The sequence below is a fragment of the Cervus elaphus genome, chromosome 21 (assembly GCF_910594005.1).
Source record: "Cervus elaphus chromosome 21, mCerEla1.1, whole genome shotgun sequence".
Lineage (NCBI taxonomy): Eukaryota > Metazoa > Chordata > Mammalia > Artiodactyla > Cervidae > Cervus > Cervus elaphus.
In genome coordinates this window covers 49,599,815-49,671,903 of record NC_057835.1, presented here as the reverse complement: position 1 = coordinate 49,671,903, position 72,089 = coordinate 49,599,815, and the positions used below count along the sequence as shown (strand labels likewise).

Here is a 72,089-nt window from a genome sequence, read left to right as displayed (position 1 = left end):
GCAGTGATAAGACTGGCTTTTGTGTGGCCTACATACTCTAATTGGTTTACAGTAGGGTCTTACTGTGGGGGAAATGAGATCAAGAGACCTATTTGCAGCTGCAAAGATTGGGCCCTGGCATCTTTAATAACAGGTAATATATCTTAGGAATTTGTAACAAAGGTCCATCTAGTCAAGGCTATGGTTTTTCCAGTGGTCATGTATGGATGTGAGAAATGGACTGTGAAGAAAGCTGAGAACTGAAAAATTGATGCTTTTGAACTGTGGTGTTGGAGAAGACTCTTGAGAGTCCCTTGACTGCAAGGAGATCCAACCAGTCCATCCTAAAGGAGATCAGTCCTGGGTGTTCATTGGAAGGACTGATGCTGAAGCTGAAACTCCAATACTTTGGCCACTTCATGCAGAGAGTTGACTCATTGGAAAAGACCCTGATGCTGGGAGGGATTGGGAGCAGGAGGAGAAGGGGATGACAGAGGATGAGATGGCTGGATGGCATCACCGACTTGATGGACATGAGTTTGAGTAAACTCTGGGAGTTGGTGATGGACAGGGAGGCCTGGCATGCTGCGATTCATGGGGTCACAAAGAGTCTGACATGACTGACAGACTGAACTGAACTGAACTGAGGCAATATTCTAAATACTGTTCGTATATTATCTCATTTAACAGTCACAACAATCCAATAAAAATTTGATTCTGTCATAATCACTGACCTTTTACAGCTACAGACTTTGATTATACCACTTGCCCAAAGTTACTTAGCTCATGCAGGGCAGAACTGGGATTCCAAGCTCGGTTTTCTGCTCCTGATTCATTCCCTTAACCACTGCCATACAGCCTTTCCTTGTCTGTATCATCGTAGCCTCCAACAGCTGGGCTCACCATCTCTGACTCTTCATCAGAGGTCTGATACCCACTAAAGGCCCCAGATGAACTCATAGTTGAGACAGGAAAATTTGAAGACTTTCATGCTCTCATTTAGTAGGACTTGGTATTAGGTTCTACACAACACTTGATCTCTATGTGCTTTCCTGAAGAGCTGTCTGATCATTCATGGAAGCCCAAGTCTCCCTTCTGACAAGTGTTGACCAAAGAGCCTTGCAGGGTCCTTGTGTCCTTAATGATGATCACAGTCTGCCTTTATTCCATAGAGGACTTCAGTCTCCATTCCCCTCCACAGAGCTCTGCTCCTCTGTACAGGAATCCTTGAGTCAGTTGCTCCCTAAATCATGACTGAGATTGCCAGGGTTTCTGACACTGTCCCGGGCGTTTGTCTCTACAGTCAGAACACACACTGCACAGCGTAGGAACTGCTGGACGTGGTCACCGCTGCCGCGTCAGCAGTGAGCATGTTGCTCGGCACAGAGTTGAATTGCAACAAACATTTGTCAAATGAATGAAAGAGAAGCTTTTGCATCTTCTGTCTCACCTTAGAGGGCAGGCTCAGGTCAGGCTCCATCTCCTCCACCTTCACTATTTACTCCTTGCCCCTGAATACTTAACCACCCTCTCCTGGGCTCAAGTTTTAATATGCGACAATAGAAATGATGAGCCAACTTTTAAGCTTTCCCATTTACTCAGATGACACAGAGACCAAAGGTCTAGTCCCCTGACCACCAGCCTTCACGTTTTAAAAATAAGGCTTCCTGATTTTATGCAATGAATAAACAAACATCAGAATGAGATGAATGATATTTATATAAACAGACCATCAATATTAAAATAACATGATGGAATCTTTAAATGTAAATTAATTAGAAACCTGAACTAATTTCATTATTAGCCACTAATACCTTGGGGACATGATCATACTTCTTGAAATACTGAAATAAAAGTTTATGGTATTTTTTGCATGTAAAGCATCATGAAAATTTCATAACATAGAGCAGCATTTGGTTTTCAAAATTATGCTTAAAGAAATCAGGTATTTTACTTCATCATGTTTAACAGATTGTTTGAGGTATGATTTATTACTTGTTTTATGTGTTCACTTCAAGGCTTTTTAGTACATTTACACAGATATGCAATATAGTCCCTTTCTATTTTAGAACTTAATGTTTCATTCTTAATATGCCTCACCTACAAGATAGTTGCTTATTTTAATTTCTCAAGTCACTTTGAGATGTAATAGTATAGACCACTGAATGGACACTGAAGATACTGGGAACTACCGATGAAGAAAATGAACAAAGAACCTGCGTTGGGTCTTATTGGCCAGTAAACCTGTATACTGACTTGCTGTGGGGAAACCTCCCTTCTGTTTGTGCTTGAGAATCAAATGTTTGGTTAGTTGCAACTTGATAGGCTCTTGACAAGCAATGTCCAAAGCAGAGGCAAAGCTCGGGAAGCCAATGGATGGGCAGAATGATCCACTAATTCCCATGAACAAATCCTCCAAAAATGATGCGTTTTCAGGCCTTGAGACTCAGAGAGACCATTGTCAAAAGGTAGAAACTGTTTTTGGTGCTCAGTCCCCTGAGAGTAAAATATGGTATAAGGGGATGTAGTCTTTTACTGTAGGGAGAGGTGAGTAAAGGCGGTGCCAAGCCTCTGTGATAAGAACACTGTACAGTAAGCCCCCTGCAGATGAACCTTCAAGTTGCAAACTCTCACAGATGTGACTGTGCATCTGGTTCTAGCAAGGCAGCAGAACCTGCGCCATCAGCGTCAGGTATGGTGAGATCACACCGTGCCCTCCATCTCCTACTGCTGACCACACACTGTCCCCCACCTCCTCCCTCTCTTCCAGTCACTAACTCTTCTTGCTTGTTCACCTGATGCCAGCCCCTGTATGCCAGATGTTGTGCTATACTACTATACTTTTCAAGGTACTACTCTGTAAGATTTAAAAATGTTTTCTTTATTTTTTGTGTTTGTTTTTTATGTGTTATTTGGGTGAAAAGATCTTCATGACCCAGATAATCACAATGGTGTGATCACCTACCTAGAGCCAGACATCCTGGAATGTGAAGTCAAATGGGCCTTAGGGAGCATCACTGCAAACAAAGTTAGTGAAGGCGATGGGATTCCAGTTGAGCTATTTCAAATCCTAAAAGATGATGCTGTAAAAGTGCTGCACTCAATATGCCAGCAAATTTGGAAAACTCAGCAGTGGTCGCTTTTCCAGGACTGGAAAAGGTCAGTTTTCATTCCAATCCCAAAGAAAGGCAATGCCAAAGAATGCTCAAACTGCCGCACAATTGCACTCATCTCACACACTAGCAAAGTAATGCTCAAAATTCTCCAAGCCAGGCTTCAGCAGTACATGAACTGTAAATTTCCAGATGTTCAAGTAGGATTTAGAAAAGACAGAGGAACCATAGATCAAATTGCCAACATCCGTTGGATCATCCAAAAAGCAAAAGAGTTCCAGAAAAACATTCACTTTTGCTTTATTGACTATGCCAAAGCCTTTGACTGTGTGGATCACAACAAACGGTGGAAAATTCTTAAAGAGATAGGAATACCAGACCACCTAACCTGCCTCCTGAGAAATCTGTATGCCGGTCAAGAAGCAACAGTTAGAACTGGACATAAAACAACACACTGGTTCCAAATCGGGAAAACAGTATGTCAAGGTTGTATATTGTCACCCTGCTTATTTACTTATATGCAGAGTGCATCATGTGAAATGCTGGGCTGGATGAAGCACAAGCTGGAATCAAGATTGCCAGGAGAAATATCAATAATCTCAGATATGCAGATGACACCACACTTATGGCAGATAGTGAAGAAAAACTAAAGAGCCTCTTGATGAAAGTGAAAGAGGAGAGTGAAAAAAGTTGGCTCAACATTCAGAAAACTAAGATCATGGCATCTGGTCTCATCACTTCATGGCAAATAGGTTGGGAAACAATGGAAACAGTGAGAGAGTTTATTTTTGGGGGTTTCAAAATCACTGCAGATGGTGACTGCAGTCATGAAATTAAAAGACACTCCTTGGAAGAAAAGCTATGACCAACCTAGACAGCATATTAAAAAGCAGAGACATTACTTTGCCAACAAAGGTCCGTATAGTCAAAGCTATGGTTTTTCCAGTAGTCATGTATGGCTGTGAGAGTTGGACTATAAAGAAAGCTGAGTGCTAAAGAATTGATGCTTTTGAACTGTGGTGTTGGAGAAGACTCTTGAGAGTCCCTTGGACTACAAGGAGATCCAACCAGTCCATCATAAAGGAAATCAGCCCTGAATATTCATTGGAAGGACTGATGCTAAAGCTGAAACTCCAATACTTTGGCCACTTGATGTGAAGAGCTGACTCATTGGAAAAGACCCTGATGCTGGGAAAGATTGACGGTGGGAGGAGAAGGGCACAACAGAGGATGAGCTGGTTGGATGGCATCACTGACTCAATGGACATGAGTTTGAGTAAGTTCTAGGAGTTGGTGATGAACAGGGAGGCCTGGTGTGCTGCAGTCCATGGAGTTGTGAAGAGTTGGACAGGACTGAGAGACTGAACTGAACTGAACTGGGTGAAAAGTATTATAAACCTATTATAGTACAGTACTGTTTAGCTGATTGAGTTAGTTGGACTTACAAACATGCAGAACTCGTTGTATGTGGGGGACTTAACTGTATAAGTTAGAAGAGGCCAGGTAACGCTGCAGAAACAAACAAGCCGTGGATCTCAGATGCTCACAGCAGCAAAGATTGGTTTCTCCTTGTTTTACAAATCTAGTGCAGGTCACTAGGAAAGCTCTGCTGATTCCTGTCATCTTTCAGACACCAGGCTGAGGCAGATTCAAGTTATACACAGGTTTTTATGGATGTCACAGCAGGGCAAACAGTACTGGGGGACCTCACACTGGCCTTTCAATATCTCAAACAGAAAGTAATTCATGTGACTTTCAACCTCAGCCCATTACACTGAATTATCATCCAGTCTCAAGGGGGCAGAGAAGTCTACCCATGTGTCCAGAAAGAGAGAATCAAATATCAGGAAATGACAGTAAACATCACCACATATATAGCACTATTTAATGAAATGAGAGGGGAAATATTGTAATACTAAAATTCTAGCATCAGAATTACATTCAGTAAGAAAATTCTTCTCATTTGGGAAAATACCTCGATAAGCATCTCAGCGTGAGGGCTGAGAGCTGACTAACCAGGCAACAGAAAATAATCCCTGGATTACTCCAAGTGTGATAAATTTAAGAATTTGGTATGATTCCATGAGGAAGAAGAGAAAAGAAAAAGAATAAAGAGATAGATGTCAGCAAGATGCAGAGACAGATGAGATGAGTAAAAGTTCATGGAAAACCTTAAACCCTTTAGTAAGATAACTGAAGTCATGAGAACAAGATGACTACGGTTCCAGTTTAGATTTTTCACATGGCTGCAATTTAACTTCCTTCATCTTTATCTTCAGTTTTCAATAAGTCTGCCACCTTCATCTATGCACTGTATGCACAGATTTCTTCTGTGAAAAAATGAAGGGGAGTTTCTTTTCTGGTTTAACACAGAAGCAGAACCTGAAGGCAGACATTCTCCCATTCTTCCTCATGTCCTTTCTGTTCCACAAAAAGTTGCCAAAATAAAGGGAAGATTATAGATTTCCATTGGCTATGGAATTTGGGGTTAAAGCCAAATCTTTCAAGGAGCCAGGACATTCCTGGTTGGTTATAACCACATAAACTCAGGATTTTATCAGGATAAAAAATGTGGGTATTTAAGAAAGCTTTTTGTTGCATTTATTGAGATTCTTGGATCTAGTCCCCAAATCTAGAAATGTAACTTGGTTTCACGGGTTATAGTTCTTTCTGTTTTACTTTTTCCATCCTCTTAAACTTTTCATTATTCTTCTCCACTTCACAAGAAGAGACACTACCCCAGATTTTCATGATTCTAATGTGGTCCAGTGGAGCAACCAGGAGTTTATGCCACCATTTTTTCATCATTACTTCTGGAGTCTTAGATAACAGGTATATTTTAGGAGTTTCTTTTCAGTTCAAAAAAATTCACCAAATGCTGGTGTAACTGGGTATGCACCTGGAAATTGGGTGCCATCAATGGGGTGGCTTTACGGAGTAACAACTTCTATCACCAATGGCTCCCAAAACTTGGGAAAACAGCTTGGCTAGGACACTTGGAAATGCAAAGTGCCCTGCATCAGATTTTGGCAGATAGCCATGCCCTCCTTTAATTTCAGCTGCAATTATAAGGATAATAAAATGGAAAAGCAAGTATTTGTGCAATGAATGGGAAAAGCCAATTAGTTTTGCACCAATGAGAAATAATGCAGAGTTCCTCATGTCTTATTATAAAATTAGCTCTTTCCACATATATTTTTAAGATGTGTATATACTGTCCAAATGTACTTAGAATTTAAATAGCACTGGTATAAAGTATATTCTGTATGTTCTTCATGATCTTCTCTTCCATCCTTCTGTCTCCATCTTATCCAAAGAAAGTATAGATACATCTAAAATTTACCAGCTAGCAGTGCAATTTCAGGTTTTAATACAAGAATTGATGATTTTTAACTGTGGTGTTGGAGAAGGCTCTTGAGAGTCCTTTGGACTGCAAAGAGATCAAACCAGTCAATCCTAAAGGAAATCAGTCCTGAATATCATTGGAAGGACTGATGCTGAAGCTGAAACTCCAATACTTTGGTCACCTGATGAAGAACTGACTCATTAGAAAAAAACCCTGATGCTGGGAAAGATTGAAGGCAGGAGGAGAAGGGGGAGAGGATGAGATGGTTGGATGGCATCACTGACTCAATGGACATGAGTTTGAGCCAGCTCCGAGAGTTGGTGATGGACAGGGAAGCCTGGCATGCTGCAGTCCATGGGTTGCAAAGAGTTCAACACGAATGAGTGGCTGAACTGAACTGAACCCTTGCCAGCTCCAATTATTTTTTTTTAAGGCAGAAAAGTCCATTGTATTGTAGCTTTTTTCCATCCTAGTTGAAACTTGACAACTAGATTTGAAAGTACTTTGCGATGTTTTTTTCCTATTTGATAAGGCATAAAGGCTGATTTTACATATGAAGAATTAATATGGATATCCTTTGTTTACTGAGCAATTACTATTAGCTTTATATGTGAAATTTGTTTATGATAAATAATTGAATTTAATCTTTATAACAGTCCTATGAGAAAAAGTTTATTGTCCCCATTTTATAGATAAGAAAACAAGTTCATAAGGGTTATCATAGCCTGGCTAGTGAGTAGAGAGATACACAAGTCTACATGAGTTAAAAAGGTTTACTCTGGGATCGACATGTACACACTCTATATTTAAAATAGATAACCAACAAAGTCCTACCGTATAGCACAGAGAACTCTGCTCAATGTTATGTGGCAGCCTGGATGGGAGGGGAGTTTGGGGGAGGATGGATACACGTTTATGTACGGCTGAGTCCCTTTGCAGTTCACCTGAAACTATCACAATACTGTTAATTAGCTCTGCTGCTGCTGCTAAACGACCCCATAGACGGCAGCCCACTAGGCTCCCCAGTCCCTGGGATTCTCCAGGCAAGAACACTGGAGTGGGCTGCCATTTCCTTCTCCAATGCGTGAAAGTGAAAAGTGAAAGTGAAGTCGTTCAGTCATGTCCAACTCATAACCCCATGGACTGCAGCCTACCAGGCTCCTCTGTCCATGGGATTCTCCAGGCAAGAGTACTGGAGTGGCTTGCCATTGCCTTCTCCGGTTAATCAGCTCTACTCCAATATAAAATAAAAAGTTAAAAAAAAATAGCAGGCAAGCAGAGTTCCCAGAAATGGTATCATGTAAATTAATTTTAACTTCATCATCACATGAATAAAGAGATCCCTGGCAAAGAATCTGCCTGCAATGAAGACTCAGCTTTGATCCCTGGATCAGGAAGATCCCTTGGAGAAGGGAATGGCTACCCACTGCAGTATTCTTGCCTGGAGAATTCCATGGACAGAGGAACCTGATGGGCTACACTCCATGGGGTCACAAAGAGTCGAACACGAATGAGCGACTAACATATTACTTTCAACACTTAAAAAAAAAAAAGGTTTACTCTGAATCACAAGTAATTACAGTACTCTGAATGTAATTCTTACTAGTATCTTTCATTCATCCATCCAGCCATTCATGCAATCATTTATTTTTTCACTCATTGATTTCTAAAAAATCTTATTATTTACCCACTCTCCCACAATATACCAGGTACCGTGTACCAAGAATAGGGGATACAACAGTGTGAAACAGCAAAGTCCCTGATTCCCCAAGAGCGTACATTTCCTGTAGCAGTAGATGGGAACTGAAATAGAAAACAAAGAGGGTAACCCGGACAGTGAGAAGAGCTCTGAAAGGAATGAAGAGTGCACTGTGAAGCAGGGAGGTTAGATGTGGCTGAGACCCCACTGCTTTTCACGGGAGGTCTGAGAAGGGCTCTCTGGAGAGGGGCTGACTGAGCTGAGACCCTCAGGATGAGAAGGCAGCATCCACGTGCATGGCCAGAAGGAGGAGTGTTCCAGAAGAGCAGGCAGGGTTGGGGAGCTGTCTAGGAGGGCCAATTCCAGGCAATGGAAGCTTATTCTTATGAGTGCCCATTTAAAGATCCAGATAACTAGTTCAATGGAAATTATCCATAATCAATTCTATACCATGCTCTTTCCTAGAAGACAGGTCACTGAATGTGTCCTCTAGTTTTGTTGATTAAATTAAGACCACCATTACATCTTCAGGTGTTCAGTTTAGATAACTCTCAAGCCTATTTACTGTATGTACCACATTTATTTTTGAGATCTAAGAGAAACGAGCCTCATGTGGGAGTTCTTAGGGGAAAATAATGGGCAAGTCACACATCTAATTAGTTTTTTCACATTATTTAATGTCTTAGTTACTTTTTTTTGGTAGCCTTCCCATTTCCTCTCATCTACTGAATAATAAGTTGCTGAGTGTTTGTAAACACTGTGATGAAGAGTAATAACTGAAATTCTCCATAAAAGAGATCTGCAATGTAGAGTGACAGGATAATTTTGCCCTCAGGGTGTTGGAAGAGATACTGTATCTTGTGCACTGTCATTACTTCCACAATTAGAGGAAGCCAGACAAGATTCACCTTCTTGTGACATTTCCCTGAAAGACAGGAAAATATTTGGATTCATATGACAAAAAATAAATGTTTCATTTTAAATTGTCTAACTCTTTCAGAACAATGTTATAAGCATCAGTGTCTATCACTTCAGGCTCTAGAGAGAGATTTTCTTTTCAGAGCTGTGAGCAACTGTAAGATAATGCATGATGTGTGGTATTATTTTTGACTGACAGAGCCAGATCTGATAATCCAAGAGGCTAAGATAAGAGTTGCTAATTTTTAATGTTGGTGTACAAAATGACTGGGGATGGTGATATTCACTTTAATATTCACTCTGTTCAGGTTTTGTGGAGGAGTATTTTATATATATATAAAGTTATATATATATATAGTTAGTTAGTTAGTAAAGTCTAATGATATATATGTATATATATAGTAAAGTCTCTCTGTTGTGTCTGACTTTTTGAAACCCATGGACTGTAGCCTGCCAGGCTCCTTTGCCTATAGGATTCTCCAGGCAAGAATATTGGACTGGGTCGCCATCCCCTTCTCCAGGGAATCTTCCTGCCCAGGGATCTAACCCGTATCTCTTACATCTCCTGCATTGGCAGGTAGGCTCTTTACCACTAGCACCATCTGGGAAGCCCATGATATATATATACATACATATATATATATATATATATATATATTTTTAAGTATAAATATGTCCTGGGATCTGTTTGCTGGTTTGTAATGACTATGGTATGTCACTGAGTACTGGACCAAATGGATTGCTTTTTTAAAAAAACTTTTCTGATGTGCACTGTTTTAAAAGTCTTTATTGAATTTGCTACAATATTGCTTTGGTTTTGTGTTTTGTTTTTTTGGCTGATAGGCATTGGGATCTTAGTTCCCCAATCAGGGATCAAACACACATCCCCTGCATTGGAAAGGGAAGTCTCAACCACTGGACTGCCAGGGAAGACTTTGGATTGCTTTTCAAAGGCAGTTCTCCCCTAGATTATAAATTCTTAGAAAGCAGGAACCATGTCTGTCCAATTCACTAGAGCTTAGGATGAGCTTGGGGCTTAGCCATTAGCAGCAGAAGTTTCATCAAGGCTTGGGAGGAAGAGGAGGATGAGATGAATGTCAACTGTTGGACTGAACAAAGAACTGAGTTGTCTCTGGGGGGCTTCTGGCTGTCTTCTTTTACTCTTCTCCTAATGAAGAGCAACTGCTGTGAACTTTAGCCTGTTCACTTTGCTTGTAAACAAGACATGAGGTGGGACGCGGAACTGGACCTGCTGGCTCGTGGAGGTTGTGGGACAGCAGCCACAACCATCAGATTGTCTTGGTCCAGTAGGGACAGGACAGGCCTGGGAGTCTCCCAGCAAGAGCAAAAGGAAAGACAATAGCTTTATTATTGATGTAACCTTAGGATTCACCAGATAGCAATCTCATAAAAATTGGGTGAATTTGGTTTAGAAAGTGTGTGTAGGACTTCCCTGGCAGTCCAGTAGATAAGAATCCACCTGCCGATGCAGGGGACATGGGTTTGATCCCTAGCCCAGGAAGATCACACATGCAGCAGGAAAACTAAGCCCCTGAATTGCAACTACTGAAGCCCGTGAGCCCTAGAGCCCTTGTTCCACAACAGCAGAAGCCACTGCTATGAGAAGCCGGGCACCACACCGAGAGAGTAGCCCCCACTCACTGCAACTAGAGGAAGTCCAGGTGAGGCAATGAAGACCCAGTGCAGCCAAAAATAAGTAAATAAATACATACATACAAATATTAATTTTAAAAATTTAAAAATAAAAAGGTGTGTGTGAAAGAATTTTTAGGTCAGTAAAACTGTATATGTTACTATAATAGTGGACACATCCCATTATACATCTCTACAAATCCATAGAATGCACAACACCAAGAGTAAGCCCTAATGGAAACACTTCAGGTGTAAAACAGATGTACCACTCTGGGAGGGATGTTGAGAATGGGGGAGGCTTCTCATGTGTGGGGCAGGGGTATACGAGAAATCTGCACCTTCCACTCAATTTCTCTGTGAACCTAAAACTGTTGTAGAAAAGAAAAAAAAAGTGAAGTGAAAGTGTTAGTCGCTCAGTCATGTCCGACTCTTTGTGACCCTGAGGACTGTAGCCTGCCAGGCTCCTCTGTCCTTGGAATTCTCCAGTCAAGAATACTGGAGTGGGTAGCCATTTCCTTCTCTAGGGGATCTTCCTGAACCAAGGATTGAACCCAGGTCTGCATTGCAGGCAGATTCTTTACCATCTGAGACATTAAAGAAAAGAAAGTTTATTAATAATTAAGAAATGACATGTAAATAATCAACTGCTGACAAGCTTATGTCATTCCTCAAATACACATTAATTTGGACTGCAAAAAAAGTTTGTGTATGTGTGCCCATAAATGCACAAAAAATTCCATGAAGATATTCAGAATATTCTTAAACTTGGTTTATTCCCTCCTTCTTAGCCTAGGATGTTAGGTAGGAGGATTTACCATCCATTATCAATCTTCATGAATTTTAAAGATGTTTTGCTGTGTATATATATTAAAGTTAAAATATGTTAAAATTTTTATATAGGTGGTTATTAACTTCTGGTATGTTTTATTGCTTTTATCCATAAATGACTTCTCAATATTTAATGTATTTAACAATATTAAAAACTTTGGAAGTGTTTTGTTATCTCTGAAGGAAGAAGGGGATTATTTTTACTCAGAAGAGTCTTCTGAAGTGGCTTAGTACTATCATTCAACATTTTCTGGCTAGGAAATTGGGGTAGAAAGGAGCAAATGTATTCACTGACACATAGAAAATTTGCAAAAAGGATAGGATGAGAACTTGCCGCAGCCAAATTTACAAACTGGGTGCATTCAGCACAACAATATGGTCAGTGTAGCAGTGAAATCAGTTAAAACTGGGTGGCAGGGCTGGATGCAGGTGTCAAATAAGCTAGCCCTGAAGGGCAATATCTTCTCAGAAGAGGGTAATGCAGGTGAGTATATCTTACTGTCTAAGCCAATAGGTAGAAATTAAATTGCATCTTCAAAGCAAACAGTTTGAATTAGTAGGAAATGACCAAGTGAGTTACAGTGGGATGCCCGAGGCCTGTAATCTGATCAGCCGATATAGGAAAGAGTATATTTAGGCAGACAATGACTCCACTGTGTTCAAATATGAGAACTAACCAGTACACCTCACTTTAGTTGGGGGGGCCTGGTCTTTATTAAAAAGGAGAAATGACTATTTCATATTGTTGTTTAGTCGCTGAGTTGTATCTGACTCTTTTGTGACCCCGTGGACTGTAGCACACCAGGCAAACCAAACAAAAACAAGCATATCAATACAGAGAACAGAGTTTTGGTTACTAGAAAGAAAATGGGGTCAGGGAAGGACAGAATGGGTAGAGTGGAATCAACTATATAGTGCAGAATGAAAGCTAAATATGGGACGATAAGCATGCTATAGGATATGCAGAAATAAAAATATAATATTAGGGGTTTCCTTGATGGCTCAGTGGTAAAGAATCTCCTTGCTAATGTAGGGGACACAGGTTTGATCCCTTGTCCAGGAAGATCCCACATGCTGTGGAGCAACTGAGTCCCTGCCCCACACCAGCAGAGCCAGTGCTCTAGAGGCAGGGAGCCGCAACTACTGAGTCCATGTGCTGCAGCTACTGAAGCCCTGGCGCCCGACAGCTCATGCTCTGCAACAAGAGAAGCCACCACAATGAGAAACTCATGCACCACCACTAGAGAGTGGCCCCTGCTCACCGCAACTAGAGAAATGCTCATGCAACAACAAAGACCCAGCACAGCTAGAATTAGTATTAACGAAATAATATTAAAAAATACAGTATTGTACACATGAAACTTATATAATGCTTAAACCAATGTCACCTCAATAAAAAATAAATTAAAAAAGAACTATTCCCCATTTGCTGACAGCAGCATCCATAACAATGACGATTCTAAGCAGTGATGGAGAGTTAGTACTCATTGGGACATTACATTAATCATAGAAGACATTTCTCCTTCTGTTTCCTTCAGTAGAAAATGGCCAAGGGGCATCTGAGTTTACTATTTACCAGCTCGCTTGGAAACTAACTTGTGACTAGGAAATGCAGGTTATGACAAATTCCATTCTAACCAACTTCTATCAAAAATTCTTCAGACTGTTTTGCCATATTGATTTTTGTTGCATACATAAAGCTTAAACTATAGAAGAACATTAATTGCCATTGTCTTTGCCTTGGGTATCATTTCTGTAGCAGTTTAATCTGAATGTTTATAAAGTTTAAAATGAAATGCTTATTCAGTGAATGACGAATTATCACAATTTTGGTGCAAACTCAGAGAAAAATCTTAGTTTTAGATTCTGAAGGCTAAAGGAGAATATTATCTTAGGCACATAAAAATCTGCTGCCAAAGACAATATTTTTCAATGATGTGCTATTTGTTAGCTTGTTATAATTATATATTTTTTCTTCTTTTTCAGAGTTAGCTGACTGTGAAGGAAATGCAAATTCCCATCGTTTCTCACTGACAATATCTGGGTGAATGAATAGTGAGTCTTGGGGTGCAAAAGGTAATAGGATGCCTCACTTGCTGTACTGGATGCAAAGTGAAAGGACTCCTACCCTGGCGATGGTGGTGAGCTTTGCTACAATTGGATTAGAAACATTTAAAAATGTGGATTCACTGCATGCAAATTCACTAATATGAAAAGAAGAGATGAGTTAGCTGAGATGTCCTGTAGTTGCGCTTCCAAGCAGAAAACCCAGCTGCTGTCCCCTGATGCACTTTGAGTTTGACGTAAAAAGCGATGGCTCAGTCTTTCAGGGGAAAGCTTTGAGGAGGCTTTTGTTTTGTCTCCTGGACTATCTCCTGAGAGGCAGGCTTGTCAGCCTTGAGTGAAATAAATCCAGGCTTCACGATTTGGAGGAGAAGATGAGCTATGCTTTTGCTCTCTTGGCATTAATCTGGGGACTTGCTGTGAAAATCCTTCTCCTAGGACAAATTATCAGCCCCTCAAGACTTCACTAACGGAAAGTAAACTGTACTCATGAAAATTAAATGGAGACATTCTGGATAATCAAAGAGGGCTCTCTTTCTTCTCCCTCTCTTTTTTTAAGATTCAGGAATTCAGTGCTTTGGTTTTCAGTGATGATCTGTGCATTTATAGATCAAGGAGCTGGAATATTAGGAAGCATGCTTTTGTTTGCCTTTCTTATTCCAACACCTTAAAATCACGGCTTAGGTCCTTGGGGCCTTCTCTTGCTTGCCAATACAAATAAAATAAAGAAGAGAGACATGCACTGTGATGAGAATATGAAGCCAGTAGAAAACCACCCCAGAGTTTGCAAGACACAATCATATGTGACTTGGGAGATGTGTTTAAGGGTTAACTAGTATAAGTTGCAGAAGACTTGGAAAAGGAAGCATGAGACATGTAGACTAATCAATAAAATATACACTTCGTAAACATTAAACCACCTAGCCTCAATATTTCTCCCCACTAAAACACTGCTTGTTTATTTTTGTATCATTTATTTGCATCTATTACACTTAATAAAATATTTCTTTTATTGTTTTAGTATCAATATTTTATCAAGCCTTTTTTTCCTCAACAAATACAAGTTGCATTTGCAGTGGAACATTGCTACAGCTCATCTCTTTAAAAATAAAAATGCCCGACCCCCTCCCCTGCCCAAGGAATTATATAGTCCCAATTCATCAAGAAAAAAAATAAAACTCAGATGGCTTTCGGTACATTTTCAAGTAAAGTATGAAATATTGGCAGATGCTTTTTATACATGTTCGCTTTAGAGTAAAATGAAATTTTCATAATGTTCTTTAAAATACAATCCAATTAAATTTCCAGTGTGTTTACAAGCTCTTGGATGGAACTTTTGAAAAACTCACACTGTAGTAATAACCATAAAACCACCTTGCTAAGAAAATGCTACCCAACTTAGAAATAATACCTTCATAGTCTGTGTGGGAATGCATAAGTCCAGAATCTTTAGTAGGTGATTATATTGATGGAGTCTGCATTTTCTCTCCTATTGTGTCCTCTTTATTGAGGACACATTCTGAATGGCACTCTACTACCACATGGGAAGGGTAGGCCAGGCACAAACCTCTTATTTGAGAAAGTTCATGCTTGAGAATTTGAGGCATCTACTCAGAGTCATCCAGCTAATGGCAGGTTCAAGTTCCCAGGTCTTTTCCCCAGAAACCTCTACTTCCATTCCTTGAGTTATTCTTGGCCTCTACTAAGACTGGGGTCAATTTCTACTGGACAGCCAAGGTATTATGATTAGACATGGCCAATTACATAGCAGCTCACATCTAGATAAAATTGGTTACATGGCAGATACTACATGGAGTACTGTTATACACAGTATCTCTTTTACTCTTCATAAGAACTCTGTAAGATAGATTCTAAATAATGTCCTCATTTTACAGATGAGAAATTGAAAACCACAGAGGTCAGAAAACTTGTTCAAGGAAAGAAGAAAAGGGTCAAACCAGAAACCGAAACTAAGTCTGTCTGTACTTTTGAATAGACAGAGGGGCCTGGAGGGCTACAGTCCATGGGGTCGCAAAGAGTCAGACACGACTGAACCGACTTAGCACGCATACATTTGAAAGTCCATACATTAAACCAATCTGATGCATGAATCCCCAAAACATTATGTTGAGAGAAGGAAACCATATACAAAATATTGCACACTGTCAAGACCATATGATTCCATTTTTATGAAGTTCAAAAACAGGTGGAACTAATCAATGGTGACAGAAATCAAAGCTATTGTTTCTGTGGGGTAGGGCACTGTCTGGACAAGGGGACAAGAGAAATTAAAAAACAAACAAAACTACTCTATTCCACTGCCTCTACACACAAACAACAAGGATACAAACAGAACACGAATCCACATTTGTATTTAAAAACAAGCACATTTTCATATGTCTTTGTAAAGAACAGTTATATGCAAACAATGAAAACATGAAATGTTCCTGAAATAAGAATTTAAATTTGGGGAATGCAGATTGTGAGAACTCAGTACTTTAGCGTGTAGGGATGATTACAGTGCTTTCGCGTACACACATCCTTTCTGCAAGTAAAATAGCAAACCATGTGTAAGACACACATGTAAATTATTTTTCCAGATGTGTTAGCTACCACATGTAAAATCCTATTAAGAAATTTTTGTTGACAACAGCTAGCATTGGGGAGCAGAACCAGATCTTTGGTTGAGTCAGTTATGTTCTTGTGGCTGATAGAATATTTATTCCCAGAGTTAACTGATATAAATTGCATTTTGCCCCTTCAGTTGCTACAAGCTTGTGATGGAGAGTGGGCGGAGAGGACAACCTGTAATTCAGGATGGTTTGAAAGCTGGTTGCCTAGGAAACTGGGATAAGCAGCAAAATGCCCACCAAAACCAACTGTCAACAAGATAGGGGGTTTTCTTTTTTGATCTGTGTTGCTTTCTAAATACATATTTTGTAACTTATGTGGAGTGGCATCTGATTTGGGCCATTAACCCCTAGTGGTCAGTGTAGGCCTAAGTGGGCCAAAGGTTAGTTGGGGAGGGTGGGACATTTTTCATAAACAATATATTGACAACATATTGGGGGAAGGGGAATTATGGTGCAGTTTAAAAGGGGTTTATAAGATAAGATAATCAATAGGTGAATATTTTACATAACATGCATGCAATTCTTGATCATAACTTTACATCTAAATTTATGGCAGCAAAACTTACTTTTCTTTAATGTAAAAATTTTATTTGTTGTAATTCCCTGCTGTTATGCTACTTATACCAGAAGCTTTGATTTACAGTCAAGTAATTATCGTCAAGGGTAGTACTTGGGAATTCACAAAGCTTTGATGAAAATAGTACCTAATTTCCCAGTACTTTTAAAGTATATGCACACTTTTTATTTTTAAATGTGTCACACATGCATACACATGCATTTTAGAAGTATGGATACATGTGTGCAGGGTTCCCTGGTGGCTCAGACGGTAAAGAGTCTGCCTGCAATGCGGGAGACCCACACTTGATCCCTGGGTGGGGAAGACCACCTGGAGAAGGAAATGGCAACCTACTCCAGTGATCTTGCTGAGAATTCCATAGGCAGAGAAGCCCGGCAGGCTACGATCCATGGGGTTGCAAAGAGTCAGACACGACTGAGTGACTAACACACACACACACACACACACACGCATATATATTTAAGTAAAATCACATGAAACTGCTGGTTCTACAAAAATGGCAATTTTATATACTTCAACTCATGAGTGATCATAGAATACATTTTTTTCTCACCTGTTTTTGCTTGGATCCCTGTTTCCTCTTTTCCCACTTCCACCTTACCCTGTCTATATCAGCTCTACTCTGCCCTTCTCACATATCCCCACGCTATTCTCTTCTCACGGGCAATTCACATTCATAACCGTGTATGTATATCTCTCCATACTCATGGAATCATGAACTCAGGTCTCCTGCACTGCAGGCAGATTCTTTACTGTCTGAGCTACCAGGGAAGGCCCATGGAATCACAAACAGGTACAAATATATCTGTGCATCTGTGTGCGTGCCAGCCACCAAACTCATCATGAGAAACCTCAAACTTCCAGATTACTTTTTTCTCTGTTGAAAGTTATAGCTAAATACTCTATCTCCTGCATTTGAATAATATTTATCTCCTCTTCTTGGCACTTATCTTTAAGGGATTTCAGCCTGGTTTTATGTAGTTGCTTCACTTTTTTGATACTCATTCACTTGAATTCTCTTTATTTTATTATGTGCTAGAAACTAGTCACAAATGATTCAAGTTGTAAAGTATGGCAATGGGTCACACGATCAATCAGTCATTCTTTCCTCGTTTCTTACTTTTGCCTCCACAGAATAACCTATTATTTTGCAAAGTTAATAATAAGGATGTAAGAGAAGGAAATACTTTAACACAAGACCCAGAATTTCTCCTGTGAAGAAAAATGGCCTCCCAGAGCCATTTCTCTGGTTTCCATCTGTCAGAGCAAAGTTAATGATCAGGCAGGCAGAGGTCTGCATGAAGAGACCTTAGAATTCATGTTAGAGAGGAGAGTGTTCGAAATCTTAAAAGAGACAAGAGGTACAGCTTCATGGCAGATGTCATAGGAGACCTCAGCCACTCAGTGAAAGGTGACTTCTCCCCTCATTGAATTCCACTCTCCTTCCAGGAGATAATATTGATTTAATGGCGGGAGATCTCTGCTCAGTCACATGGGTAAATCCCCAGGGTTCTGGGCCACTGGGCTACTCCAGGACTACACCACTCTGAGTTTTCTCACTAGGGAATTCGTCTCCACAGAGGGAGAAGGAGTTCAGGACTCAGAGGTGGAGGGTCTAGGCCCTCTTCTCCACTCTGCCCTTGTCTGCCCCTATGTGCATCTCCATAGTTCTTGGGTGGTCTTTGGTTCACACGTAAAGGTCTGCTGTGTGACCAGGCTGTTGTCCTTGGGCCATGGTCCTTTCTCTTATTTTGAAAGTTCTTTGTCATGAAATAAAAGGTCAATTCACAGGAATTTGGGGGTTGAAGTTCTCTCGAGATCAAGTGAGAAGACTCCATTTCTAAGATGGTGATGGGTTTCTAAGATGTGATAGGTTTGCCTGGTAGGATCGGCTTGGGCCTGTCTTTTATCCTCAGCCAAGGACCCCCTGGCCAGGGACAGCACAGATCATTCTAGTTCTTGTGTGACTGAGGGCTGTTATTTATTTAGAAGCTGAGACTGCCCTCCTCCTGCCTGTCAAAAGGGTTTCAAAGCTGCCACACCAGGAACTGTTTCAGATTACAGACTCCAGTGACTAACGACCCGTGTCCTTGCTTCAATAGTGAAATCCCCAAATGGTCCTAGAAGAGAAGAGAAGTAAATCCTGACAGCTGCTTAGAGGGCATTTTAGAACTAAATCCCAGGAGAAATGTTTTTGGGTTCAGAGAAAGACCTCCCCACTCCCCAGTGAAGAAAAAGATAATGAAAAGAGAGGGGGGGAAATAGTAGCATACAGAAGGTCACTGTTTGCAGCTCACTCAGGTGTGCTCTGAAGACCAACCCGCTACATCAGCAATTAATAGTTGACCCTTGAGCTCCTCTACCTCCCAGAAAGCACAACAGAATCAGGTATGGGAAGTACACACACACACACACACACACACTCACACACACTCCATATGTTTCTACCTGCAGGAAACAAGTTTCTGTGGGTGAGAGAATGAGGCCAGGTGATATTTCAAACAGAGTGTAATTTTAGCAGGTCTATCAAGAACATTGATGTGGGAGGCTTGTTACTGTAATCCCGGAAGTCTTTTCATTTTTTCTCTGGAAAGTGTGAGACTAATTGCAATGCTGCTTTGCTTCCAGAACTGGACAGTGAGTTAAAGAGCAGCAGCCGCTGACACAACAACAACAACAACAGCCAGAGCTTTCATCCTGGCCACCATGGAGTTTCTGGAAAGAACTTACCTTGTGAATGACAAAGCCACCAAGATGTACGCCTTCACACTAGACAGGTAACAGACAACTGACTCTGCTTCACAATTTTCTGTGTCTTGAATATTCACAAAGTCCCTAGATCCTACTGCTTCAGAATTGGAGAGTTCTGCTTTTGCAACCCAGGGGCATTTGGCAAAATTTTATCAACTGTTGATTGACTTGTATAATTTATATTCTGAAAAGGTCATACTCTGTTTAGTTGATTTGATTCCTTACATATCCTGAGTGCATGAAGGATACATCTTATTAGTATATTTTTATCTGTAGATTTTCTAAAAAATTGATATATACAATCTAATGTTTTTTACCTTTCTTTCCCTCAATTATTCCCACTTTTAAGATGGTAAACTTTAGTAAATTATATTTAGGAAGAATTAACGTTTTTTTCAACTATGTGGCAAATTGTGGTTACACTGATCTTAATTGCTGTTTCCTTAATTATATAATATCACTATTAAATATTCACACCTAGAATAAATATAGCTGAGTTTAATGGTCTACCTGGCTCTAGTTCTTTTTATTATCTTCCACAGTGCCATGTGCAATGTATTCATTCATTTCCCTCTTATTTAGCAATTATTGGTTGAACACATCTGGATATATAATGAAAGCAAAACATTCCTAGTCACAGATCTCTGTCTTCTTGAAAGTTTGAGTCTAATGTAGAATGTGTTTGAGAAATAGGCAATTACAAAATGGCATGTGTTTATTCTAGGAGCGTTCAGTAAGAATATCTCAAGGGAAGCTAGGTCTTTGCTGGACTTTGGGAGCCAGAGAAAGCTTTTCAGCAGTGATAGACTGAGAATTGAAAAAGAAAAAGGAGTTAGAGTGAAGTTAGGGAAACCCTACATAGGAGGTAGGGTTACAAAAGTTTTCGTAATTGAGGTATTTCCTGGTAAAGATAGAGGAAAATAAGAATGAGATTTTGGTGCGTTTGGGGAATTCAATCCAAGAGAAACGTACTCAGAATATATAGATATACGAATAAGAACCTGAAAAAAATTTATGTTAGGAGTGGAATTTAAGAGAATACATACCCATAATAGTATGTTTAATGTTTTTATGCATTTCATGAAGCCAAATTAATATTCCAAAGAGTAGTGGTGTTGTGTTTGATAGCATCAAATATTTGAGCAACTGCAAAGGGACTTTTCCTTAGGATATTTATAACTCTGCTTAAAAAATATACAACAAAGAATCTAGCACATTATATTGTAAGAATTATTTTTCTTGGAAAATAATACTGGATGGAATTTATTGAGATCATAAACAATAAAGCCTCATGTTAGGTCGGCAGAAATTTTAAACAACAAATTGTTAACACTATGGACACTATTAGTAGAGCATCTCTACATCATTGAATTAATAGTATTTCCCTTCTCATTAAAATAGACCATTTAGCTGTCTGTGATGCAGATAAAACAACTGTTTATGGTTATAGGGTCTCATTCACCTCATATATGGGTACAGTTTTCAGGATACAGTGATGATAAAAACTGTCAAGCTCATTTTTATTTTCTTTTCAAATAAAAACAATAGAATCTATAGGACTCCTTGTTTTCACTGCCAAGGAAACATTTAGCTGAAGTAGTATCAGTCCTCTAAGGGAAAGACACGTAACTCTCTGTTCTGATGGCCTGATTCTCCCAAGGGTAGAGCCTGGTGGGGGAACTAAGATCCCACAAGCCACATGGGTGCTGCCAACAATAACAACAAAGAAACCCAAAAACACTTGAACCTACATATATCATTTATCCTAATCCCTCATTTTGCCACATAGGAAAGGGAATTGCAAAGAGAATAAACACCATTCTTAAGGCCGATGTCTGTTTGATTATAGCAGAGCTGGGATGTGGACTCACACCTCCCGTTTGTGAATTCTGTTCCCCTCCCCTCCCGCTCTCCTGCAGACACACTAAATACAAAGCAATAAAGTCCTGACGTACTGAGATTTGCTATAACTGAATAAACCTTGAAAACAGCATGCTAAATGAGAGGAGCTGGTCACAAAAACTACATCATGTACGGTTCTCTTCATAGAAAACAGGCAATTTTATACAGACAGAAAGTAGACTAGTGGTTTCTTCAGGTAGTACTGTGCGTGAGGAGAATGGGGATTTACTGGGTATGGAATTTCTTTTCGGGGTGATGAAAATGTTCTAAACTAGATTGTGGTGATGGTTGTTTGAGTGTGTGTTAGTTGCTCAGTCCAGTCTGACTTTTAGCAACCCCATGGATTGTAGCCTGCCAGTCTTCCCTGTCCATGGGATTCTCCAGACAAGTATACTGGGGTGGGTGCCCTTCCCTTCTCCAGGGGAACTTCCCAACCCAGGGATTGGATCGAACCCGGGTCTCCCGAATTGTAGGCAGATTTTTTTAATCATCTGAACCACCAGGGAAGCTCTGTTTGGATATCAGATTAGTTGCTCAGTCCTGTCTGACTCTTTGTGACCCCATGGACCATAGCCCACCAGGCTCCCCTGCCCATGGGGATTCTCTAGGCAAGAATACTGGAGAGGGTAGCCATTCCCTTCTCCAGGGGATCTTCCCAACCCAGGGGTCAAACCCAGGTCTCCCGCATTGCAGGTGGATTCTTTACTGTCTGAGCCACCAGGAAAGCCCAAGAATCCTGGAGCAGGTAGCCTATCCTTCCTCCAGGGGATCTTCCCATCCCAGGAATCCAACTGGAGTCTCCTGCATTGCAGGCAGATTCTTTACTAACTGAGCCACCAGGGAAGCAGGCTATTTAGATCTAAATATACATATATATACGGTTTCAGTGAGATGGGTGGAAAATTGTTTTGAGTGACTAGATTACTTATTAAAACTAAACTTTGAAAACCAGTTACTCTCAATAGCTTGAAGTGCTTAATTAAAATACATTTACATCTATGGTCTCTCAGCTTTCCCATATACCACTCTTTTTAACCTTTCCTCTCCCAGGTACTGCCCATGATACCACACAGCCTCTGTTACTGTTGGCTGGTTTGCCATGTTCCGCCTCTGCTAGGACATAAAGCTTCTTAGATCAAGAACTTTGTATCAAGGACATGGTATCATTAGCACCTTTGATGGGGCAGATGTATGGTAGACATGCGATACATTTGTTGGATGGATGAATACATGAAGTGGTGGAAATGCCATGGTGGGACCTAAGCTTGTATTTCCTCTCCCAACAGGACTAGTGATTTGAGGTTCTGGGGAAAAGTAATGTTAAAGTACAAAAACAAAGTGATTTTATGTAGTCAACATATAAATAAGAGGTTAAAAAATTACCTAGTTGGCCAAAAATGTTGAACAATCTATTTGGCCAGCCCGATATTACCAGTTCCACTTCAAAGGTATAGAAACAAAAACGTTTAATCTCTAAAACCAAATGAAAATAAGACACAAAATTAAAAAAAAAAGATTCTCCAAGGTCACAAAATAAAGCTCCACTCTTTAATTCCTTTTTAAAGGGATGAACTCAAAGTTCTAGGCTACTGATGTCAAATTTTCTAATATTTCGTTATTTTTCTTCTCTGTTTCTACCTCCCTCCTGCCCGCCTTTTTTTTCCCTCTTTGATACTACAGTAAATTTCTTTGCTCCACCCTATTGCTCCTGCTTTTCAAAGCCTCAGTCATATTTGAATGGGTGGGAATTCTGGTGATTTACTCTTTGACAGATTCACATTTCAGTTTTTTATATATTTTAGCATTTGCTTTCTAGAACCTATGTTTTAAAATTCTTAGAATTTGCATCACTTTCAGATTGAGGGCCTGTCCTACATGTAGAGACAGTTAGATCTCTTTGGTCTTATGAGGTGATGAGGAATATATTTTAACTTCTGTTTTTAACTTCTTTTGGAATTGTAGACACTTTGGGGAGTTCAGTGAAGATGGTGGGCTCCTGCCTCTCCCCATAAAATACATACATATACATGTATGAACACACTGCATCCAATTTCAGTACCACTTTTGGATTTCTGGCTTAGTGCTTCAAGAAACAATCTCAGCTCTTGTCCTTGTCTAGGACAAGGTAGCAGGATTAAAAGTAAAACCTGGCCATGTTTTGTGCACTTTTCCTCTTGTGGCATTGCACACAGGCTGTGCCCCTGGTAGGAGTCCTGCACACTCTGCCTTCAAAAATGCTCCAAGGTAAGTTCACTCACCACCTGGTTTTCTCTGCCTACAAGGTTATGAAAAACAGAAAATGAAGTACACCAGTGGTCACAAGAACGATGCCAGAACATTCGGTGACCTGTCCCTCTCACACTGCCTTCTCAGCACAAAGGAAAAGGAAATCTCCAGCACGCTCTTCTATCAGCTCTGGCTCCTCTGAGTCAATGGCCATTTGTGACTAACATTACTATGCTATATGGTTGCTAATTATTGGTGTGTATCACATTACAAAGGTGAAAATCTATAGATGTAAGAACTATACGTGTCTTTTGCCAAATGGTTCTTATTCCAATTAGATTATTTAGAACTCTTCAAAATCCTGAGTGCTATTAACATCACCAGCAAAAACATTCTGAAGCCAATTTGTCAACATCCATGAAATTCCTTAAAAATGCAGATATTTTTTAACTCAGTAATTCTCCTTTCAGGATTACATTTTGAGGAAATAATAATATATTGAGTAAAGATGAAATTTAAGGATATGAATCACAGCAGAGTTTATACAAGCAAATAATTGGAAGAGTCAATTATTCAATTTTAGGAAATATTGTGATATAGCTATACTAAATATAATGTAGTCTATATTGAACTAATGATGTAGAGTATTTAATAAATTGAGAAAATGTTAATAATATATACAGCTAAAAATTAGCTCCCAAAACTATCTTTGGTGGAATCCCTAGCCCACCGCACTGAGTTGGCAGTCATGTGATCTGGGTAGAGTTTACCCTACTCTCAGCTCTAAGAGTCAGTGGGGTTGGGTTTAGCCAGTCTTCTGGCTGTAACAAGGTCTAAGCCAGTTAGCCCACCCATAATCCTCTGGCCTTAAAGGCTGGCCAAATCAGCATGCAACTCAGGACTCCTGTTTAGCAGTTGGGAGAAGGAGCACTCTTTCTCCTTGTATAAGAAAATACAACTACACAGTCCTGATTACCTTGGGCAACTATTCCACTTGATGATAAAAATTAGCCTGTGGTAAAAGAGTAGTAGAGAACTGCAGAGCAATGGCTCTGGAGCTTTGATAAATCAGGCCTGATGCCTCTAGATGTTTTCAGCTGCAAAACCAATAATTCCCATGTATTGATCTACTTAGCATGAGCTTTGTTTTCTGTACTTGCAATGAAAAACATTATCATTAATATTGTCTCTAAGAAAAAAGTGAATCACAAAAACCCTGAAAAATTCTTAAAGAGATGGGAATACCAGACTACTTTATTTGTGTCCTGAGAAACTTCTATGTGGGTCAAGAAGCAATAGTGAGAACTAGACATGGAACAACTGACTGGTTCAAAATTGGGAAAGGGGTACGTCAAGGCTGTATGTTGTCATCCTGCTTATTTAACTTGTATGCAGAGTACATCATATGAAATGTCAGGCTGGATGAAATCAACACTTCTGGGGGAAATATCCACAACCTCAAGATATGCAGCTATTACCACTCTAATGGCAGAAAGTGAAGAGGAACGAAAGAGCCTCTTAATGAAGGTGAAAGAAGAGAGTGAAAAAGTTGGCTTGAAACTCAACATTCAAAAAACTAGGATCAAGGCATCCAGTCTCATCACTGCATGGAAAATAGAAGGAGAAAAGGTGGAAACAGTGACAGATTTTATTTTCTTGGGCTCCAAAATCACTGTGGGTGGTGACTGCAGCCATGAAATTAGAAGGTGCTTGCTCTTTGGAAGAAAAGCTATGAGGAATCTAGACATCATATTAAAAAGCAGAGACACCACTTTGCCAACAAAGGTCTGTATAGTCAAAGAAAGTGAAAGTGTGAGTCTCCAAGTTATGTCTGAATCTTTGCAACCCCATGCACTGCAGCCTGCCAGGCTCCTCTTTCCATGGAGTCATCCAGGCAAGAATACTGGAGTGGGCTACCATTTCCTTCTCCAGAGGATCTTCCCGAACTAGGGATTGAACCTGGGTCTCCTGTACTGTAGGCAGATTCTTTACCATCTGAGCCACCAGGGAAGCCCTAGTGGGTTTAGTCAATGCTATGGTTTTTCCAGTAGTCATGTATGGATATGAGAGTTGGACCATAAAGAAGGCTGAGTGCTGAAGAATTGATGCTTTCAAATTGTGGTGCTGGAGAAGACTCTTGAGAGGTCCCTTAAGAAGCTGCAAGATCAAACCAGTCAATCTTAAAGGAAATCAACCCTGAATGTTCACTGGAAGGACTGATACTGAAACTGAAGCTTCAGTACTTTGGTCACCTGATGTGAAGAACTGATTCACTGGAAAAGACCCTGATGCTGGGAAAGACTGAAGGCCAAAGGAGAAGGGTGTGGCAGAGGATGAGATGGTTAGCATCACCGACTCAATGGATATGAATTTGAGCAAACTCCAGGAGATAGTGGAGGACAGAGGAGCCTGGTGTGCTACAGTCCATGGGGTCACAAAGTGATGGACATGACTTAGTGAGTGAACGACAACAACTAAGTAAAAAAAAAGTGCATTTATGTATTACAAAGCTAAACAAAAAACTATCAATAATATTTGTCTCTTGCAAGTATGTTTATTAGTGATTTTTCCCTCTGTTTTGTACCTTTCTGTAATTCCAGTTTTTCTATAATGAATATGTATGTTATTTTATTCAGAAAAAATATATAATGATAATTAGAGTTATAATCATAAATATCATTTAGGCCAAAACCATCAGATCTTTTTCTGGATGGTGATAAGACCAATGAAGTAACTCTTCAAGGGGAGGAAAATAATTTATTTCCATCTTTATGCCTTTCAAAGCCATGAATGCAAAGTTCTTCTAATAATATGTCTTCTAATAAGTTTATTAAAACTATAAGCCTGAGTAGTTCGAGATCACTGCAGAGGTAAAATTTGGTTTTAAGCATACCGATGTTCAGATAGAGAGGCAATGTGGGCACAGTGAAAACAAGACTGAGCTTGGAGTCCCAGCTCTGCCATGTCCCAGCTATCTGACCTCAGGAAATCACTGAAAGTCTCTGAATCTTAGTTACCTCAGTAAGAAACTGTATTGTCTGTTTAGTTGTTCAGTTGTGTCTGACCTTTTGTGACCCCACAGACTATAACTGACAGGCTCCTCTCTGTGGCACTGGATTAATGTCATCCACAATCTCTGCATCTGTGAAATTCTGTGTCTATAAATGGCTCCATATTTCTATGAATGCTTTATACTTGAACAGAACAAAAATGCACTGCCTCTTTTGGGAAGTCCAAGTAGGTTTAACTCTCACTGGGCTTCCCTAGTGGCTCAGTGGTAAAGAATCTGCTTGTCAAATGCAGGAGATGTGAGTTTGATACCTGGGTTGGGAAGATCCCCTGGAGAAGGAAACGGAAACCCACTCCAGTATTCTTGCCTGGAAAATCCCATGGAGAGAGAAGCCTGGTGGGCTACAGTCCACGGGGTTGCAAAGGAGTCTGACATGACTTAGCGGCTAAAGAACAACAACAACAAACTCTCATTACAACTTTGATAGATCGGTAGAAATTTCTGCAAAACTGTGTAAAGGGTCCATATGGACTCAGCAGGAAAAAGTGCTATAACCTATTAACAATGTGACTGTTGGGAAGAAAGACAGTGATGGCATGCCACAGTGAATATTTCCATCACCAGGCTGGCTCATACACACATTACTCATTAATAATAATAATCTCATCACTGCCCTTTTCTAAATTTATAGTAGTGTCCAAAGTCTTTTCAGTGAAGTAACTGGGAAGGAAATGAATCAAAATGTATTTGCTTCCTTTGTCCTTTTTTAAAATCTTTTTTAAAAAATGAATTTATATTTGGCTGCACTGGGTCTTCCTTGCTGCCTGCATGCTTTCTTTCTCTAGTTGCAGCGATCGGGGGCTACTCTTTGTTGCAGGTGCATAGGCTTTTTTTTTTTTTTTTCATTGTGGTGGCTTCTACTGTTGCGGTGGGTTCTCTTGCTGCAGTGGGTTTTCTTGTTGCAGAGCATGGGCTTTAGGGTGCTTGGGCTCAGTCGTTGTGGCTCGCAAGCTTAGATGCCCCGCTGCATGTGGAGTCTTCCTGGACCAGGGATTAAATCTGTGTCCCCTGCATTGTTAGGCAGATTCTCAACTACCGGACCCTAGGGAAGTCCCTCCTTTGCTATCTCTTAATCAGAGGTGTGGGTGTGTGTGCCTGCTTAGTCGCTCAGTCGCGCCTGACTCTTTGTGACCCTATGGACTATAGCCCACCAGGCTCCTCTGTCCATAGGATTCTCCAGGCAAGAGTACCAGAGTGGGTTGCCATGCCCTCCTCCAGGGGATCTTCCTGAGCTGGGGATCGAACTTGAGTCTACCTGCGTCTCCTGCACTGCAAGCAGATTCTTTTACCCACTGAGCCACCTGGGAAGCCCTAATCAGGGGTAGTATAGACTAAATATGAGTTTGCTTACATAAAAACAAAACTTTTTTGAAACTGAGAATTCAGAAGAAAATCTCTTGCTTGTTCCTTACACTGGATGTTTCGCCTAGAAGGAGCTGTGAAATCGAAGTTCCGAGCTAGTCAGCAAATGTCCTCGTAGCTGTTCTGAGAATTGGTAGGGCTGTCAGTGAGAAGTTTGTTTGCAACCATGTTCACTTCTTGCTTCTGTCAAACTCCTCCACAGTGTGGAACTCCAGCAGAAACCCTTGAATAAAGATCAGTGTCCTGGAGAAAAGCCAGAGGAGCCGGAGTCAGGAGTCATCCATCACTGCCACCACAACTGCAAGGCCACAGAGGACAGGGCGCAGGAGCAAATCTACGCCAAGTGGAAGCTCTGCGCTGCTTCAGGAATATGCTTAGTTTTCATGATTGCAGAGGTCGTGGGTGAGTATTTCTCAAAACGTCTCTGATTAAACAAACAAACAAACGAAACCCCCACGTCATTACAGGAGGGTTGTCTAAAGTCCTTCTTTTAACAAAAGACTGAATATTTTCTGTACACTTAAAGTAACAATATGCTCATTGTAGTAAGTTGGAAAATAGAAGGAAGCAAAATAATATTCGTCAAAATCCCACAATCGAATGATAATCTCCAATAACATTATGGAGTATTTTTGTACTGTATATTTTCTATTCATAGCTCACAACTTTTTAAAATATAACTGAGAGCATGCTGAATGCTTTTTGCCATGCCATCAAATATTCTTCAAAAAACATTTCTATGCCTGAGCAATATTCTATAATATGCTCTTGTGATTTTCATAACCATCTCTCCATTGTTAGAAGTTTAGGGAGTTTTTTCCCTGCTTATGGACAATGATGCAATGAAAAATCTTGAATAAAACTCTGCCTACTCTTCTGGTTTATCCCTTCAAAGAGATTCCTGAAAGTGGAAATTGTTGGTTGAAGAATATGAATATTTTTATTACTTCTTTGTGCACATTGTCAAGCTGCTATCTAGAAAGCTTGAAACAGTTCCTGGGTCTGCCAGCTTTGCAGAATGACTCTCTCCAAATTGTTACTAGAATTTATTTCAATCTTTTAAAAATCTTTGCTAATGTATAGATGAATATGCTTTATGTTAATATGCATTCCTTTAATTGTTACTGTTAACATTATTTGCATGTTTATTAGTGATCTCTATTTCCCTCTGCTAATGTATTAGTGATCTGTATTTTGTCAGATAATTTGTAATTCTCTGTATTGATCTCTGGGAGCTCTTTATATATTAGGATATTTAACTTCTGTTACATTTGTTATCAGCACTATTCTAATTTGTCATTTACTTTTTAATTTTGGTTTAATTTTTGGTTTGACTTAGAGAAGTTTCAAATTTTATATAGGTAATTCTATCAAATATTTCATTTTGAACTGATTTGTTTTGTTATACTACTCTTTCACTATTTTAGTGTTTAGTAAGCCTTTCCTATCTACTGAGAAGATAAATATCACTATGTTGTTCAATTTTTCACATTTAATTTTAAATCAATATGGAATTATATATGCTCTCAAGATTGAAAATTCTCTAATGAGCTAACAAAGATTTCAGCATCATTTATGGAATAGTTCATTATTTCCTCCATTGATTTTTCTCCATATTACTTTTTCCTTTTTTAAATCTATTGTTAATTGGAGGATAATTACTGTACAACATGTTGGTTTCCGCTCTACAACAACATGAATCAGCCATAAGCAGACATATGTCACCTCCCTCTTGAATTTAACAGAGTTAGGTTCTAAGGTGTTTTATTGACCTGTGCTGCTGATCTGTTGGCAGTTAACTTATTTAATGTAGATTTACATGTTGTAATGTCTGTTGTTCTTCCCTCATTATCCTTTAACAGAAAAAAAAATATAAAGCTGTTCATTCCTGTTTATTATTCTAATTGAACATGAAAATAATTTTGTTCCGCTTCCTTCAAAATTTAATTATGATTTCATTGTATATGAATTAATTTGGGAACACAAATCTTCTTAAAATACTCAGTTTTTCCTTCTAGGAATATGGTATGTTTTTCCATTTACCCCAATACTCTACATCTCTCTTCAAGGTTCTGTGGTTTTAGTTTGCTTGTTTAAAGACATGGACAATCTATTTCTTGCTAGGTTTATAGTAGTTTTGTGTGTTTGGTTTATTTTTTTCCAGAGGTGAGTGGGGTCTCCCTTTTCTTTTCTCACGTCCTGCTTTGTAGATTGTTATTGTATTTTGGAAAGTTTTCATTTTTTATATTCACTTTGAATTCAATAATGTATTTGAACTATTGCCATTCTAAATGTAACTCAGTTAATTTTCCTTGTTCCTGTCATCCCTCCTCACCATCCCGGGAGATAACCCTCTTTTGTGCAAAAAGTTTTATTTCTCCTTGCTTTCAATAGTTATATCTCTTCTGTATGTTTCATATTTTTATCATGTTAAATAATATGTTAAATCAAGTCATATATTCAACTATTTAACTGTTAAGTGAAATATTTCCTGAGGGGCTAAGTATTTTTATTATGTTAACAAAGTATTCTTCTTGTCCTCCTAGTTTTTTAATGGTTAACAAATAGTCAAGGATGAGAATTGCCTTTTATCAAAACCTTTTCTTTTAAGTTCATTCTGTTTTTTAAAACGTTTGACCTATTGTCGATGTGTATTATATTAAGAGATCACCATGTATTTCTGACATTATGATGACAACAGCTAATATTTATTTATGCTTACTACGTGCTGGGAGCTGCGATGAGTGCTTTCCATGAATTACCTTACTTAACTCTGATGACATTCTTGAGAGGTAGGTCCTATTACTAATTGCAGTTTATAGACCATAAATCTGAAGCACAAAGAGTAAAGTTTTGACTTTAGTGACATACCTATCAGTGGCAGGCAGTCTGAATCCCAGAGCTCATGTTCTTAGGCTCCCACATGGTGCCTCTGAACTTGACCTTGGTGGACCATCCTCTCAATGCATTGCTCAATCTGAGTCACTGATATTTTTGTTAGGATTTTTATACCTTTTCTCGTCATTGAAATTTAATTATAGCTTTCTGTTTGGAACTACTTTTCTAGGTTTTTTAATCTGAGTTATGCATATTGAAATGAAAAATTTAGTTTTAATAACTTCCTTTTTATATAAAAAAACTAAAAGTTTATATGGCATTGTAATTATTCTTTCTTTTTTAAGAACTCCCTAATAAATTTTCTGACTTCAGAGACATTCTTGAATATAATCTTTTGATATATTTTAGCTTCTTTCTCATTCATGGACATATTAAAAATTTCTACTTCTTGAGTAAATTTTGGTTATTTATAAATCTCTAAATTGATTCATCTCAGAAATTGTAAAAGTTATTATCATACAGTGGAACATGGTATCTCACATTGGTACTCTCTTTAATCCAGTTCCTTTCTCATTTTAATACTGTCTGTATATTTTCACTTCTTTTCTTTAATTTTAACTTGGTAGATGTCTATTTTATTGGTAAATATTTTTATTGAATATATTATTTTAATTTTCCTTCTGTTTTCTAATTCACAATCCTTGGCTTTAAAAATATTTTTCCTTCCTCTATGTTTCTTTTGTCAGAGCTTTAGTCTTATTGCATATTTTAATATCTTAAGTTATATTCTTATTTAATATATTTGTATTCTTTTTTATTAATAACAAAGCTATGTATAGTTAAGAACAATCCAAAGGTTTTGGTATGCTATGTTATCTTATTTATAATTTTTTTTTACCAAAATAATTTAAAATAACATTATAAACCACTTATATAGTTTTTGCCATAAGCTACTAGTACTTTTGGGGCTTCCCTGATGGCTCAGATGGTAAAGAATCTGCCTGCAATGTGGGAGACCGGGGTTTTATCCCTGGGTTTGATCTCTGGGTTGGGAAGATCCCCTGTAGAAGGGAATGGCTACCCACTCCAGAATTCTTTCCTGGAGAATTCCACAGACAGAAGAGCCTAGCAGGCCACAGTCCGGGTAGTCGCAAGGAGTTAGACATGACTGAGCAGCTAACACTTTCATTTTTCAATACCACTCTTACCACTATTACTTGTTACATTCTCCTACTGATATTTTGGCTTCATTTTCTCTTTACTACCCCAAATGGGTGCTAAATTAATAATAATCTAACGCTAAAGGAGAATTTGCTATTTTTTTGTACTACAATAGCAAGCAATCAGAATTAATTTGCTTCTTCAAGCTATTGAGTCTTCTGACCTATACACATAGACTTTCGTAGCTTTTGAAAACTGGAAAACTTGAGGAGAGCTTGTTGTTCAGTCACCCAGTTGTGTCTAACTCTTTGCGACCCCATGGACTACAGCACGCTATCTCCCAAAGTTTGACAAGTTTATGTCTGTTGCATTGGTGATGCCATCCAGTCATCTCATCCTCTGACACTCTCTTCTCCTTCTGTCCTCAATCTTTCCCAGCATCAGGGAAGACAGCCTAGGCCCTTAATAAAATTCAAGATGAATCCAGAGTTGGTAAATAACTTTCTAGTCAAATTAAAAAAAATTAATCCCATATAATTTCTAGAACCAGGGTAAGTCTTTCGAATGAATGACTTAATAACTTGATAGAGCTGCCAAGAGGTTACTTTTAGCAGCTCCAATCTGGAAATCTCCCTCTGGAAATCCATTGATATCTATACTAGAGAGGTATTCTTTTTAATTAAGGAAATCCATGAGATTGTGCACAATTTTCAATTGCTTTTATAAGAGATCAACAAAATGGAAAATCTAAAAAACGGAATCCATTTGAAACATGATATGAAAAAGTGATATTCTGGAAATTCATAACCTTCCAGATAAAGTACTGGTACAACCCCATCCCATACCATCTGAGCCACCGGGGAAGCCTGGTGTACCACAGTCCGTGGGGTTGCAAAGAGTTGGACATGACTTGGCGACTGAACACGCACCCACCACCCCCATGTGAACACACCTCGGCAGGATGCATAAAGTGGCTTGTTTTCTCCACAACTTTCTTCTATTGCTTTGCCCTGAAATCACGTGGATGCTGAGAACTGACACATAATCTCCCCAGGTGATGTCTAATTAATATTCTGGAATGAGATGTTCTCTCACTCACAAAGCTCAGTTTACTCTTTGTACCTTTCCATATGCCCTGTCACTTTGATTCTAAAATGACATATTTTTAGAGGGGAAATGAGACACTTCTCACTTGGAGAAAGCAAATCAATCTCCTCCTTTCCTTCTCATTTCTAATAATTAGTCTATGAGTTCAAATCTGGCTTCAGAGTCAGAAGAAAGTGATGTTGTCAGTAAAGGAATTCAATGGATACTGACAGAAAATCATTTGGAATTGGAATTGTATTGATACTTAGCTAATTTTCCTAAAACATTGCTCTCTTTGTGTTAATTCTGTCTTCAAAATTCTCCAGTGGCTCACCTTTGCCATTTCAGTCCTTCACAACCTTTTCCCCATCACAGCAAGCACAGGAAATTTTACCGAGCACAGAGATAAACTGACAAGCATACTTGCAGCAGAAAAAGGCTGATTCAGGGGCCTTCCCTGTGTTAAGCTCTACTCGGCTGCCCCAGGTGAAAAGAGATCAACACATTGGAAAACTCTGGCATCCTGGACAAAGTGAAAACTTCTACTTTGGGTTTCAAGTTATTCCACCATCTGGCTGCCAAACTGACTATCAATCTTTTACTTTTACTACTTCCCTATATGACATTTCTTCTGTTTCAGCTATTTATTTATTCTATGCAAAATAATCACTGTACTTTAAGGTCTCTGTAACCTTTGCTTATGCCTTTTGATTTATATGGAAAAGCCCTCTCATTCTCTCTACTCGTCAAAACCCTGACCATCATTCAAGACCTCAACCCACAGCTAACCTCCTTTCTAAAACCATTTTTGACCAAGTCAGAGAAAGCAAGTAGTGTTATCAGATGACTTTCGGGAATCTGGAAGGTCCTCCTGCAGGATGTGGGGTCTGAACAAAGCCTTGAAGGATGAGTAGGAATTGAAAGGTGGCGAAGAGGGAGATGAGAAGGGCCTTTCACATTCAGGGGCTTGCATGTGGCCCAGGAGATCATAAATATCAGCTTCACCTGGAAAGATTTTAAGTGGGTAGGTCAGCATCAGGACAAGAAATCTGTATTCTTACAAAGCAAGTCAAGTGATTCTGATGTGTAGCGATATTTGGGTGCCACTGTTTGCAGTGGCCTGGAATTACCTGTCCAATAAGGTTTTCTCATACTTATTGTCTTGGTGGCAGCTCTGGTCCTTCTGGCCCAAGCACTTCAAGTTCACAGGCACAGTGGGATGTAAGATGCCAAGCTGGATAAATCAGGGTCTCCGGGTCTTTATCAAGGAGATTTGGAAAAAAGCTCTCTCGTTTTCCTTTAAAATACTATGCTGAAATGATATAAACTCAGAGGCCTACTTTTCCTTTTTTTTTTTTTTTTTTGCTGAAGGGGAGAAAGTTTGTCTTCAGCAGAAAAATAAAAAGCAAAAATCGGAGCCAGAGCAGAGCCCCAATAAGATTTTTTGACCCTTACAATTAGGCTATACCTGATCCAATCCCAGCCGGATTTATTCTGTTATTTGAGCCAATAAATGACCACTCTGCTGTTTAAAGTAGTTTGTGTTGGGTGTTTACGACTTAACAACTGAGAGAACCTGAGGCAGTGGTACGGGGTACAACATGGTTAGTGGAGAATGGTGGTTGAGGGTTCCAGAAAGCTGTGTGGCCTGGCTGAGGAATCTGGGTTTACTCTGTAGGCCTTGAGGAGTAACTGACATTTAGAACAGGAGAGAACAGGTCATAGAGCTGTGTTTAGAGAAAGAACTGGCCACAGGGTACAGAGCAGATAGGAAGAAGGAATTAAAGAAGGCTGCAAGCATCAGTGTATCCACTGTGAATGGGCCTCTGAACCTACTGAATTGGAATACTTTCTGATTGCTCATGAAAGGTCCTAATTGTAGAAAGGCCATTAAGCAGAGTTACACCGCATATGTAAATATGCATCCGTATTTAAGAAGACAGACATACAGACACAGAGAACCCACAGAAGTAAGCTCAAGTATGGCCATTTCTGGACGAAAATGAGAGTGGCCAGGGAAAGGCATCCTGAGGGAGGACTGTTGAGAGTTAAGCAAGGATGGAGGAAGCACTAGCTTGCTGGACAGGAATACAGTGCTGGCAGCAGGCTGGGGAAGATGGTAAGTATCTCAGAGGGAGAAAAAATTCTCTCTTAGTAAGAGAAAGCCAAACCTGGGAGGTGTGACAACCACAAGCTTGATTAATAAGGGTACTTGTTTTGTACTAGAGCCAGAGTGTCTCCGTGGCTTAGGTTACTTATATTTCTTGAGGTTCCTGGTACTAAAAATTTAAGAAAATGTGCCAAAGCAAACTGTGATGTGTTTGAAATACTTTAAAAATAATGACATCATGAATTTTTGACATAACATTATATACAGCATAATAATGCTACTCATAAAACAAACACTTTTTAAAATATGACTTAACAACATATACTGGGAGTTGTCTAGTACTAGGACACAAGACTACAATTGTCAGATGAACAACTGTCTCTCGGTCCTGTCAGCATTTCTCTGCTCTTCACGAAAAACATCATGAGTGCTTGACACCAACTCTCCAGATCTGAGGTGAACGTGAGACCCAGGCCCAACATCTCCCTGCTTGTCTTTGGTCATCTCCACCCGCCAGGCCCCAGAAGAGTCTGTTTCCAGGAGTCAGTCCTTAGCGCCTCTCCTGCATTGTCCTCAGTGCCTTGCTTTCTACATTGTGTCAAGTACTCCAGGAATATGACAGTTGCTGCATCACTCTGTGCCTGTCTTGCAATTTCCTTTGGCTATTCCTGCTGTGTCTTAACCTCCAGCTTCTCCTCGCTCTGAGTCATCCTCCCTATCACTGGCAAAGATCTCCTCTTAAATAAAGACCTGAGCATGACATAACCTTGCCTCAAAATCATAAAAAGATCCCTCTCTCCCACAGGATAACATTCAAGTCCTTTAGCATGAGGTGTGACACCTTACAAAGAGCCCAAGCCACCCTTCCCGTCTCATTGCCCATTATTCCTCCAACACGCCACCCCTCTTGTTGTTGTTCAGCTGCTAGGTCCGGTCTGACTCTTTGCGACCACATAGACTGCAACACACCAGGCTCCTCCGTCCTCCACTATCTCCTGAAGCTTGCTCAAATTCATGTCCATTGAGTCAGTGATGCCATCCAACCATCTCATCCTTTACCACCTGCTTCTCCCTTTGCCTTCAATCTTTCCCACCATCAGGGTCTTTTCCAATGAGTCGGCGCTTCACAACAGGTGGCCAAAGTACTGGAGCTTCAGCTTCAGCATCAGTCCTTCCAATGAATATTCAGAGTTGATTTCCTTTAAGATTGACTGGTTTGATCTCCTTGCAGTCTCTCAAGGGACCTCTCAAGAGTCTTCTCCAGTACAACAATTGGAAAGCATCAATTCTTCAGCCCTTAGCCTTCTTCATGGTTCAACTCTCACATCTGTACATGACTACTGGAGAAACCATAGCTTTGACCGTACGGACCTTTGTCGGCAAAGGTTCATTCACCCCCTTTTACTTTTCAACGAAGGTGCCCTGATCTTTCATTGCTCTTTGTTTTTGTTCCTGCTCTTACCTCTTCCTGAGAAACACTTCCTTTCTAGTTAATTCTTACTCATCCCTTCTGTGGAAAGTTCTTCAGGGCTCCCAGTGACAGTGGCTTTCTGATCCCTTTGCTCAAGTTGCCTGTCTTCTGGACAGTAAGCATCAAACAATGAGATCACTGCAGAGAGGGCCTGGGCTTCGTTTCACTTTATTTGTCTTTGTACACCCTACCCCTGCACTGTGCATAGTAAGGGCTCCATACATCCCGCCTGGATGATTCAATTAATCGTCAGTAATATCCGCACCTTTCAGAAGCAAATGCAAACTCAGCCAAGATGGCCTCTTAAACACAATTTACTCCATAAGATTCAGCATGAGGGCCCACGGTTTTCTGGACTGTTCTTATAGAACAGATGGTTATAAAATGGTTCTCAGTTCCTGGGTCTCCATACAAACATGCTTCTTCCAAAGTAAGTCCTTTTTCTTTCCCAGGTGCCTCCTGACTCAGCTGAGTCTGTGGAAGAACTCCTATAAGATGTCATCTCCTTGACTGAAGCTATGACTTTAGCCCAGTATACAGAGTCATCACCATCACTCATTGCTAAGATTGTGGCACGCTGCTTATCTGCATGTAGTCATTCCTCTGGGTAGAAATAATGCATTATTAACACAGCTTTATTATCAGGCCCAAGTTTGGCAGACAGAGCAACATTAGAGGATAATTGGAAGGACAGCTGATTTGTTAGCAAAATGTTGCTTTTTGGCTAATGAATCATTCCGATTTTTGCCCTGACAGCTCAGTAACAAGCTTGAAGACGATTTTGCTTCAGACCATTAAACTTTGACAAACCAGTTATTAACTACAGCTAGAGCCAGCAATCTGTGGGGATTACTGCAATTATGAACCTTATATGTAATTTTTAAAAATCATTAGTTGAGACAAGGTGAGTCTGATGATGGAGGGGCTGATGACTGACAGACTCCGTCACTTTGCAATACACAAGGTGATAAACAGCTTCGGGGAGGACTAATCCATCAGCAGAAGCGCTTTGCTGGGAAGATGGAACAAGAGCAATAAAGGTTATTGCACTCAAACAACAAGCCCTGTTTGAGAAAAGACAAGGCTGTTCTTTGACTTCTATTTTAGAGGTTGGAGGTCTTTCCTCAACTGAGAACTAAATGAAAGTGCAGGGAACAAACCAAATAGAGAGACAACACGACAGGTCTCCTATGGTCTGGGTTCTCTTCCTATGTTTTACTGGATTGTTGCTGCATTCAAGACGATCATACCAAGTGAAGCAAGTCAGAGAAAGTAAAATATCATATGATATTATTTACACATGGAATCTTAAAAAATGACACAAACAAACTTATTTATTTACAAAACAGAAATAGTCTTGCAGACACAGAAAATAAACTTATGGCTACCAAGGGGGAAGGTGTGTGTGTTAGTTGCTCAGTCATGTCTGACTCCTTGTGATGCCATGGGCTGTAGCCTGCCAAACTCCTCTGTCCATGGGATTTTCCAGGCAAGAATACTGGAGTGGGTTGCCATTTCCTTTTCCAGGGGATCTTCCTGACCCAGGGATCGAACCTGGGTCTCTTGTGTTACAGGCAGACGCTTTCCTGTCTGAGCTACCAGGGAAGCCGGGGGAAGGTAGGGGGGAGATAAATTAGGAGTTTGGGATTAACATAAACTACTATATACAGGACAGATGATCAATAAGGACCTACTGTGTGGCACAGGGAACTCTACTCAATATTCTATAATAACCTATATGGGAAAAGAATCTGAAAAGAATAGGTATATGTATATGAACAACCAAGTCATTTTGTTGTACACCCGAAACTAACATAACATTGTAAATCAACTATGTTCCAATATAGAATAAACATTTTAAAAAAGAATCTCATTAGAAGGTGCCTGTCCTTTCTTCTTATTCCTCTCCAATATTCATTACAGTTATTTCAAGCCCAGGTGGCTAAGATAAATTAATGGAGCAGAAGGAAGTAGTGAAGACTATGGTAAAATTACACATCAAACAACAGCATATCAGTGGGCCAGACTGTGTCATCTGGTTTATAGACAAAGTCCAGGTCTTCAGTCTGGAGACCCTTTCAATGCAGCCTGCACCTCTCCAGTCTCATCCTTTTATACTTCCCTTTTTGAATCCTTATGCCCCAATCTAGCTGGAATATTCTTCAAATGTGCCCCACTTTCTAATCTCTGTATCTTAGCTCTCCCAGGAATGGCCTCTCTTATGCAATTCATTTCTACATATTCAAATTCTACTCACCCTCTCAATCTCAGTTTCCTTACTTGTCAAAACAGGGAAAAGATGTAGATTATATCCAAGTTAAGACCCCTTCTCATCTTCAGTTCTGTGAGTCTGAGGCATTTTCACCAAACTGTGGTTAGTACACATACGATCTGGTGGCACCGTGGGGCCCTAACCCCATATCCTGTTCTGTATCCCCTAGGTGGGCACATTGCTGGGAGTCTTGCTGTCATCACGGATGCTGCCCATCTCTTAATTGACCTGACCAGTTTTCTGCTCAGTCGCTTCTCCCTGTGGTTGTCATCAAAACCCCCCTCCAAGAGGCTAACCTTTGGATGGCACCGAGCAGGTATAGTTCATCAACTGGTCATCGATGCAGAGTAATGCTGCAGAGTCAAATCAAGTACAAAAATGGAAGGGATGAAGCCAAGCTTTGTTTGAAAATCCCTTACAGGCACATCTCCGGTGCAGAGAGTGAAATAGATGTGTATAACAGACTGTGTGCTCTCAATGCTAATTCCACTAGCAGCCAGATCAACGGCGGTTACCCCGACTCCGACAGGACAACAGGAACACATGCATGATTTTAGCAGCCACCTCAGCCCAAGGATCTCAGTGTGTGGTAACAGCCATGATGTTACTCATTAAATGACTTGGCATCTGGGAGAGAGGACGGGGTGAAGCTTCTGACATTTTGCAAAATAAAGCACAGAGAGCCCAGAGATTTGGAAAGACTGAAGAACTTCTCCTAGAGGGGCTGGGGATAGAATAGGGACTTTCCAGTTCACACGGCATTTAGCCATTCAGTGAAGGGCTCAGCTGGATATCTTGTTCAAACAAGCATCCACAACCACAAGAAAAGGAGGAGGAAGAGGAGGAAGAGGGAAGGAAAGTTTACTTTTCCTCTTTTCTTAGAGCTAGGTCTTTGATGGGGTGATGGCTTGCTCTTGTCTAGGAAGGGGACCAGGTATGATGAGGCTTTACAGTCAGGGAAATTTTTACTGTGGCTCATTTGTACAGTCCACCCATCTCTTCAACACACACTGCCTCTCTACTTCTCCTCCTCTGTATTATTTCTTCTGTCAGAGGAATAAGAGGAGCTTCTGGCTGAATGTAAAAATCATTTATACTAAGAGTTATAACTCCATATTTTCACACCAGTTGAGAAAATCAACGTGAAAGAGATCTGAGGGCAGAGCTTTGGCCAACATGCTAACACAGACAGCCTTCACTAAAAGGTGCCACTAGACACAGACCACAGGTTGTAGCCTGATGATTGTGAACTGTGGTTTTTCACGCTTACAATGATAGAAAGTTCTAATTTCATGAGATGAGATGGGTGGGTGGCATCACAGACGCAATGGACATGAAGTTGAGCAAACTCAAGGAGATGGTGAGGGACAGAGAAGCCTGGCCTGCCGCAGTCCATGGGGTTGCTAAGAGTTGGACATGATTTGGTTTGACTGAACAATAACAACAATTTCATGCCAAACAATTTATCATCAGAGGTGTTTTGCACTGTCTTTCCTTTAACATTCAGAGAAAGAGAGGGAGAGGGAGAATTGAGGAAATAAACATCAATAAAAGGATTTGGTGACACTGTGATTTGAAGATGTTTTCAGTCCCTAATAGGGCTACATTTGGAAAGCATGTACCTTTGACTGAGTACCCATTATTGATCCTCATAAATTTTTGCATGCATTTTACCCTTTCTGATACCATTGGTCAAAGCTGTTTTGTAAACACAGGGAGGACTCAGAATTTAGATTGCTACTTGAACTTTCTCCTCCTAGCCACAGAGGTCAGTGAGAATGAACACTCTAGAAGGCCAGGGCTGCTCAACAGAACTCTGTTTCAAGAGAAATGTTGTACAATAGATAGTACACTGTGGCCATGGAGCAATTTAAATGTGGCTAGTGCTAGTGAAAAACTGGATATTTAATTTTACTTTAAATTTAAACAGCCACATTGGATTGATGGCTACCATATTAGGCAGCACCTCTGCAGACATATAGGTGAAAATCAACTAGTACATCAAACGTATAACTTCATGGATAATTTTGTTTAGGAAGAAGCTAAGTATAAAAAGTGAGTTTAGGTAAAGATAATGTTAATACATGCACCCAATGTCCATAGTAACATTATTTTAATTTCCACGATATGGAAGTAACCTAAGTGTCCATCAACAGATGAGGGGATAAAGATAAGATGGGCATACACACACACACACATACACATACACACAGTGGAATACTACTCAGCCATAACAAGAGTGGAAATTTCCATTTGCATCATCGTGGATGGATGGACTGGGAGGATGTTCTACTAAGTGAAATAAATCAGACAGAGAATGAAAAATACTATACCACTTAAATGTGGAATCTACAAAATAAAACAAAGTAGGGGAGAGGGAAGAGGGAGGGGCATGATAGGGATAGGAGATTTTTTTTTTTTTTTCCAGTGGGTTTTGTCATACATTGATATGAATCAGCCATGGATTTACATGTATTCCCAATCCCGATCCCCCCTCCCACCTCCCTCTCCACCTGATTCCTCTGGGTCTTCCCAGTGCACCAGGCCCAAGCACTTGTCTCATGCAAGGGATAGGAGATTAAGAGGTACAAGCTGTTACACATAAAGTAAATAAGCTACAAGGATATATTATACAGCACAGGGAATCTACCCAATATTTTATAATAACTATAAATGGAATATAACTTTAAAAAATTTTGAATCACTATCTCATACACCTGAAATTTATATAACTTTGTCCATAAACCATACCTCAATAAAAGAATAGAGTGTTAAGTGGCCCATGAGACAGTGGGCATGTGGATATGGCAAAAATCATAAATTGCATACGTAAATAACTGAAGTCTGGGAAATGATATGCTATACTGCTCTACTTAAAAGGGGGGAAGGTCGAAATTATGGGATGTGCCTGACCACTGACTCACAGAGTGTTTCTAGAGCCTTGTAGGGTTTTAGAACTGATCTAAAAGGTTGAGTGAAAGATTAAGGTGAGGGTAAAGGAGCTTCTAAGTAAGCAAGCATGCTTTGCTCAGTGGGAAGCTTGAACACTGTCTTATCTTTAAATATTCATGTAAATGTCTCTAGTCTGATATTTTTCTTCCTTACTCTTGCCCATAAAATACAGTTAGAGTGTTGACATACCTTGGAGTTTGCCTCTGTATTTATAGTATGTTGGGTTGGCAAATGAAACTCATTTTCATTAAGCCTCTGAAACCTTCCCTTTTTACTATTTTACAGTGCTGGCAAGTTGTAAATGTTTTATGGTAGAATTAAGAGTTTCTAAACACATTTTACCCTTTGTGTCTCATTATTTCATCTCTTAATAACTTTCAATCATTTTAGCACCTGTTTAAATTAAAATCCCTCAGGAAAACAGCAAGGGCAGGCAGCAATTAATATGCTTTAAAAATTTGCTGAAAATTACTTAGTAATATGGAGCATAATGAACTGATATTTTATGAATGTAAGAAGAAAGTGTCTCATCTTAGTACTAAAATTCATCCACACTTCTGCTTTGTAAATGACTAAGTGAAGTACTGTGAGGCCTCTCTTCTTTGGTGGGGCATTAATGTCTTGTGAGTCCTGGGGAGATGAAGGCGGCTCACAGATTCTTTGTGCATGGGTGTCTGTGTGCTTGTACCCCTAGAGATCCTCGGTGCCCTGCTCTCCATTCTGTGCGTCTGGGTGGTGACAGGTGTGCTGGTGTGCCTGGCATGTGAATGCCTGCTACACCCCGATTACCAGATCCGGGTGACTCTGATGATCATCGTTTCCAGCTGTGCAGTGGCAGCCAACATTATGTAAGTAGCCCCACACACTGCCCGTGAAGCTTGTCAGGACAGAGATCTGTGGGGTTTTGTTGTTGTTACTGCTTGTTTCTGATTCCTCCACTTGTGAGGATGGTAGAGAGCTGACAGGGTGTTCACACGGCTCTACGACCAAGAACAGGCAGCTTGTGCTAGTTAACGTGCATTTTAACATCCGCTTCCAAGAGCTACCATCTTGAATGCTTCCTGTGTGCCAGAGACTGCTAAGATCTTTTGATCTACATTATCAAGCTCAATGTTCACAACACAAATACTTTACAGATGAGGAAAATTGAAGCTCAGTAAGGGTAAATAAATTGTCAATGAGGTAGTGCAGAGGAGGGTTTGAAAATAGATCCACCAAACCCAGAATTGAGCTTCTAGCCATTCTACTCTCTCATGCAAACTGACAGTTCCACGTGGGATGTGACTTACCCCTCTTCTGTTTTTGTTACATGAACACATTATGGGTTCCCAGAGACTTGGGTTGGAAAGGATCATAAATTTTATTTACTTCAGCCCCTTTCTACTTTTGAATTCCCTTTTGCAATATCCCCATAAAATGGTAATTAGTTTCATATATATTTTAAGAGTAACAGGGAATTTATTTCTCTCAAGAGCAACTTATCTTATCTTTGCATCATTATGATTGGATGAAAATTCTTCCTTAAGCCGTGTTAGCTAAATTCTCTCTTTAGTTTCCATCTGTTGGTCCATTCTCTTATCCAGACAATCTTAAATCATTCTCATAGGACATCCATCATTGCCATGTTGGTCTGGTCTTCCTAGATGAACTGCTTGATTACTCATGACAATGGGGAGTTGAGGCCAGGACTCTGACCCTTTTTGGTTGATTTGCTCTTTCTTATTTGATAGTCTGATTTTGGGTAACCTTACTTAAAACTCTGTTACCTATCTATCTACCTACCTACCTACCTACCTACCATCTATGGTAGACACAATAAGGGCCCACCAGGGATTTCCACATTCTAACCCTTGGATCTCCTGAATATGTCAATTTACATGGTAAGAAAAACTTTGCGAATGTGGTTAAGTTAAGGATGGATCTTGAGAAGGGCAGATTATCCTGGATTATCCAGATAGACCCAACATAACCATGAACATCCTTATAAGAGGGAAGCATAAGGTCAGAGGGGAGAGAAGATGATGCATTGCTGGCTTTGAAGATGGAGGAAAGGGCCTGGAGTCAATGAACAGAAGTGACCTCTAGAAGCTGGAAAAGGTAAGAAAATGAATTTTCCCCTGGAACCTCCAGAAGGAATGTGGTCCTGCCCACTTTCTGACCTCCAGAACTATAACATAATACATTTATGTTGTTCTAAGCCACAAAGGCTTTGTGGTAACTTGTTATGGCAGCAATAGGAAACCCAGATACCATCTATGTATCACCTATCTTGCAATGTGACATAATACATGCAATCAGGTAGGTTCACACATAAAAGTGAAGAAGACGCTGAGAGTAGAGTGGCATTTTAAACAGTTTTTTTTTTTTTTTTTTTTTTTTTTTTTTTTTTAATTTTAGAGAGGGTACAAAGGAGTCCTTGGAATTAGAGGACAACCTGAGCATGCATACTGTGAATAAGCTCCTCTAGATATTCTCATATCCTGACCTTGTACCTACTTCAATTCCTTACTTCTTAGTTTGGGACCCATTGCTCAAAATCTTTAAGATAAAACAATCAGAAGAGTGGTATTTGATCTGCTGTCACTGATGAGATCCCTAATTCCCCCCAGTTAACTTGAAAATGCATTTCACATTGTCAGGGGGAGAAAACATATGGAGAGATCAATACAAGTCTATCACTCCTAGGAGACAAATAAGCCAGACCACATGTCCTGCTGACCGGGGGTCAATGTCATCATCTTTGCATAAGAAGAACAATATGTCCCCAGGACAGCAGTAACAATAAAAATATTAATAATTTCCCAAGAGTCATTGTCACATAGGCTGTGTCCATGCTGACTAAAGATGAAGATACACCCAGTTAACTACCACATAAATCTGGCACCTTGATGATTGAGGCTGACTTTCTAAATAGATACCATCCACATTTTCTTTTTACTGCAACTGTTTTCAAACTCTGGGCGTAATATTGCAGGTGATTTTCATACTTACAAAGACCAGGGAATTGAAAAGCATTGACTTCCCTGCACAAGGAGGCAGTTTTTATGGATAAACATACTGAGTGACTAAAATGTTTACTTAGAGAACTGGGATTACAGATTTCAAGTGCTAGATGCTGCATTGTCTGACTACAGAGATATCTGAACCATAATTTGGGAACAAATCTATTCCTTGGGAGCCCAAAATCAGGGCAGAATGTTCTAGCAGAAGTTGCTAAGGGATTCTAGGATGAAGGTTATTGATAGAGCCTTAAGGCTAAGTTTTCTGTGCCTGAAACATTTCCTCCTCTCCTAGCCCATTTAACTCTAGTATAACCTTTCAAACCCAACTCAATTGCTTTGTCTAACTAAATCAGACTCCCTTGTTGTACTATCTGTAGCACCAGTTCTTAATAGGCTTAGTATAATTAGAATTTTCCATTTATGTGTGTCTTTTTAGAATCTCTGCCGTCTCCATCATACTTAAAGTTATAATGGGGAGGGGTCATGTCTATTTTCACTGTTATGCTCCAATTATTTAACAGTGCCTGGCATACAAAATCCCTATATAAGTTTTTTTAAATTAAATATAAAATGAGTAAAAGAATGAATGACAATGGGATGAGCATACATGGCAGGCCTAGAAAGTCTAATAACTGCCAGGCATACATGGCTGTCTGAAGAACTTTAAATGGTAGCTTCTAATAGAAGGTGAATTTCTGCTCAAACAGTAACAATATAAGACCTTGTGGATTATATAATGATCAAATCTTGATGAATAGAAGTCACTCTGCTTGTGATGATGGCCTGAGATTTAATAGAGACTTTACCTGCAAATAGACTGGGGTATGTGTCACTGAAAAATTATTTTTTTACACCTTTGTTCTAAAATGCACAGAAAGTGTTTCTAGGCAAAACATAAGAGATATTACTCCTAAAGTTGTAGATAAACAGAATTGGGTAAATAATTTATAGGGCCCACTACTAATCTCCTGAAATTGGATTAGAGATGTTAAATTTTGCAATATGTTATATACACATAAAACATTTATATACATGAATATATTGCAGTTTTGATAAACAGCTACATATTTACACAAGCACATTACTTTCATCATTGGCCATTAGGGAATCATTCACATTTCAAGTTCTAGTGGAAATGAATAAAATCGAGTAAAATAAAAGTTTAAAAAAATTCAACCTTGATGAAATTCACTGCTTATTTTGTTGTATTGCTTTCTGCTGCTTTTTGCATTTGAAACCAGCACATTTAATTAAGCTCCCACCAAAGCTCAGCTTTAAGTCTAGCTCAGTAGACACTTGATAAATGATAGTTCCCCTCCTCATTGTCAAATACTTGGCATTTACCTAACAGATGTTACTCTCTAGTTTTAAAATGAAACAGCATTAGCTGGGCTTCCCCGGTAGCTTGGCTGGTTAAGAATCTGCCTGCAATGCAGTAGACCCTGGTTTGATTCCTGGGTCAGGAAGATCCCCTGGAGGAAGGGATAGGCTACCCACTCCAGTATTCCCGGGCTTCCCTGGTGGCTCAGATGGTAAGGAATCTGCCTGCAATGCAGGAGACCTGGGTTCAACCCTTGGGTTGGGAAGATCCCCAGAAGTGTATGGCAACCCACCCCAGTATTCTTGTCTGGAGAATCCCCATGGACAGAGGAGCCTGGCGGGCTACAGTCCCTGGGGTCACAAAGAGTCGGACATGACTGAGCAACTAAGCACAGCATAGCATTAATTAGAAAGAGAAAACTGATGTGAATCTTCAATGTCTGTCCTTGTGTGAAAATTTGAAAATTCTGTGATACCCCTGTGTTCAAAATTACTCCAAAATAGTCCATTATAAAGCAGTAATATTTCAATCCATTGCCACTTTGGATAACACAGGCTGCCGTCAACTCCCCCATGATACTGCAAAGATTTTTAAGGGTTAATCTCATGTGTGCCAAGGACATTGTTTTTTCTTTCAGACTAAGTGTGATTTTATACCAGAAACGCCCTGCCCACAATCACAAAGAAGTGCAAGCCAATGCCAGTGTCAGAGCTGCTTTTGTACATGCCCTTGGAGATCTATTTCAGAGCATCAGTGTGTTAACCAGTGCACTGATTATCTACTTTAAGGTGAGTATGTTGGAGTCTACTCGCTGTTCCAGTGACTTTATAGATTAGGTGGTACATGATCTGGCCCTCCATTATTACCTTACATGGGGGTAGACAGCCGATTTGCCTACACAAATTACTTTTCAAGGTGTAAACAAACAAACATTCAAAGCTTGAAACCTTAGATTTTCCGAATTCATAAGAGCTATGTCGTTAACTATAGGGCTGCCAGTCTTTTAAGAAAGCAGTTCTTTTGTCCTGGGGTTAAGGTGGACAGCAACAGAACCATGAAAAACTTAGGGTTTTGGGGTTATAAGCAACAGGAAACATCTCTAGCTCACTTTAGCAAAACATTGATTCACTGATTGAAATTTATTAGAGGTACTCCTCTAAGAAAGCAAGGTAGAAATAAGGGAAACTTTTGGTTTTCAGATTTCAGAAACTATCCAACTTCTGTCCCAGGCACCATGCTGAAAGGAATGTATATGTGTGCATGCATGCTCGGTCGCTCAGTGGTGTCTGACTCTTTGCAACTCTATGAACTGTAGCCCACCAGGCTCCTCAATCATGGGATTTTCCAGGCAAGAATACTAGAATGGGTTGCCATTTCCTCCTCCAGTAGATCTTTCCAACCCAGGGATCAAATCCACATCTTCTGCATTTGCAGGTGAATTCTTTACTACTGAGGCAGCTGGGAAGCCTGAAATGAATGTGATTCAGCTAATTATTTTCCCTCTTCTTGTCACTCTGCTGAAAATTCATGTTGCTGGGAAATGGAACACAATTGATGTAGACTGGGTCTTGTTTCTGTTGCTTGGATGGGGCGGGTAGAGCCATTGACTGACTCTTCCACATGGGAGGGAAAGAACTTCTTTCCCAAAAGAACTGTATTAATGGAAACCTGGAGTAGATCTGGGTGAGCCTCTGACCCTAAACAAATATTCACTATAGCTCTCTGTTTGGTAATAACAAGAACTAAAAGAGGTGGGTGAGGGCAGAAGTACAGGCAGGCGGGTAATGGAGGAGAGGGGCATTCATCTCTGTCCATTTGTGTCATTACTGTCCATTTAGCAGGGACTCTATTGTTTTACTAAAAAATTAAAACATGTAAATAAAAAAGAATTCAAAGGAGTAAATCCTCACTGAAAGATTTAAGTTTAAGGCAAAATTGTTCAAGTTGTACAGGTGAGTAGAGTTTGAAAGTACTCTTATGAAGGTCACTCTGGCTGAGTTTCTTAGAAGTAATGAGGCACAGAGTTTTCTGTGGCATAGAACTTCATCAAGGGCAGAATAGCAGATGTTTCACCCTGAGGCCAAGGGCACCAGTGGTGAGAGAGCATGAGAATGAGGCCTCAGTGTATACTTTTTGGACTGTATCAAAGACACCTACCTTGAGTCTGTAACATACTTAAGAGAGAAAGATATATACTGACCCCATCTGCCAAGACCAAGCTCTGGCTGTACCTTGGTCACATGCAACCTCTGAGCAGATGATTCCCTTTCTTATCATAATTAAGGCTGAAAAGTCATTGAATGCTTTGCCCATGTGTGCATATTTTCATCCATCCTCTCTACTTCTATTAATTTAAGAGACATTAAATAAGGCCTTTTGAAGGAGTACTCAAGGATGTCTCTCTTCTTACTTCTTTTTTATCCTCATTAATAAAAAAAAAAAGGCAGCACTGGCTTTTCCTGATCTGAAAGAATAGCATTGAAACATGTATATAACCATATGTAAAATAGAGTGCAAGTTTGATGCATGAAGCAGGGCATTCAAAGTCAGCGCACTGGGACAACCCAGAGGGATGGGGTGGGGAGGGAGGTGGGAGGAAGGTTCAGGATGGGGGGACCATGTATACCCGAGGCTGATTCATGTTGACGTATGGCAAAAACCACCACAATATTGTAAAGTAATTAGCCTCCAATGAAAATAAATTAATTAATTAAAAAAATTGGCAGCACTGGCTTTTCACTGCAGTGAGCAGGCTTTCTGTAGTTGTGCTGTGTGGGCTTAGCTGCTCCAAGGCATGTGGGATCTCAGTTGCCTGACCAGGGATCAAACCTTCGTCCCCAACACTGGAAGGTAGATTCTTTACCACTGGACCACTGGGAAAGTCCCCCTCCTTACTTCTTAAATTGTGAGGAGAGCATGTCCTGTGGTCTCCCTTCTTCAGTCACTGAGAGTTGAAAGCTTAGGTGAAGGATTACGTCTTTAGGAAGTCTTGTCTCTGATTTGGATGGGAAGTGTGAGGAGGGTGAATGGGTGACAGGAAAGGAAGGAAGCATGGGGGTTTACTTATTTTATCAATCAGACTTTCTGCATGGGAGGCCTGGATTCAATGAACTGAAATTCCTTTTTTTTTCTAGCCAGAGTATAAGATGGCAGACCCGATCTGCACATTTGTCTTTTCTGGCCTGGTTTTGGCCAGCACCGTCACGATCTTAAAGGACTTCTCCATCTTACTCATGGAAGGTAGGAGTGATTTTCATATTATTTCCAGCACGTGTGTTTTCTTTTCCCTATAACCACAAAAGGAAATGATCTCAAGGCATGCTCACTGTGAGCCTGCATTATAAGGAAAATGTAAACTTATAAGGAACTTTTATGAATACAAGTACTATGAGTTTTATTCATACGGGAATAAATAAAAAAGAATTGGCTTCTATTTCTTCCCCAGCAACTATCGTATCATATGGCATAGTATAAAAGCAATATGGACAAATACTAGAGATAAACAGTGAGGGAGAAACAGCAAAATTATACGTTTATTCCTAAATACATGGAAATTACCTAAGAAAGATTGTGTAACTCTGTCTCTTGGGCAGCATTATAAGTACTATGATACTGAAAAGGTAAAATGTTTGTTAGGCCAGCAGTTCTCAGACATTAGTGGCGTCAGAATCACTTGGAGGGTCTGTTAAAACAGACTGTGAGGCCCACCGGACAGTTCCTGAGACAGTAGACCTGGATGGGATGGGGCCTGAGAAATTTGAATTTTAACAAGATGTTGATGCTACTGCCCTGGGGACCATACTTTGAGAAACACTGGACTAGTGTTTTCATACCACTTCAGAGATTCCTCCATGAGGGCACGGGGAGCAGTCCTTGGAAAATCCAATCACAGCTAGAGTTTTGCATCCTACCAAACATTCAGATGATCAAAACCACCCAGATGTTGGCTGAGCTGCTCTCTTCTGTCCAGCTCACTGTGATCAAAGGTGGGCACAGTCTCAGAGGGCAGCTGCCTCCGCAACAGTTCATCCTCCCCTAGCTCAGCCTTCACTGCAGAGGACACAGGAAGGGTTTTGTTCTCAGCTGGCACTGTAACCATTGGTAGGTGGCTGTGCTGACCACAGTGAAACAGGAAACGGAGTCGAAAGTCCTTGTGTGACAAGTGAACGCCCTCGCCTGGCAGGGGACTGGGTATTTGTTTAGGTCCCAGATGATTCCACCTCCTGTCCTGGGGGCTGAGAGCCGGGCTGCAGCTGTTGCTGCTTTTACAGAAGCTATCGAAAAGAGACAAATGCATATACAATTTACGATGACTATATTCAGTGTTCTCTCTCAGTACAGCTCTTCTCTCGTGATTATCTTTTTTTACGTAAGGAAAAGTATAGCTAATTATTGAAACTCCTATCAGATAGGCAGGTAACTCCCATATGAAATATACTTATTTTTAAATTAGGTTAGCATAAAATAATGCTTGTACTAGATAAAATTTAAATATATATGTGCGTGTGTGTGCTGTGTGCTTAGTCGCTCAGCCATCTGACTCTTTGCAACCCCATGGAATGTAGCCTGCCAGGCTCGTCTGTCCATGGAATTCTCCAGGCAAGAATACTGGAGAGGGTTTCTATGCCCTCCTCTAGGGAATCTTCCCAACCCAGGAGTTGAACCAGGGTCTCCTGCATTGCAGGTGGATTCTTTACCAGCTGAGCTACCAGGGAAACCCATGTATATGTGTAGAAAGGCATACATACACATATACGTGTAAATGGAAAGGCATAAAATGATAAGACTTCTCCCCATTTTTTCACCTTTAAATTCTCAATCTTCAAGCCTAACATCTACTAATAAGGTAAAAGGTGACATATATCTTTCCAAAAACAATGTATTTACACATATATGTATAAACATAACACACACACACACACACGTGTGTATGCTGTTGTTACTTAGTCGCTAAGTTGTGTCTGACTCTTTTGCAACCCCATCCTGAGCAAGAGTACTGGAGTGGGTTACCATTTCTGTCTCCAGGGGATCATTCCGACCTAGGGATTGAAACTATGTCTCCTGCTTGACAGGCAGATTCTTTACCACCAAGCCACCAGGGAAACCCTAAATATGTGCATACATATGTGTGTATATATACATGAGTATGTGTGTGTGTGTGTGTATACAGTGTGTGTATATATGTCTTTTTTCATACAAACAAGATTATACACGTATTTTGTTCTGCACCTTGTTTTTTTCAACTAGAAATCTTTCCATATTGGTAAATACATAGATAACCTCTTTCTTTTTCATGGGTAAAAAGTATTCTATTGTTAGCATCCACTTGCTTATTGATGGACATTACAAATAATGCTTCAATTATATTCTTGGCACTTGAATCTGTGGAATAATTCCTAGATGTATATTGATGTTTCAGAAGTTATAGACCTTTTAAAATTTGATAGATACTGTCATTTCTACCAAAGAGACCATATCAGTTTCTTTCCCACCAACAGAGTATGAGAGTGCTCATTTCTTCCCATCTTCACCATCACTGGATATTATCAAACTGTTGATTCTCCTCTAATCTGATAGGTGAATATATTATATCTTATGTGAATGTTTAATTATGAAACCTATTGAGTAATTTTTCACATGTGTATTAGCCTGGGTAATTATTTTTTTGAACTTTTTCTGGATGCATTAATATTTTTGTAGGCTCTCCATCAGAAAGAAAAAGATTTCTAGGATGTGATGAATACTGAGGTTAACAGGAACATATCCTCTTGCTTGTCAATATTATTTCATAGAGGAAAATAAATAGCCATAGACGTGCATTCTCCATAAAAGTAAAGTGATAAAAGGAGGCAAGAGAAAAAGAGATAGTAGGATCTTGACTTCATCTCAAGAGTCCCAGATGAATGACAGCAAAAGGTCAAAGGAAACTCTCCAGGGATGATACATTAGGCATAATTGTCATCTCTGGGTTACTGTACCTGGGGTCTAATGTTTACATAACACTTCACACCCAGAAGAGGGATCTTAGAGTCTGGCATCCCACTTACCCATGTGGCCTTACAAATTCTTAATCTTTCTGACTCCCAATTTCTTCTCCAGTCAAACAGTTCTAACACTGATTAGATCTTAAAGTTTTATAACTATTAAATAAGATCATTACTATAAAGTGCTTAGCACAAACTTTAACCTATAGTAGGTTCTTAATAAAGGTGCTAATATTATTAATTATTTTATTATTGTATAACATTCTCACCCATGACTATACGCACATTCTATGGCTAATCTGAGACAAGAACTTCTTTAATTTGTTTCTAGTACCCTGAGCTTTGAGGAGCTCATAGAGTAAAACATCATGTTGACCAGCTCTTTGTTCTATGGAACAATATAAAATGTTTCATAAACTCAAACTGTACTGTATTTTAGGTTAGCTCCAAGGAGGGAATCCCTATGAGCGACGTTCTTAAATCCTGAAAAAGCAGGGCTAAGGATTCCCCATTCCCTTTAAGAAAGTGGTTCTACACTGGCAGCTTATTACAATCACCTGAGAAGCTTTTGGAAAATACTTATGCCGAGGTCCTAGATGCAGAGATCTTGATTTAATAGAAACTGGCTCTGATTTATTTTTTTTTTAACATGTAGGCAAGCTTGAGAACCACTTCAAAGTAGGGCTGCCCAGCAGCTTTAAATACTAGTGCAATGGTTCTCTACTTTGACTCTGTTAGAATCAACAAATGAGTTAAGAAAATACTGATGCTGGTCTTATCCCCAGAAAATCTGATTTAATTGGTCTTGGGTATAACCTGGTCATTGGGATTTCTTAAATATCTGGTGACACTAATGTGCATCCAAGGTCAAGAGCCACTCTGAAAGCATATAGATTTCAGAGCCTCATCCATAGATGTTTTCTTCAGGAGAATTTTAATGGAGCCAAGGCATATTTATTTATAACCAACATACCAGGTGTTTCTGTTGTATATATATAATTGAAGTGGAAGCCAAAAAGTGTTCATCCTTAGAAATCTTTTCCACAGAATCCTCTTTGGATCATCTTTAGTTGAGAGAGATTTACCTATTGCATCAAATGGCTTTACCACAGTGGTGCTGGTTGAGTTGATTTTAAAAAAATTCTTATATCAACCTGATACCTTTTATGATTTTAACCAATCACTGACTTGGTATTTAGCCAGCCAAACCAAGTGCCCTTATGTTTTCGAATCCTATCATCTTCTATGTGACAATCCTCGCAATGTTTGAAAACAATGGTTCTACTTCCCTTCACCTTCCCATCTCCAGGTAGAGACACTCCAGTTCTTTAGCCCCAAAACATAGCTGACTGGCTGCCAAACTCTCCACCTTCTTGCATGTCCCACAGTATTCCTCTAGAAACAATGATGACAATCAAACTACTACATTCTGCAGCTTGAATAGTAAACCCTTACTAATGAACTTAAAATAATAGAAATTCTACAGACAGAATAATGAGATGGTATTATAACATTAGAATTTCCTATTATCATAGTTCACTAAGGGACTGGTTGGATAACTAACACTTGTATAGCATTAGAGTTTACAAAGGACAGATGTTTTCTGAGATGATTTCAGAGTCCCCAAAGGACTCTATTAACTACATATTGCTTTTATCATACCTATTTTACTACAAATATTCTGAGGATTAGAGAAGTTCCAAGTGCTGGGTAAAATTTATAATAGTTGTAGTCAGAATGCCAACCCAAGATTATTCAATACCAAATCCCATGGGATTCCACTTTGTTTTCCAGATAATTGCAAATGTAATTGGGGGGATAATACACTCTAAGAAATGAAGGGTGATGACTGTCTTGATGGTCACAGAGTAAAATCTGCAAATGCTCTTTGTGAACCTGTGGCTGATGGCAAACCCTTTGAAACAGGTGAATCTGCTTTTTGTAAACATTTGGAAAGAGAAACCATAGATGGGGAGGGCAAGGTAGCGTTTGAGTAAGGACTTTGCAGCCCCAATTAATCCTTGCACTGAGCCATATTTCATGAGATAACCTACTAACCCCAGCCTCCTGTTCTCTCCTCTTGGCAGGTGTGCCAAAGCACCTGAGCTACAATGGTGTGAAAGAGCTCATCTTAGCAGTGGATGGGGTGGTGTCTGTGCACAGTTTGCACATCTGGTCGCTAACAATGAACCAAGTGATTCTCTCTGTTCACGTTGCTGCAGGTCAGTGAGTTTGGTAAACATCCTGGACAAGAATTCATTCTTATCCTATAACATCAGTAATTTCCCTCCTGTTGGTAGAGCAGCCCTGGGTGCCTGTTGCATGCCCAAACAATTGCAATGTGTTTCGTGTGACCCAGGGCAGCTGAAACCCCCTTCCCCGGTGCCAGTGTCGTCATGGCAACAGTGCTACTTATGACCACCCTGGAGGTCAATGGTAGAAGTTTAGAGAGTAGAACAAAAGGATAAAATGCCACCCAAGCTTCAAGGCCTTAAACTTTGTTTGACTCGATGTCCTATTGGTTAAAGGAGTGGAATGAATTTAACAAGAAACCTTCACTGATTATCTTTGGTGTGTGAGATGTTTTACCCTAGCATCAAAGAGAGAAAGGTGAAGGAGACACAGGTCCCATCCTTAAGATTCCAAAAAGGTAAAAGATATACTAGTCAGAATTAATGGTGATTCCTTTACTGGATGGTTAGCAATTCTGTAACCATGTGAGATAACTCTTAGGATGTGAGGTTTACCCTAAAAAACTACTTTGTCAAGCAGAAGGTGATTTTGCTCAGGATACATCCTAGGGCTGAGAAAATGGGCAATGGCTTGGGAGACAGCTCAGACCAAGGATGATGTATTAGGCTGCTGTGAAATAACTCATGGAGTTACTTAGAGGCAGGATATAGGAAGAGTCATTGGAGGACTGTGCTTTCTCAGACATCCTCATCTCAGCTGAGAGGCTTGGATCTGGCTGCAGGGAATTTACAGCCTCCACTACACCAATATTTCACTGCAAATGGAAGGATCTAGTAAACACTCAGGTTACCATGGAGGGAACTTCACAGCCTCCTGATACCTTTTGGGAAAAGAGAAAAAGACGGCAGAGAAGGTTGCTGCTCTAAATGCTTCCTGGTTCTTGTCACTATCCTTGAGATAAATTGTGATTAGATATAAGGGTGAAAACTCAGAGAACTCAGGGAGCCAGTGAGCAGGGCTGTATAAGAAACAGTAGTTCTGACTTGGCTTTTTCCTAGCTTATCTCCTCTGTCACACTCAGCCCCTAGGGACGCCAGACCCCAGAGAGGACTGTGGGCAGGAAGTCCCCATAGTGACAGGGCGCTGCAGCCGTGTCTGTGTCCGCGTAGCTGACTGTCAGAGCCATCACGGCTCCTTCCAAGCGCGCGGCCTGTGCCCTACCCCAGCTGCAGAGACAGAGTACCTGAAGCTGGAGATGAGCTGCCGCCCCTGTGTGTGCAACCAGTGCCAATCTCTCTCGGTTCTTTATCAACAGCAGCCCGCCGGGACAGCCAGGTGGTTCGGAGAGAAATTGCACGAGTCCTTAGCAGGCGCTTTCCCGTGCACTCACTCACCATTCAGATGGAGCTGCCAGCCGACCAGGATCCCGACTGCCTTTTATGCGAAGACCCTCAGGACTAGCCAGTTGCTCTGCCAGCTCCCCACGTTTGACAGGCCACGGCGTGCTGCTCCACAGTTTCTAAGAAACCAACAGAAGAAGTCTGAGAAACTCGTGATACAGTACGATCGATGCACACTGTATCCTTCTTTATTTAGCTCCGTCCACCATAAATGAAAACGTGCTTAGATTCATCAGTCAATTGGATTATCCACCCATCAGTAGCTGTGTTCATTCTAGAAATGTATGTATAGATTAGTCCTGACTGGGGCTGAAATAACAGCTGTTTGTAACCACAGGTAATAGAAAGTTCACCTCCCTTCAGTAATGCATCCCAAGGCTGAGTGGGCAAAACTGAACTCAGGAAGGAGTCTTACCAGGAATCAGTGGCAAGGAAACAGTCACAAAAATTTTTCCAAAACATGAAAAGCGGAAGTAAGGAGAGCCGAGTCAGGGGTAAAAGCGAATCTGGAGGTCCAGTATTCTTGCCTAAAGAATCCCATGGAGAGAAGAGCTTGGTGGGCTACAGTTCATGGGATTGCAAGAGTCGAACATGACTTAGCACATGAGTATGTATGCATGGCTCTTTAGATATGTCCCCTTATTTCATTCTAATGACTTTTAAAAAGTGGAAATTAATACCATCATTGTATAGATAAAGCCATAAAGGTTAAGTGAATCAACCAAAGTCATTTATTATTTCATTTAAAAATCTTTTTCAACACAGGCTATGAGCAGAGCACCGGTAAACCAAGCTGACATGCTCTCTGCCCTCACAGAACTCTTTCCCCTTTGGGAGGAGACAGGCATTATACTAATAAACACCACCAAGAATATTCTACAAATAGCAGCAAGTGATAAGAAAGAAGAGAGGCTGATTGAGGTTGGGGAGGTCAATGGAAGGCGTCTCTGAAGAGATGGCATCTAAGTTGAGACTAGAATGAAGAGGTAGGTGATAGCCAAATGCACTGTACCAGGAAGCACATTCCAGAGGAAGCAAGAGAATGAGGGGACACCGTGAAGAAAGAGGTGGGTGCATTTGAGGAACTGGGGAAGGTCCTTGTGGCTAGAATGTACTAAGTAAAGAGTGAGTTAAAGGATATGAAGGACCAGAAATTGGAGAGGGACTTTCCTGGTGGTCCAGTGGTTAAGACTTCGTGCTCCCAATGTAGGGGGCAAGGGTTTGATCCCTGGCCAGGGAACTAAGACCCCACATGCCACATGGCATGGCTAAAAAAAAAAAAAAAAAAGGCAGGAGAAACAAGCAAGTCCAAGTAAGAAAGTAGCTGAAACCAGATCTATTTTGACCAAAATCCCATCTATGCTTTCTCTTTGAACACTTTTTCTTTGTTTTGGGTGGGGGGCTGTTTTTTTTTTTTTTTTGATCAAGTGATCTGTATTGACAATCAGTCATTATTTCAGAAGTGCCTACAAAAGAGGAGCCTATGTTCCTCAGAGGAATGAGATGAACAAACTGCTGTGTTTAAAAGTAAAGGCCTGACAGGTGCTTCTGTAATAAATCCTGTCTTAGGTGGTACTAGGACTGTGCCACACAGGAGTCTGCTAAAGAAAGAGGAAACCTAAAGTAATGAAAGCGGTTGTGGGCCAGCCTCAACCCTGGAGACCCTGAGTCATGCCAGTGACGTGGGACATGAAAGGGACAGAGGAGTGAGGCGGTGGAAACAGGGGACTCTGTGGTAAGGAATGAACGTTAGAAGGAATGAGAAATCTGGTCAGTCCCTTCTGCTGCCTTCCAGATCTGTGACCTTCCGCTGCCATTTCATTTCTCTGAGCTTCAGATTCCTCATCTGAAAATGGGAATTATATTTTCATCAATGGGTTTCTGTTAGAACTATGTGGGGTAAAAATGTAAAGAACAAGGTTCTTTGTGTGGTAAAAATTGAGTACTCCATAGATACTCTTCTCAATCCAGAGTTTCTCAACCATAGTGGAATCATTATTTGGGGTTGGATCACTCTTTGTTGTGGACGGAATGTTACAACACAATGGCAGAAAGTTATTCTTATGCATCATAGGAGGGGGCAGCCCTGGGCTGTACCTACTAATTACTGCTAGCACTCTCCAACATACAGAGAGAGAGAGAGAGAGAGACTAAATGGGGAAATGGCAGTTGATTGGGGCATGGAGGTCTTGGCATTCAGGATGACTCAGAAGTGGCACTTTTAGGCACTGCTAAAAGTGCCTTTTGACCAAAAGTCAGTGGGGTAAGAGGAAGTAATCTGAGGCCGCTCCTTACATGCCAGGTCCACTTCTGTGCACATTTCAGACTGTCCAACAAGGGGACAGGAGTATTTAACATGACTCATCTGAGGCAAGAACATTCTTTGGGTTGTGGTTTTCTCCTAGACAGGGTTCCTGTGTCTACAGCCACGGACAACTGATCTCATTTTTCTCTCCTTGCTTCCCTGGTAGATAAACCCAGACAAAAGTATCTCCTTGTTCCAGGCCAGTCATGCTTCTCTCCTTTTTTTTCTTTTCCAACCCCTCTGAGCAGAGAGCTGAGTAGGTGACTTAGGCCAAGGCCTTCAGTGCAAATCTGGCCACCCATCTCTCCTCCCCAGCCCACTCTGTCTTTGCAGAGAGGACTGAATGTGCTGGTTTCAAGATTCAGATTCAAGCAGTAAAAAGGAAAGGGAAGTCTCACTTCAGCTTCCAGCTGGAGCAGTGTGTTCTAAACTGGGAGGCACTTCTCTGGGTTACTGGGTCCTGCTTCAGATTTTAAGGATGTGGAACTTTTATTTGTATTCTGCTATTATTCTCTGCGTGTCTCTCACCTGTGGAGAGTAACATGAAACAAAGATGTGCAGGCCTCAATGGGTCTGGTTTGGAACCTGAACTTCTGTATGTTTTAACATACCTGGAGATGATTCTAAAGAACAGACAGAGTCTAGAAGAGCCTCAGCCAAAGGAGGTCACTAAGTGGGGGATTCAGACACCCAGGGACCTACAATGATATCTTAAGTTGCAACCATGTGGATGGGGTAGGAAGGGAGCACAGAGTGGTGAGGATTGTGGGCTTGGCGACTGAGACTTCACGTCATTAAGCTGACAGCCACACTGGAGTTTGAATGATATAGGAAGGTTCTCCAGGCAGAATAAGAAAAAGGTCTTCTAGACAGAGAAGGCTACGTGTAAATCATGCTTGTGTTTTCCTGCTGGTTTTTAATTTGAAAAGCAGAATATATGTGGCAAAGAAAATGATCAACTCTGTGATGTTTACAAATGTAATTTCTGGTACTTTATCATTATTAACATTGAGGAGAACAGGAGTTCTGCCTTTGATGATTTTTCTGACATTGTCAGCATCTAGCAGGGTGCCGGAAACCTAGCAGTCATTAATAATTGCTGAGGCAATGACTCTGGGGCCTTGTCATTATTTTTTATTTACGTTTGTGTTTTTCTGAAATTCTGAGGGCCAAGGAAACACTGACTTTGACTGAGGAGGTCACACGTGTACCATCTCTGCAAATCAATCCACACTGCCGAAAGACCTACTGGCATTCTGCTGAGGGCTCGCCCTGCTCTGTGGAGACGGCCAGGCATGTCCCCCACCTCGGGAAACAAGCTTAGGCAACCAGAACAAGAGGTTCTGGGGTTCTTAGTGGCTTCTGCCTCAGCTGGCTCTCGAAACAGAAGGAATGGTTCATGCCAACTCAGTTTCCCATCTCAAGGGCTGCTGTGTGGTTTTGCTTTTCCATACTTTGTAAGGACGGAGCTCTAAAGGACAGACGACCTGGCAAACACACTAGTTCTAGGGGCACTGTCTGCTCTGCTTTTCTCTGAAATTGTGTTAATATTCAATTTGATGTCAGAAATACATCGAATGCCAGGTCACCCCGAGGGAGATGGACTTGTACATCAACCAAAGGCAGCGCCTCATGGCTCCCAGCCATTTCTGCTCTTTCCCTGAAATTCTCCTTCTTTAGTCAACTAGATTGAAAATTCTGGATGGTAGATGTTTTTGTGTTAAAGTCAAGACAACTTGAAGTGGGTTTTTTAAGGATTTGAGATGAAAGAGCAGCTACCATCAAGGGATTTCATGTGCCAGGCATCAGCGCCCAAGGTCTACCCCTCTCTCTCTGCCCCCCCTCCCTGGCACGGTCAGAACTCCAGGCCATTGAACTTACTGCAGTTGTGCAGCAGAATTCTTTACTTTGTGGCGTGGTATTTTCTCTGGCTAGTGAAACATTAATGATCTTTCATGTCTTTCAAAGAAACAGGCTTTATTCTGCAGAATACTAAAATCAAGCCAACTCCACTGGCACCCTCCATCCTTACTATGCTTCACTGTTATTCAGAATCCGCTTAAGATTTATCTAGGGCTCCGTGGTGAGGTTCGGGCCCAGAAAAGAAGTGTATATGTTCCATATGTTTGGTTACAGATGGAAAATGGGAATGCTGAAGGACATGGAGGAAAGAATGCTTATCCTTTGAACAGCAGTTCTGTCGATTGCCTGAGTCTGAGTCTTAGCCCTTCCCTTCATTAGCTCCGTGACCTCCAGCTAGTGATTTAAATGCTCTGGCCCTGTTTCCTGATCAGTAAAACCTCCCTATTGGGATGCATAAGAATGTCATAAACAAGGACTCAAAGAGGTTGGATTTGTGTATAGTGGAGAGTTAGCACTCAGTATCTTAACTGTTACTGTTGTTATGTACAAAGTGAGTCTGTATGTATGTGTCACAGAGATTCATATCATGCCAACTTTTAAAAGGTTTTGAGTCATCAACACACTCCCACAAGAGAGTGCCCAAATTATTGGTGAGAATCAAACAGCCCTTTCTCTCACAGGGAGCGATTGAGGCTTGCTGAGATAAAGGCTTATCTGAGAGAGCGTTACCTAGTAAGGGAGTCCTGGAATCATTAAAATAGTTAAGTCCCTTTCTGACATGCTCTGAAAACTTCTACTTTTATCTTTGAAGTAAAAGCTGAATGAGGCATCCGATTGCATTTATTAGCACTGTTTAACTGTCCAGTTCCATGAAGGCAGTCAGAGGACCCCTCCCCCGACCAGAGCTTGTACCCTGCTCCTATGAAACATCACTTTCTTGGTTTTTTGGTGTCTCTTTCTCTCATGGAGTCAAGACTTGCTCTTGCTAGGTGCATTTCCTTCTGTTGGTCTCTAGATTGTCATTGCTGTATTTAGATCATTTACTTACCTGTTAAATTTTTTTAATTAATTAATTCATTTTAATTGAGGGTAATTACTTTACAACATTGTGGTGGTTTTCGCCATGCATTGACATGAATCAGCCATGGGTGTACAGGTGTCCTCCCATCCTGAACCCCCCTCTCACCTCCCTCCCCACCCCATCCCTCTGGGTTGTCCCAGAGCACCAGCTTTGGATGCCCTGCTTCATGCATCAAACTTGCACTGGTCATCTATTTTACATATTTACCTGTTAAATTTTGAAAGCCAACAAAGGCTTTTAGCACTTTAGTATCAAAAAAAAAAAAAAAAGTGCGCTGGGGCATACACATTTTATAGGTTCTTGGAGAATGTTGCTTTCCAGCACCATCCCCACCCAATGAAATGGGAGCCAGAGAACCCTGCAAAGAGACAGACCTCATTTTCCACAATTAGCTTTCAAGTACCTTCAGGAAATGATTTTCTCAGCTCATCTCCCTGTATTCCCTGTTTGGGATCACAGGGCAATCTGCTTAAATGACTAATTACAGAAATCATTAAAGGCACCCAGCAAATGTTGTCTTTGTACACCCACATCCCCAGTTTTACAAGTCCTGCCTGGCCTGACAGTGATGGAACCACTTAAGAGTCCAGCGCAGGCGGATGTTAAGGGAAAAAAAAAAGGTGACCATCTGTGGTTCAGTTTCCTAACTTTCAGATTTCACACTTCACGTTTGTCATTCTGTTACTGGGCACCTGTTTAAATTCTATTTTAAAATGTTAATGTATATTTAAGACAAAATGAGGAAAGGGAGAGTTTGGATTAAGTCGTCATCTTTTGATCACTAAAATCATGACAGGAAATATTTCTCGTGACACCAGTCAGGACTGTATTGAGAGGACATAAATGTCCACTCTCAGTCTTTTAATGGAGGGAGGAATGCATTTGAGGAGCGGACTGGTCTGAGAGAGATCAAAGGTGATCTAAGAATCAGAGGCACTTTTGAACAATGCCGGTCATTGCTATGAAGCCCTGGTGGGTGTTAGACGTTGGTGGTAGAAGCTATGGTAGCCCTTGACAGTTGTTAAAAATTCAAACACACTTGAGCTTCTTCGGCCATAAAGGCCAGGAAGTGCTGTGACAGATCAAGCACCCTTTTCAGGTGGGTCAAGAAAGCCCCAGGAGACAATGTATCAATATAATTGCCCTACATTTCCTTTCCTCAAAGGGGTGCCCATTTGCTGAAAACATAATTGTCCTATTTGCAGCCATTAAAACCATATGATCATTGTACACAGTCCAGTGGTACCCTCAAATGTTATGTCCCTAGACCTGTAGAGTTTCAGTGTTTGGGGTTATTACAGAAGAAGAAAGGGTGCCAGCCGTACTGAAGATATTCTAAAGCATGGTGAGTTAACCTGTACAATAAAATCAGCATCAGATGTGATTTGGGGGTTTTGTTTGAAGTTGAACTGCATTTTTCAAATGGAATTCAGTAGGAACTTCATCAACTAATGCCCTGTTTCTTTTCCATCCCCTCTCCTATTTTCTGCAGTGATGAATAGGGGATTTTCTTTGGCCTGAACATGGGATTTATCAACAATAATTTCTGTTACTGTCCCACTCTCCACTCCAAATGTGTCTCTGACATGGCAGAATCCACAACCAGAAAAATATGAGTACCCTGTGTTGACATTTCATTAGCGGAATACATTCTATGAATAATTAATAGACCAGAAAGATGAAGCCTCCTCTTCTGGTTTCTACTGTCTCATACAGTTCAGCACCTTGTATGAATTTGGATGAGGAAAGGACAGTTCAGATTTCCCTGGCTCAGTAAGCCCTGAATTCATAAGTAAGAAGCAGATTCTTTTTCCATTCAATCACCATTCCTTTATAAACAGAAAACCATGGAGAAGATTTTTCAGGATCTTGAGATGAGATCATCTTTAATGTTGACTAAAGAGAAAATTCTGAGGGAGGCAATTATTTTTCTTCTTATTATCATAATTAATATTATTTTGATAGCTTTTAAATAGCTTAGACTTTACCATTTATACCCCAACTATGCACGGTGTTTTATGTGGGTATAAACATTTGCACAACATATACTTCAGTATACAGATTTTAAAGAAAACTTCTAATTCCACCCTGAAACTATTCATTAATTTATTAACTCATGTAATCCATTTTTTTCAACTGATTTTACTAATATTTATTGATCGAACACACGAGGCATAGTGTAAGGGAGTATAATATTGCTTAGATACATAGTCTAGAAGACTTTTTTTATATTGAAGATTTAGAAATGACTGGATAGACCTCAGACGTCCTGAAAAACATCTTAATACTCATATGTTAGACATCAACTCTGAGAAGTAAACATATCTGCATTCTTCCTTAAAAAATGTATTTTATAGAGGCATTGCTCAGGTGCAATCAAATCATGAAATCAGCCCCATTTCCTAATGAAATTTTACTGATGGCTCTAAAATACTTCATTTCTCTCTCCAATTACTGAGATATCAGTGCCTCTCCCTGTACAATAGAAATTACTGGGCAATGACTTGAGGATTAGATAAGCTTGGAATGTTATTGCCGGAATATATAAGAATGAAATACTTAGTAATAAATTTATCTAAGGAGGTAAAAAAAATCTGTATATTGAAAACCATAAGATACTGATGAAAGAAACTGAAGAAGACACAGATAAATGGTAATATATCATGTGTTCATAGATTGAAAGAATACTGTTAAAATATCTGTATTACTCAAAATTATCTACAGATTCAATGTAATTCCTATCAAAATTCCATTGCAGTTTATCACAGAAATAGAAAAAAAATCCTAAAATTCATACTGAGCCACAAAAGACCCTGAAAAAAATGACACAATCTTGAGCAAAACAAAACTGTAGGCATTACACTTCCTGATTTCAAAATACATCACAAAACAACAGGAATCAACAATATGGTACTGGCATAAAAACAGACTATAGACCAACACCACAGAATAAAGGCCCCAAAATACATCCATGCATTTATGGCCAACTGAACCCCAGTAAGGTACCAGGAACACACAGTTTGGAATGTATAGTCTCTTTTATCAATGATATTGGGAAAAGTGGAGATCCATGTGAAGAAAAATAAAATTGTATCTTCATCTCACACTGTGTACAAAATCAACTCAAAATGGATTAAAGATTTAGAGGGAAGATCAAGAATTATAAAACTACTTGACGAAAACATAGGGGAAGAAGTTTGACATAGGTTTGGGCAATAACTGTTTTGGATATAACCCTGAAGGCGATTATAATGCAAATTTGTAGGACCTGACAAAATTTGGAAGGTGTTTAAAGTAAACTGCATTGAGATCATGCATATAAGATGCCTAGCATAGTGTCTCGTTTGCTAGGTCACTGGCCCAGGTAATAAGTGTAAATTCCTCTCCTATTGTGCACAAAAATAGAATAAACTGGGAAAGTGGGGACATGGGATGAAGAATGGGATACAGTAGACAGAAGGGTAAGAGGTTGAGGATAATAGTAAAACTGATTCATAAGTTACTCATACCTTGGATGGAGGACACTGAAATAACTTGATGTAAGTACAGTAACAGACAGCCATTTCCCTCCATAACTAGCAAAGCCAACAGAAATTGGAGCATTTTAATACTAATGCCAGGGTAGGGCAGAATTTAAGTCACCCTAAAACTGATTTTGCTTTTTAATTTACTTGTTTATTTAATGAGATTTTAACGGTTAACATGTGACAGGCTCTGTGGTAGACATGAGGATCCAGGGATGGTGATGGACCCATGTTCTAGTAGGGACATGGACAATAAAGAAATAAAGATGTAAATAAAACATTTTCAGATGGTGCCAAGTGGTAAGAAGAAAATGAAAGCAGATGATATGGTACTGACTGGTGTGGGATATCTACACAGGGTGATCATGCAGGTCCTTGATGAGTAGATGACATGTGGGCGGAGCCCGGATGTCAGGAAGGAGCCAGCCATGCACAATGGTGGAGTGAAGGGGAGGCAGCATGTGTGAAGGCAGGAGGCAGGAAGAACTGGGCCTGTCTGAAGAGAAGAAAATAAGGCCAGGGGAAGAGGGACACACTGGGCTCAGCTGGACAGAGGCCTGTACACCGCAGGGAGGAAAGGTGGAAGCTTAGTAAAGAGGGAAGACCTGCATCGGATGGAAGGAGGAATTACAGCAGAAACGCGCTGTGTGCTGCGCTTAGTCGCTCAGTTGTGCCCGACTCTTTGCGACCCTGTGGACTGTAGCCCGCCAGGCTCTTCTGACAACGGGATTCTCCAGGCAAGAATACTGGAGTGGGTTGCCATGTTCTCCTCCAGGGGATCTTCCCAATCCAGGGATCAAACCCAGGTCTCCTGCACTGCAGGCAGATTCTTTACCATCTGAGCAGAAACATGGTTTGTTACAACTCTGTAGCTTTGTTGTTTTGGCAAAATACATTTTCAAACAAATTCATCAAAGATTTACCGAGTATCAAAAAATCCCTTGTAAAGAAATGCTTTGGTTTTTAAAACATAAACACACACAGACACAGATATGCCTTAAAAGTGAAAATAAAATGAAACAGGGGAAAATAAAACCAAGTGTGGGTTTATTTTATTACGTGTGTGTGTGCATGCTAAGTTGCTTCAGTCGTGTCTGACTCATTGTGACCCCGTGGACTGTAGCCCACCAGGCTCCTCTGTCCATGGGGATTCTCCAGGCAAGAATACTGGAGTGGGTTGCCATGCCCTCCTCCAGGGGCTCTTCCTGACCTAGGGCTCAAACCTGTGTCCCTCATGTCTTCTGCATTGGCAGGCGGGTTTTTTTTTTTTTTTTTTACCACTAGCAGCACCTGGGAAGCCTTTATTTTATTATTATCTTATTTAAATGGTGCTGATGGCAGACAGCACAAAAGCTCCAAAGGGGAGATGCATCTCAGAAGCCTGCAGGTTCACTAGTCACCTATTCAATCTGGCTTTCACCTCCACCTCATGACCCTCTTGACACTGGTCATGGGCTGTAGTTCCCTGAGTGTGGTGTTTAGCTTACTCTGTGTGTATGTGCATTTTAAGGCATGAATTCCTCTTATGGGTCTGTAGGAGCTGTCCCCTTTCTCCATGCAACCACCATGGAAAAGTCATAGTACCCATACAATCCCCACCATTGACTTCAAGGCCCACATCCTATCCATACCTGATCTGGAACAACTTGGCCTTTCTCCAGATAAGGAATTGTGAAGTTTATTATTTATAAAACTTACTGCCTTTTAAGAAACTACATTCTGAACATATTCATCTCACACCGGGTTAAAAACTAGACTGCTCAGCTGAGGTTGTCTGGCCTGATTTTGCCTTCCAGTTTCAACTATTATCACTGTTCACAAGTATTCTGTACTTATAACAGTGAGCATCTCACCTGTTCATGAGCAGGCCATCACAGTTCACAGCTCTGGGCTTTGGCTCATTTCCCTTCCTGAGAAACCCTCCCTTCCCTTTTTCTCTTCCTAAAAAACTCATATTCTACAGATTTCCAGTTATAAAAAAACAAGTTCTGGGGATATAATGTACAATGGGGTGACTATATGTAACAATAATGTATTATACATTTGAAAGTTGCTGAAAGAGTAGATCTTTAAAGTTCTGGTTATAAGAAAAAAAAGTGACTATGTGAGATGGCTGATGTTAACTAAATTATTGCGGTAATCATTTTGCAACATGTACATATGTTAAATCATTATGTTATACACCCTAAAGTTACAGAATATTGTATGTCAATTATATCTCAATAAAACTGGAAGAAAACCAAAACAACAAAAACTCCTATTCATCCTCCAGAGTCTCGCCAAAGATTGACTCTGAAGTTTTTCTGCCTTATTCTCTCAGAAAGTTAATTCATCCACCTTTCTTTCTTATTTGACAGTTTGTAGGCACTTATCACGGAGAAGGCAATGGCACCCACTCCAGTACTCTTGCCTGGAAAATCCCATGGACAGAGGAGCCTGGTAGGCTGCAGTCCATGGGGTTGCTAAGAGTTGGACACGACTGAGCGACTTCACTTTCACTTTTCACTTTCATGCATTGGAGAAGGAAATGGCAACCCACTCCAGTGTTCTTGCCTGAAGAATCCCAGGGACGGGGGAGCCTGGTGGGCTGCCGTCTATGGGGTCGCACAGAGTCGGACACGACTGAAGTGACTTAGCAGCAGCAGCAGCAGCAGGCATGTACCACATTCCACAAAAAATATTTATTTACAATTATGACTTTCCCAATTAGATTTTGAGTCCCTTAAAAGCAATTATCTTTATATTAAAATGAAAGTCACTCTTTGCGACCCAATAGACTGTAACCCACCAGGCTCCTCCCAGGGATAGAACCCAGGTCTCCTGCATTGATTCATTACTGTCTGAGCCATCAGGGAAGCCCAAGAATACTGGAGTGGGTAGTCTATCTCTTCTCCAGTGGATCTTCCCAATCCAGGAATCAAACCAGGGTTTCCTGCATTGCAAGCAGATTCTTTACCAGCTGAGCTACCAGGGAAGCCCATGGTAGTTTTTTAATTAGCTTTTTATTTTCCCCTAGAAACTATCATTGTGCCTAGCATTTAAGTAATCATGGGATAGTTTTTCAAATGAGTGATTATAGAATATGTTGTTGTTTAGTCACCTAGCTGTGTCCGACTCTGTGACCCTATGCCAGGCAGCATGCCAGGCCTCTCTGTCCCTCACCATCTCCTGAAGTTTGCCCAAGTTCACATCACCAACTTCTAAAACATAGGAATGGCTCATGATCTCTGATCACACCCTTAAGGAAAGGGAGTGTAAGGGAGTAGATGGGAATAGGTGGAAGTAAGTTAATCGGGAGAGACATCAACAGAGCCAATTGTGTTCTGTAAATTATTCACAGCGAACTCTGGAGTTCTATCTCCCCACAAATAAGATGGGAATAAGAAATCTCCCATCAGTTGTTATGGAGACCAAACGGGATATCACAGGTAGCCTGTAAATCATCACATGTGCACGTGTGCACGCTCAGTTGCTTCAGTCATGTCTGAGTATTTGCGACCCTATGGACTGTAGCCCACCAGGCTTCTCTGTCCATGGGCTTCTCCAGGCAAGAATACTGGAGCGTGTCGCCATGCCCTCCTCCAGGGGATCTTCCTGACCCAGGGATCGAACTCACTTCTCTTACATCTCTGGCAGGCAGGTGCTTCACCACTAGTGCCACCAAAGAAGCCCCAAGTTCAGTTCAGTTCAGTCGCGTCCGACTCTTTGCGACCCCATGAACCACAGCATGCCAGGCCTCCATGTCCATCATAAACTCCCGGAGTTTACTCAAACTCATGTCCATTGAGTCGGTGATGCCATCCAACCATCTCATCGTCTGTCATCCCCTTCTCTTCCTGCCTTCAATCTTTCCCAGCATCAGGGTCTTTTCAAACGAGTCAGCTCTTCCCATCAGGTGGCCAAAGTATTGGAGCTTCAGCTTCAACATCAGTCCTTCCAATGAACACCCAGGACTGATCTCCTTTAGGATGGACTGGCTGGATCTCCTTGTAGCCCAAGGGACTCTCAAGAGTCTTCTCCATCACCACAGTTCAAAAGCATCAATTCTTCAGCGCTCAGCTTTCTTCATAGTCCAACTCTCACATCTATACATGACCACTGGAAAAACTATAGCCTTGACTAGATGGACCTTTGTTGACAAAGTAATGTCTCTGCTTTTTAATATGCTGTCTAGGTTGGTCATAACTTTCCTTCCAAGGAGTAAGCGTCTTTTTATTTCATGGCTGCAATCACCATCTGCAGTGACTTTGGAGCCCCCAAAAATGAAGTCAGCCACTGTTTCCCCATTTATTTGCCATGAACTGATGGGACTGGATGCCATGATCTTAGTGTTCTGAATGTTGAGCTTTAAGCCAACTTTTTCACTCTCCTCTTTCACTTACATCGAGAGGCTCTTTAGTTCTTCTTCACTTTCTGCCGTAAGGGTGGTATCACCTGCATATCGAAGCCCCAAACCATTATATAATCAGCATCTATTATTATTATTACTAATTGCAGCAATTACTATAGGCACTATATTGTAGAGATTATATAATAGATCTATCTCTTTCCACAAAAGTATATCTGCCTCCCCTCTCCAACCTTCAATCTACCTAAAACACACACATACACACTATTTGCTTGTCTGAGTTGTAGAGAATTGCTTACTGAGATCTTCCTTTAAGGCTACTTGACCATAAGGCTGCAAATCCATGGAGACTCAGAAATAATTCTTCTGGTGGCAAGTGCTGTTATCATTTCAGTAAACATTTTTGGCTAAGCAGTTTTATATGCCTGGTCCTGTATTTGGGGAACTCAAGGTGATGCAATGGAAAATGAAGTAGAGTGTCTGTTCTCAAATTCCCCCTGCCCCAGCACCAGAGGCTAACCTTATAATACAGAGTTCTAATAGGAAGGTCTTGATTAACTTGTGGGAATGTTGACACAATTAGACATCTCTGAATGCCATATACCTGGCTGAAGCAGGTAATGAAGTAAAGAAAGTAATTACAGGATGCATTCTGTGACTTAAAATAGAATCCTATCACTAATTAACATGTTGGAGGAGACAGCTTCTATACTAATGTTACATTGGAATTCAGGATACTCTTGACCTTCAGACAATTTTTAGAAGGTTTGGAAGTCAAGGGCTGGATGCTTCCAGAAGGTACGGTTGGTTCAAAAAAGCTTGACCGCTTTCCTAACAGGAAAACGAACCTGGCATCTATTCTATGAGAATTATTATTGGAGTGACAAAGCCACAAACAAACGTGTTCAGGCTCTTAAAGTGAGGGTCTGGCAGCAGTGTTTATTCAAATTAGGGTTTTGCTTTATTATAAAGGAAAATCTCTGCTTTCCAGTGAATCGGTCCAGCTGACAGGAGTGAAGTGAAGCAGAAGAAAAATCACTGTCCTGATTGATAGGGGCTTCTATACATCACACACCTCTTTAGGAGGAATTAGCATCTCAGACAGGAGGGCTTGGAGAATTTGAACATTAAGTTGATGAGAAGCCAAATAACTTGGTTCAGTCAGAGGCTCCACAGGCTTCCTGAAAGCCCTGTCTGCACTGGTCCAGATGGCCTTTTTTGGCTGTGCTACCCTCAGCCACACATCCAGCCAGCTTCATGTTCCAGCTTCACTCGGAGCGAGAGAGGCTGCCCCCACCTCCTTCTGTGCCCCACAAATGCCGCCCCATCTCAGTGCTCAGTGAGTCCACACTAACAGCCTGAACTTGGCGTGTCCCTTCAAAAATCCTGGAGAAAGGACTGGAGATACTGAATTGATGGCTGGAAGGAGAGACTAGGGTTAACCTTTTCTAAAGGATAATCACAATAGTGATATGTTGTTGACAATAACGTTGATGATAACATTAATAGGGCCCGGCAAGGTATCAGGTACTGGGTTGAGAAATTAAATAAATTTTCTTATTTGACTCTCAACTAAATTTCATGACGTATGTATAACCTCCATGTTGTACGTGCATGCATGTTCAGTCGTTTCAGTCGTGTCCGACTCTTTGAAACCCCATGGACTGTAGCCAGCCAGGCTCCCCTGTCCATGGGATTCTCCAAGCAAGAATACTGGAGTAGGTTGCCACGCCCTCCTCCAGGGAATCTTCCCGACCCAGGGATTGAACCTGAGTCTCCTGGGTCTCCAGCCCTGCTGGCAGATTCTTTACTGCTGAGCCACCTGGGAAGCCCAACCTCCATGTTACAGATGGGAAATAACTCAGAGGGTATAAATGAGCTTCCCAAAGCTAACACATGATAGGACTAATTCAAGTCCATGTTTGTGATATTCCAAAATGCATGGTCTAAAACTTTATACTCCTCCCCCAGCTCATTATAGCTACATAAATAACATGAAAACTGACTTGAGGGTCAAGAGGAGGCCTTCAGGGAATTCCCTGGTTGTCCAGTGGGTAAGACTCTGTGCTTCCACTGCAGGGGCTGGGGGTTCAATCCCTGGTTGGGGAACTATGATCACACATGCTGCACAGTGCGGCCAAAAAAAAAAAAAAAAAGAGAGAGAGAGTTGGCCTTCAATTCCCTTGTTTAACACTAAAGAAGCAAAATTTCTTGGTGAGGTGACAAGGTGGAATTGAGGTGAGCAGACTAGAAGTGAAGAAAGTCAAGTAAAGCTATATATATATGTTTTTTTGCATTCTGTCTTCTGGACCCACTACCCTGAGGAGTAGTGAATTCTGCCTCATTTGAAAAAGGCAATTGTACTGATCATAATGGTGATGATGATGACCATACATCTTCAGAGAAAATTTTATCAGCTGTTGAATAATACAATATTACTGAGGGTCATTAGCTATAGAATTATAAATGCAACCCACACATGCAATGTCTTGAAAACACTGAACGACCTAAGTAACTTGCTGATCTTGAATGTGGCCTCAATTTTTCTACTTAAAGAATGAGAAACTAGAATTTTGTTTATGCACATAGGTATATATGTATGTATTTGGATATAAATATATATAATGTTTCAGTGAGATGGGTGGAAAATTGTTTTGAGTGACTGTATTACTTATTGAAAAATAAACTTTGAAAACCAGTCACTTTCAATAGCTTGAGGTGCTTAATTAAAATATATTTACATCTATTGAGTATCTATAGTGTATCAACTTTCCCATATATATATAAAGTACACAAAATAAAATTAAATGACTAGCTTTTTTTACTATATTCCCTGAAATTTCTCATACTCAGGTATTAGGGTGGGGAAGAGTTTTATCTAGAATTGCAGAAAAGGCATATTTGCTTATCAGAATGATTATCACTACTCTATGGCACAGTTCATTTGGGGAAAAGAAAAGCTCAAAACTTTCAATCCTTTCCAGCCTTCATTAAAGATGGGCTTGCAGTTGCTAAATGATTCACAATCACTCAAGGGCCCAAGATCTGGGTTTGATC

At 40.5% G+C, this 72,089-nt stretch overlaps 1 protein-coding gene across 1 annotated transcript; it reads left to right on the top strand.

The window, feature by feature from the left end:
• Nucleotides 1–19,434: 19,434 nt before the first annotated feature.
• Nucleotides 19,435–56,831, top strand: SLC30A8 (solute carrier family 30 member 8). The gene is made up of 8 exons (XM_043880372.1): nt 19,435–19,587; nt 28,324–28,523; nt 39,229–39,375; nt 42,706–42,859; nt 46,972–47,122; nt 49,469–49,574; nt 54,406–54,540; nt 55,827–56,831. The coding sequence occupies exons 1-8, from the start codon at nt 19,517–19,519 to the stop codon at nt 55,970–55,972; spliced, it is 1,110 nt and encodes a 369-aa protein (XP_043736307.1). The 5' UTR covers nt 19,435–19,516; the 3' UTR covers nt 55,973–56,831.
• Nucleotides 56,832–72,089: the final 15,258 nt, after the last annotated feature.

Coding starts and splice junctions, on each gene's coding strand:
- SLC30A8 (XM_043880372.1), top strand. CDS start 19,517: ATGGAGTTTCTGGAAAGAACTTACCTTGTGAATGACAAAGCCACCAAG. Junction 39,376..42,705: donor CTTTGGATGGCACCGAGCAG/GTATAGTTCATC, acceptor TTGTACCCCTAG/AGATCCTCGGTGCCCTGCTC. Junction 54,541..55,826: donor CTCTGTTCACGTTGCTGCAG/GTCAGTGAGTTT, acceptor CTTTATCAACAG/CAGCCCGCCGGGACAGCCAG.